At 41.0% G+C, this 67,653-nt stretch overlaps 1 pseudogene; it reads left to right on the top strand.

The window, feature by feature from the left end:
• The first annotated feature begins 7,006 nt into the window (after positions 1-7,006).
• Positions 7,007-18,050, top strand: LOC133766295 (eukaryotic translation initiation factor 1A, X-chromosomal-like; annotated as a pseudogene).
• Positions 18,051-67,653: the final 49,603 nt, after the last annotated feature.

The raw sequence follows: 67,653 nt of genomic DNA, 5'->3' as shown, positions 1-67,653 counted from the left end.
TGCATACCATATGGGCTCTGGTTTGTGTCTTGGCTGCTCCACTTCTAATCCAGCTCCCTGCTAATGTACCTGGGAAACCAACAGAGGATGGCTCAAGAATGGATGGCTCAAGGATGGCTCAGAAGAAGCTCCTGGCTCCCAGTTTGTATCAGCCCACCTCAGGCTGTTGTGGCCATTTGGGGAGTGAACCAGTAGATGGAATCTCTCTCTCTCTCTCTCTCTCTCTCTCTCTCTCTCTCTCTTTCTCTCCCTCCCTCCCTTCTCCTTTCTGTAACTCTGCCTTTCCAATAAAAAAAAATTAAAATAGAGTGTTGGGCTTTGTTCAACAGCCATTAAGTTACTTCCTTATCAGTTGGATGTTTTATGAGAATTCTTTGTAAGCTTTTCTTAGAGTAAGTTTAGAATAACCTTATTCTGAGTTCAGTTTAGTTCTGCCATTGTTGCGTCACTTTTTTTTTAGAACTTCTATTGAATGTTCATGTACATATAAAGAATTCTCCATTCTGATGATTATAACACAAATATCTTAGAAATCTTTTTGTTGTTTTTATTACTTTTTAAAATTTATATAAAGGGAACAGATTTCATTTATTTCATATGTGCAGTTTTAAGGGCATAATGATACTTCCCACACTACCCTTCCTTGCTCTCACCTTCCCTCCTCCTTTTCTTATTTTTCTTTTAATTTTTACAATGACATACTTTCAGTTTACTTCATTATCACCAGCTTGACCCGCCCCTAAATAAAGAAGTCATCAAGTAGTAAGTAGAAAAACTACTGATCCTTAAGAGTATAGAGAAGGGCCATAAACAATAATCAAGTCTCAAAGTATCAATTTTGCTTATATATATATTACTTTTTTGTACTCTGTATATTAGTTACCAAAAATCAAGAGAAACATATTTGTCTTTTGGGACTGGCTTATTTCACTAAGCATAATGGTCTCCAGTTACATTTATTTTGTTGTGAAATACAGGATTTCATTCTTTTTTACATCTGAGTAGTATTACATCATGTATATATACCACAATTTCTTAATCCAGTCATCAGTTGATTCCTTATCTTAGCTATTGGGAGTTGAGCTGCTATAACCATGGAGGCACAGATAACTTTTTCACTTGCTGATCTCATTTCTTTTGGGTAAATTCAAAGGAGTTGAATGTGTGGGTTATATTGTAGATCTATTTTCAGATTTCTGAAGAATCTCCATACTGTCTTCAATAATAATTGTACTAGTCTACGTTACTACCAACAGTGTATTAGGGGACCTTTTTCCCTACACTGGGAATCCTTCTGGACTCAGACTTTTTCAGCTTATTGTTCTCCTGTAGTTCATTGCCTTGTTTCATGGACTTTAAGTAAGTGTAATTTGGTATTCACAAACAGACTCAGGGGCACCTCATGCATATTTCTCTAGGTCTTTCTGTGCATATCTTGTACACAGACTTATTTTGTACTCTGTCCCTTGCTTTTCCTGAATTCTGTGATTCTATCTCAATTCAGAAATACTGCTATACTCTGCTTGCTATACTACTCTCCATATCGTGGTTAAAAAAAAAAAAAAGATAGTCTTCAGACAGGCAGAAATCCAGGATGATTGTTTCTCTTTCCTTGCAGAACGTTCTTGAATTGTCTGATGTTCAATAACTGAAAATGGCCATTGCACATGTTTTCTTTAGGTTGTGGTAGGGTTAGCTAATTATCTTATCATATCCTGAGCAAAAATCAACTAAGACTCTTGGAAACTGTTTTCTATCTAAGATACATCAGATAATATTTTAAAGAGGAACAGGCATGCTGGTTAATACTATGCACTCAAAAATCTGACAGTTTGGTCTTTGCCTAATACTTACCAGGCAATAGACCAGACAAATGAGAAAACTTTGAGCCTACTTTCCTCAGCTTTAACATAAGAGTAACTATTATCTACCACTAGAATTGTTCCAGGAATTTAATGGGCAGTAGACCCCATGGATTTAGCACAATGCCTGGTACACATAAAATGCTAAATAAACATTATTATTGTTTTAGGTTAAGTTTCTTTTTTAAAATGACTTACATCAGTTTTCTATTGCTGCTGTAACACATTACCACACAGTTAGTGGCTTAAAGCAGCACAAATTTATCATATTATTGTTCTGGAGCCCAGAGGTCCAAACAAAGATTCACTGGGTTAAAATAAAGGCATTGTTAGGATTTAATTCCTCCTGGAGGCTCTGGGGGAGAATATATTTCCTTGCCTTTTCCAGCATTACAGAGGTTGCCCACATGCCTTGGCTTGTGTCCATCTTTCACTTCAAAGCCAAGAATGGAAAATTGGGTCCTCACATCACATTACCCCAACATTGTCTCTGGTGTCTTGTCTTGTTCTTTGACTCTGACTCTTTTGCTCCCTTCTTCATTTTTTAAAAAAAGATTTATTTATTTACCTGAAAGGCAGAGTTATAGAGTGAGAAGACACGTGTGCGTGCACACACACACACACACATACACAGATCTTCCGTCTGCTGGTTCACTCCTCAAATGGCCACAATGGTCAGAACTAGACTGAAGACAGGAGCCAAGAGGTTTGTTTGGGTCTTCCATGTGGGTGCAGGAACCCAAGTACTTGGGCCACTGCTTTCCTTGGCATGTTAGCAGGAGCTAGATTGAAAGTAGAGCAGTAAGGACTTGAACCGGCACCCAGATTGGATGCTGGTGTCACAAGCAGTGGCTTAATCTGCTGCACAATGCCAGTCCCCTCACTTTTTCATTTATATGAATGCTAATCGAGGTCAGTGCTGTGGCATAGCACAGTGGGTAAAGTTACCACCTGCAGTGCTGGCATCCCATACAGGCGCCAGTTCAAATCCTGGCTGCTCCACTTCCAATCCAGCTTCCTGCAAATGTGCCTAGGAAAGCTGCAGAAGGTGGCCCAAATCCTTGGGCCCATAACACCCACGCGGGAGGCTGAAAGAAATTCCAGGCTCCTGGTTTCAAATTCAGTGAGCTTCGGCCATTGCAGCCATTTGGGGAGTGAACCAGTGAAATGGAAGACCTCTTTCTGTCTCTTTCTCTGTCTCTGTCTCTGTCTCTGGTGTCTGTCTGTCTCTTTCTGCCTCTGCCTCCTAAATAAATAAATAAATCTTTTTTTTTTAAAGAATGCTAATCATCACAATGGGCCCAACCAGATAATCCAAAATAATCTCCCCAAATCGGATCCTTCACTTAATCAGATCCACAGAATCCCTCTTACTATGTAGGAGAAAATACAGGGTAGGATATGGACATCTTTGGGAAGCCATTGTTGTATCTACCATACCATTGTAGAAACCATTATTGAATATTTCCATTCTTCTTTTCCTCCCATTAAGTCACTTGTTAAGTAACTACATGTAAAGATTAGCTTTAACAGAAAGGTTACACATGGTCAATAAAGGAAAACAAGTTTAAAAAAAAAATCAGAGTAGTAAATGACAAAGAGTCTTGAACTTGGGGTCTAGTCCCAGAACTGTTTGTCAATAGCTGTTTATCTTTGAGAAAATAATTTACCTCTCTAAATTTCTGTTTTATTATAAGGGAAGATAACTTAGAAATCTGTTAGATCCCCCTTTCTCCATAATTTGACGAATCTTATATATTCTGTGATTTGATCAAAGTAGAATATGAAGTGGATTCATTGTCCAGTAGATTGAGACTCATGATCCAGAGTGTCCTGCAGGTTTTCAAGGAGCAGCAGGCCTTTGGTGAAGGAGGCCTAGTCTCTGATTTTGCTATGAGAGAAGGACTACAAATCTAATCGTACCTGAGGTAATATAGCCCAAGCAGAACCAAACAGGCCACCACGGGAAGGCCCAGGGGTCAGAAAGCAGAGATGAGAAGAGAAACAAAGGGCTGGCACAGGTTCAGTGCACAAGAATACCTCTAACAGTGTTCCAAGGGGTTCCAACCAAGGTGCAGGTAAAAGCCCCATCATCAAACACTTGCAAAGCTCTTCTCTGAGGAATGCGATGGAAAAACAGACAGACAATGACTCAGAGCCTTAGCTGTGTGTGTGGGAGCCACTTGAAATAAACTGTCAAAGGGGAGAGGTGGATTGCAACAGTTTCCTCCAATGGTCCCGTAGGTATAGGGTGGAGATAGAGGTTACAGCCAAAAGTATTGTCAGTGATCAAGGAGGTGCCTTCAGGTAATAATCAGCATGTGGGCCTCTGTGCCTGAAAAGGGGTGGGGGAAGATGATTCTTCTGGGGCTTTGTCAGCTGCCCAGGGGCCCCACTGAGAACTAGATTTTGTTGTGGCAAAAGGGCCAGAAAAGCCTTTCCTCTTGATCTGCCCTATCACCTGATAATTTTCACCATGTCTCTGGCTTGAAATCTTTTAGACATTCTGAATTTGCAATTTCAAAAAAGTTTTAGGCTGGAGATTTGGGAATCGTAAGATAAAAATGTTGACTAAATCATGGATTTGGATGAAGTCACTTGGAGAAAGAGCAAAAGTTCTTAATTTGAGGTGCAACTGGAGGAAAACATCCAACTGGACAGTCTGGTTCCACTCTAATTCTATGACTATATGCCTTAAGTGAAACTTCCATGGAAGAATGACAGGTTTATCGCTCCCACTTTTCCTCTTTTCAAACTTATAACAATGCCTTTCTTACATCAGGTGATGAGTTTTGCATTTAATTAACTGAGAAAATAGAAGTAATCACAAGATGACTATCTGAGTTTCTCACCATCAAATCAACTAGCTACCTGGCGTTGGTACCTACATGCTGTACTTTTTATTCCTGTGGCAATAGGTACACTCTTTTAGCCATTGCCTCATTCCAGTTGTGTGCTGGATCTTGTCTCCTCTTCTACTCAAGGACTTGGCTACTGCAACCATCCCCTTTCTCTTCTGCATCGGTTTTCTCTTCTTTATTCATCATATCCATCCCCAACCTGTCATGTTACATCTCATCTGAAAAAGGTCTCTCTTGACCCCAGAATCCCAATCTGACTCCCTCTTTCTCAAGTTTCTGGCTCTGTTTTGTAAACATTTTCTTGGGAATAATTTTCTGTGTTTATCTTTTTCACTCTCTCATCTCCTCTCATTTCTGGAACATACTCCAACCAGGTTCTTGCACCCTGATTCCACTGAAACCAGTCTTTAGTTAGCAAAGATCTCTTTCTTGCTAAATTCAATGAATAATACTAATCTCCATCTTACTCAGCAGCATCTGACACAGTTGATAACTCCATCTTCTCGAAACACTCTTTTTTGGTTATTGTTATTGTTGGCTTTCAGAACCTCATGGTTTTCTGGTTTTCTTCATGCCTCATTAGCTGCCTCCTTCTTATTCTCCTTCCCTGGGTTTTTATATTCTACTGAAACTGAAAGGATGAAATACTCCAGAACTGAGTCCTCAGGTTTTTGTTCTCTGTTTCCTCTCCTCCCTAGGTGATGCAATGCAGAGTCATGGCTTTAAATAACATCTGGTCAAATATCACATCTCAGACAGGTCTGTCTTCCCTATCAGTCTCCTAGCCGGCTTTGTTTTTTCATGGCAATTATCACCACTTGAAATCATGTACATATATCTTTATATTTTATATTTAAACATCATTTATTTAGTCATTTTATTTGAGGGGCAAATAGACAGAGACAGACTGATCTTCCTCCTATTGGTTTACTCTCCAAATGCCCACAACAACCAGAGCTGGTCCAGGTCAAAGCCAGAAGCCTGGAATTCAATCTGGGTCTTTCATGTGGGTGTCAGGGATCCTAGTACTTGAGCCATCATCTAGGGGGCAAATTAGTTGAACCAAATACAGCCCCATGTATTTCTTTTTTAGAAAAAAAAAGATTTATTTATTTATTTGGAAGTCAGAGTTACACAGAGAGGAGAGCAGAGAGAGAGAGAGAGAGAGAGAGACAGAAAGAGAGGACTTCTATCCAATGATTCACTCCCCAAATGGCCATAATGGCTGAAGCTGGGCCAATCTGAAGCCAGGAGCCAGGAGCTTCTTTCAGGTCTCCCATGCGGGTGTAGGGGCCCAAGCACTTAGACTATCTTCTACTGCTTTTCCAGGACACAGCAGAGAGCTGCATCGGAAGTGGAGCAGCCAGGAATTGAACCAGCACTCAAACAGGATGCCAGCACTGCAGGCGGCGGCTTTACCCACTATGCCATAGTGCCGGCCCCACCATATATTTCTTTAAACTTAATTATTGTCTGTCTTCCTCATGATAATAGGGATTTTGTCTGTTTTGTTCTTTTGTGTAAAACAGTGCCTAGCATATGATGGGGTCTTTTAAAAATATTTAATAAGTGGGTGCTCTTAAGAGTCTCCATAGCTTTTTTTCTTATTATTCATTCCCAAAAGGAAAGATGCATTTGTTTTAGAGTGAAAACACACAGATATAAGAGCCAAGAAAGTCCACCTGGGAATATCAACATTTAAGAGGCAAACAAGAAAAGTGATCCTGAAAAGGAGATTGAGAACCAATAGAAAGGAAAGGAGAAACCATGAGGTGACATAAGTAAAATATCAAACTAATGAATTAAGGTAAAGGCAGAAGAGTATTTAGGGGCTGGCACCGCGGCTCAATAGGCTAATCCTCCGCCTGCGGCGCCGGCACACTGGGTTCTAGTCCCAGTCGGGGTGCTGGATTCTGTCCCAGTTGCCCCTCTTCCAGGCCAGCTCTCTGCTATGGCCCGGGAGTGCAGTGGAGGATGGCCCAAGTCCTTGGGCCCTGCACCCCATGGGAGACCAGGAGAAGCACCTGGCTCCTGGCTTTGGATCAGCGTGGTGCGCCGGCCGCAGCACGCCGGCCGTGGCGGCCGTTGGAGGGTAAATCAACGATAAAGGAAGACCTTTCTCTCTGTCTCTCTCTCTCACTGTCCACTCTGCCTGTCAAAAAAAAAAAAAAAGAGTATTTAGGTTGGATAGGGAAGGACAAGTGTGTTTTCATGTGGCAAATGAACAACTTTTTGTTATTCAGGAGCTGTGGCAAAAAGAACAAAGTAAAACCCCATCTAACGATGGGGCTTTGCTGGGAAGGAGAGATTCTGGTGCTTGGAAGGCAAAGTACAAGATGGTGCTTGGAAGTGCAGGATGGTTTTGAGGTGTGTGCTAGGAATATGATGTTCAGGGTAGTTCTGGTGAGGGCTGAGAAAGAAAAGAGGTGAGCTAGAAATAAAGTGTTGTTTTTTTTTTTTTTAGAAAATACATAAATAATCATGAACAGATATTAGTATAAATATATACTAAAGGTCAAATATGGTGAGGTGTCAGATAAAAGTGAGGGATATGTTAGTGGGACCTGGAGGAAAGGCAATCCTTGTTATAATGTGGCAAATGATCCGGCTGCATTATGATTTTATGATCTAGTTTTTGTGAAGTGTTGAAGTTACAAACAATGAGGAGATTACTAAGCAAAGTATTGAAGAAATGGTTTTATTCCTCCTGAGTTCTTATAAACTGTGAGATGAGAGAGAGGAATTAAAGAAGGAATTGTTAAGTAAGGCCAGGACCAGAACTTGAATATTTGGAAAATTCTCAGCCTATCCGTATCCCAAAAAATGGGAAATAAATGTGTTTTGTTTAAGCTCCCTGGTTTATGGTTTTGCTCTATCAGCCTGATCAGACCAAGATAGATTTTGGTAACCAGCAGGCCCTGGAGAGGGACAACTCACAGCATGGTATCCTGGATATATCCACACTGCCACCCCTCTGCTTAGTTCAGAGTTTTGCTCCAAATAAAAATGGTCTTGAAACTAGTTCTTCAAAAGATCGAGTCTCTTACTTGGCCATTGCTAAGGGACCAATTGTCAAGGTAGTTGATTTCAGAGGGGAGGAAGGTCTTCTGGGATAAGGGGATAGGGCCCAAGTGAAAGGCCATTTGGCCTAGAAATGACTACTATCTCCGTCTGACTCAGAGAGGAGAATGTAGTATATCTTTCATCCTGTGCCTTGAAGGGAGGTTTTTAAGCACAGAAATGTGGAAATGGGCAAGTAATTCAAGAGCCTCAGGGTAAGGTAGAGGTGCCAAGACTACCCAGAGGTGGGAGTTTATAGGAGGCGGAAAGACATCCTGAGGACAAGTTTATACAAGAACTGCTCAGGGAAGGACATAAAAGGAGGTGAGGCAAGAAGCCTCAAGATTAACTTGGCATCTTGCAAATCTTTTTGAGAAAATCCCCTACTGAGGCTGTCAAAAAGCCTTCCTGTGCTTTCCTAAGATGCTTGCACTTGCCCCGAGCCTGCTTCCTTGCTGGATGTGCAACCTGAACCAGTCTTTAGATGCTTGGCCTTGGCAGTGTCTGAAGTAAATCATTTCTTGTTCAGCACTTCCTCCTTGGTGGGAGGGGACAGGACTCTTCTGAGCAAGTGCTGGTATGGCTAATGCAGAGCTGTGGCCCTTCCTGGTAATTTTGGGGGGGAATAAAGCAAAATGAACTTCTTCCTTCAGGTATTCTCCTCCCCTTCAACTTGCACTCATGTTGGAGATCCTGTTGATTCACTAACTGCACTAAATCCACAATTCTGTACTTCATTTGTCTATTGAGATACATAAGGCTTCAAAAGAAAGTACTATATTTCGGATAAAGGTGTGTGGATTAGTAAATTTACTGGACTTTTGTTCTTTAATTACTTTTTAGAATTCTCACTAGAGCAGCCATTTAACACTTCTTTAGTTTAAAAAGCATTAATAGGCTTATGCTTCCAAAACCTGCAAGAGGAAGTGTGTTTACTAAATGATGAATGCTATTTAGCCTTTATAAGGAATCTGCAAAATCCTTAACAAGGAGTACTATGTCCCACTGATTAGGCTGCAGAGATGAAGCTAGAAACTTTAACACTATCCCTGTAATCTAGTTTTTGTCAATGCACCAAAATTTTGTGAAATATATCTTGTTATTACTATTTGGTGGTGTTTACTTTAAATGTACCTACCATACATACCTCAGCTTGTTGAAAGCAACTAGTTTTCTAATGCTTTCCATGACAAAAGTTATCTAGATAGCCTTGAAATGTGGAGGGCATCTAAACCTAGTATATGAAATCATTCCTATGACCGGTGTTGTGGCTTAGCAGGTAAAGCTGCCGCCTGCAGTGCCGGCATCCCATATGAACACTGGTTCGAGTCCTGGCTGCTCCACTTCCAATCCAGTGCTCTGCTATGGCCTGGGAAAGCAATAGAAGAAGGCCCAAGTCCTTGGGCCCCTGTGCCTGCACCCTCATGGGAGACCTGGAAGAAGTTCCTGACTCCTGGCTTCGGATCAGTGCAGCTCTGGCTGTTGTGGCCATCTGCGTAGTGAACCAGCAGATGAAGACCTCTTTCCCTCTCTTTGCCCCTCTATAAACTCTGCCTTTCAAATAAATAAATCTTAAAAAAAAAAAAAAAGAAATCATGCCTAGAAAAGCAAATTAAAGCTAATAATTTTTGGGCAATCTTGTAATATCAGAAGAATGAGATACTTGGAGAATTTCTTCTTACCAGCTTATAGACAGTTCTACTTGAAGTAAAATGACATTGTTAGCTGGCTTGCATATGGGATAATAGAGACGATGTAATTTTCAGAGAGCTGATAAGTTGTGCTGCTTGTGCAAGAAATCTACTGCTTGTAAGCATGATTTTTTTTTGCAGCACATATCAACAAAATAAAGATGATTCTTCTTAAGTAGTCTGGTTACCTTGATTCACAGTTTTCAAAGTATTTTGGACGAGTCATATCAACTTTCTTAAGAACTTGTTAGAAATGCAGATTCTTGGGGGCCTATATTGTGGTGTGGTAGGCTAAGACTGTCTGCTGTGCTGGCATCCCATTTACGCTCTGTTTGTAGTGCTGGCTGATCCTCTTCTGATCCAGCTATGGCCTGGGAAAACAGTGGAAAATGGCCCAAATGCTTGGGCCCCTGCACCCATATGGGAGATTTGGAAGAAGCTCCTGGTTCCTGACTTTGGAATGACCCAGCTCCAGACATTGCAAACATTTAGGGAGTGAATCAATGGGTGAAAGACTTTTTTCTCTATCTCTAACTCTACCTCTCAAATAAATAAATCTTAAAAAAAAAAAAAAAAGAAATGCAGATTCTCAGACGCCTACTGAACAGAAACTCTAGTTCTGGGGCTCAAAAAATCTTTCTAACTAGTCTTCCAGGTGATTCTGATGCTTGCCAAGGTTTGGAAACCACTATCTTGAACTCAAATCATTATAGAAGCTAAAAGTGCTTTTATCAGTCCTAAAAACTAAAGCCTTTATGTTGGGAGATCCTGTCACATTAAATGTACCTGGTCAGATTTTCTTTTTCTTTTTTTTTTTTTTTAACATTTATTTTATTTATTTGAAAGACAGAGTTATATAGAGAGATAGAGACAGAGAGATGTCTTCCATCTGCTGGTTCACCCCCTAGATGGCCGCAACAGCAGGAGCTGCGCCGATCAGAAGCCAGGAGCCAGGAGCTTCTTCCAGATCTCCACATGGGTGCAGGGGCCCAAGCACTTGGGTCATCTTCCACTGCTTTTCCAGGCCATAGCAGAGAGCTGGATCAGAAAAGGAGTAGCCGGGACTAGAACCAGTACTCATATGGGATGCCAGGGCTTCAGGCCAGGGCATTAACCCGCTGCACCACAGCGCCGGCCCTGGTCAGATTTTCTATAAAGAAAATGTTTTGTATGGATAAGATGGGCAACTGCTGATACTCTTTTCTTTTTGAAAAAAAAATTTTTTTTAATCTTTTTTTTTTTTTTTTAACAGGCAGAGTGGATAGTGAGAGAGAGAGACAGAGAGGAAGGTCTTCCTTTGCCGTTGGTTCACCCTCCAATGGCCGCTGCGGCCAGCGCATCTCGCTGATCCAAAGCCAGGAGCCAGGTGCTTCTCCTGGTCTCTCATGCGGGTGCAGGGCCCAAGGACTTGGGCCATCCTCCACTGCCTTCCCGGGCCATAGCAGAGAGCTGGCCTGGAAGAGGGGCAACCGGGATAGAGTCTGGCGCCCCAACCGGGACTAGAACCCGGTGTGCCGGCGCCGCAAGGCGGAGGATTAGCCTGTTAAGTCACGGCGCCAGCCGAAAATTTTTTTTTAATATTTTTAAATTTTTTAAGAGTTCTCTTTTGTAAATCTTTGTTTTAAGACTTTTTACTTGAAAGACACAGTGACTGAGAGAAGGAAATACACAGACATCTTCCATCCACTGGTTCACTTCCCAAATGGCCACAATCGCTGGAGCTGGGCCAAGTTGAAGTCAAGAGCCAGGAACTCCATCCAGGTCTCACACAGGGTTCAAGGACCCAACTTGGGCCATCTTAGGCACTAGCAGGCAGCTGTACTGGAAGCAGAGCAGCAACTAGAACTGGTGCTCATATGGAATGCTGGCATCGCAGGCAGCAGCTTAACCTGCTGCACCACAATGCTGGCTGACTTTTTCTTTCTTTCTTTCTTTCTTTCTTTCTTTCTTTCTTTCTTTCTTTCTTTCTTTCTTTCTTTCTTTCTTTCTTTCTTTCTGCTTCTGTTTCTGTTTCTGTTTCTGTTTCTGTTTCTGTTTGACAGGCAGAGTTAGACAGTGAGAGAGAGACAGAGAGAAAGGTCTTCCTCCCGTTGGCTCACCCCCCAAGTGGCCGTTATGGCCGGTGCACTGCGGCTGGCGAGATGCACCAACGCGAAGCCAGGAGCCAGGTGCTTCTTCCTGGTCTCCCATGCGGGTGCAAGGCCCAAGCACTTGGGCCATCCTCCATTGCACTCCCAGGCCACAGCTGAGAGCTGGACTGGAAGAGGAGTAACTGGGACAGAATCTGGTGCCCCAACCGGGACTAGAACTTGGGGTGCCGGCACCGCAGAAGGAGGATTAGCCTAGTGAGCCATGGTGCTGACCAATACTTTTTTTCATTAATTAATTCAACAAATGTTTTCTGAGTGCTTGCAATCTGTGCACCAATCAAAAGTAGGCAAAGACAGAAAAGAGCTCTGTTTCATAAGCTACCATTCTGAGCTAAATATATAATGTGATAATTTAGTCCAAGAACTCAAACTGCCCAGCAGAAGACTATAAGAAGAAAGTTTCCATAATAATAATTTGTTGTTGGGCCGGTGCCGTGGCAAAACAGGCTAATCCTCTGCCTAGCGACACCGGCACACTGGATTCTAGTCCTGGTCGAGGCGCCGGATTCTGTCCCGGTTGCCCCTCTTCCAGGCCAGCTCTCTGCTGTGGCCCGGGAGTGCAGTGGAGGATGGCTCAAGTGCTTGGGCCCTGCACCCCATGGGAGACCAGGATAAATACCTGGCTCCTGCCTTTGGATCAGCGCGGTGCGCCAGCCGCAGCACGCCGGCTGCAGCGGCCATTGGAGGGTGAACCAACGGCAAAGGAAGACCTTTCTCTCTGTCTCTCTCTCTCACTATCCACTCTGCCTGTCAAAAAAAAAAAAAAAAAAAGAAAGAAAAAAAAAAAAGAAAGAAAAAAGAAAAAGAAAATTGCTCAGTCCTTAGAGCAAATGAATTCTTTCTAGGCTTGCCCTGATCATAGACTAATGCTATGTCACACTGAAATAGCACAACCACGCAAAATGTTAACAAGCCAGTCAATCAGTTGCCAAAGGACTGGATTTTATCCCATACCATTGACAAAACCGAACAGTAGTATTGGAATTATGTCAATTTAGCATGAAACTGTTTACGTGGAAGATTATGTCTGCAGAAAAACCACCGGTGGATGAAAAGGAACTTTTGGAATATGAATGAACCAGCTTGACCGTTGCCTGATTGTGCTAGCATTTTTTTTTTCAGTGCTTTAGTTTAGTTTATAATATACAGAAGCTACCTGCATAAAAGGTAATTGTGTTAACAATAAGAGATGATATAAAGCAAATTTAAGGTTAATAATACATAGCTTCATGAAATTTTCTTGGGTGCTAGGAAATAAAGAATAGCTCTAGTTTTCATCAAATTTAGTGATCTCTTTCTAGGCAAAATAGGAAACAAAATATATCTTACATTCTTTATAAATTTCTTGAATTTATTGATATATAGGGTAGCAGCATACCAATCTTAAAAAGAAGACATGTTATTAAAATGAGTTTTAATAACAAATCTGAATTTATTTATTCGTGTAAAGGAACTAAATTTTTGCATTTCTGTCACCATGAACATCTTTACAAGTAATTATTAAACACTGGTTGGCATATGAAGTGTCTATGGTGTCTATGAGCAGTTTGTATGTTAACCAGTTACTGTTCTTGCTTCCAAAGATGTATCCTTTCTTAGATATAATAAAAAATGAATGAGAAAATAAAATAAACATTGTTTAAAAAATAAAACTGAGGGACTGGCATTGCAGCATTGTGGGTAAAGCCACCCCTAGCAATGCTGAATCCTATATAGGCATCAGTTCTTGTCCTGGCTGCTCCATTTCTGATCCAGCTCCCTGCTAATGGCCTGGGAAAAAGCAGCCGAAGATGGCCTGAGTGCTTGGGCCCCTGCTTCACTTATGGGAGAACTAGAATAAGCTTTTGGCTCCTGGTTTTGGCCTGGCCCAGTCTCGGCTGTTGCAACCATCTTGGGAGTGAACCAGTGGATGGAAGATGTCTCTCTCTATCTTTTTTAAAAAAGATAAATATTCATTTTTTATAAAATAATTCTTAAAATGTTTATTTATATTTATTTGAAAAGCCAAGCAACTGAGGGTGGGGGAGAGGAGAGAGAGAGAAACAGATTTTCCATTTGCTATTTCACACGTTGAAAGCCCAGAGCAACCAGGATTGGGCCAGGCTGAAGCTAGGAGCCCAGAACTCCATCTGCGTCTCCCAGGTGCATGACAAGGACCCAAGTACTTAAGCCATGATCTACTGTTTTTTAGGATGCATTAACAGGAAGCTAGACTGGAAGTGGAGAAGCTGGAAATTGAACCAGCAAATTGGTCAAATATTGGTTGTGTCAGATAATTAAATATAATATTTTTTGCTAAGAGCTAACGAAAGCAAGGCATATATTCTTTTAGTCTTCCCTTATCCTCAAGAAAGAGGTGTTTTTAGTTAAATGTTTATATGTTTGCTTCTCTTTATTGCAAAACTAAATTCTTCTCCCGAGGTCTGGATTCAATCATTCAGAATATGTTGTCATTCAAGATATATTCTTTCTAGAGGTTGGGAATTGTGAACAAAAAAATGCAACACACTTGTTCTCATGGTGCTTAACGTTTAGCTTGTAGAGAAATGAAAAAGCAATTCTGCTATAGTAAAATGTATTAAGGGATAGTCGAGTTCTGTGAGAGTACTTGGAGGGGAACACCTAACTTGAAACTGAGAATTTAAGGAGGCTTTCTGGAAGAAGGAACTTCCACGTGGACAGGGGAAAGATGATTAGGAGCTAGTTAGGCCAAAGAGAGGAGCAAGAATGATCAAGGTAAATGGAATAATGTATGGAAATCTGGTTATTTTTACTGAAGTGTAAACATCTCAGCTTGACTGGATTGTAATGTGAGGCATGAGAGGAATGTGAAGTATTCAGAGACCATGATCATGAAGGCACATTTATGTTAGGTTGAGGTGTGTAAAGGCTATTCCATAGACCATGGTCAATTAATGAAAGATTTTAAGGGGCATGGGATGTGGCATGATCAGATTTGAAATTTAGTGAAATTGCATTGGACAGAGAGTTGGAGATGATTGCAGTAAAACTGGTAATAGGCATGAAGAAAGTCATATCAGGCCATACGAAAGTCTGAAATGCAACAGGGAAAAATCACAAAATCTCAAACCTACAGAATAATCTTCCCTGACTCCATGCCCCACTTCCTGGACACATTGGTCAGCCCTACCCACATGGCTTTTCTGGACTCAGCCCATGCTTCAGTTTTCACAGGCTGAAGTCCTGTGTTGCAGGCGGGTAGTTCTACAGTCCTAGAGTCTCAGTGGTGGTCCCGTCCTTCTGGCTGCACAAGGTATTGCGACAGACAGTTCTGACCCCATCGTTGCTCTATTGGGGGCTGTCTATGGTAGCTCTGCCCATTCAAGAAGTTTCTACCTGGATATCCAGCGTGTCTGAGACATCCTTTGAAATCCAGATAGAAGCTTCCTTTCTTCCATGGCTCTTAGATTCTGTGTGCCTGCAGAATTAGCACCGTGTAGACACTGCCTAGATTTATGGCTTCTGTCCCCGGAAGCAGTCGGTTGAACAATACCTACCTGGGCCTGCTTGAGCCACAGTTAGGATGGCCAAAGAGAATGGCATTGGAATGCAAAGACTGGTGTGCCAGACAGCTCTGAGCAGCAAACCCTTGGAAGGCACCCCAGGCTGGCTCCCATTCTTCATTTCTAGAGTTCTGGGCCTATGGTGGGAGAGGCAGCTTGGAAGATCTGTGAAATTCCTTTGAGGTCTTTCTCCCATTGTTTTGATGATCCCTTCTATTAGTACTAAGCTCTTTAGCTAAGGGTTGCTGCTGTGCCACACCCTTGATTTCCTCTCCTGGAAAGGCTTTCATTCTCCACCATATGGCTGACATGAGCTAGGTAGGGAGCTAGTTATTGAACAATGGAGTTGAGAGCTTGACAGCAGTCTCTGTGCCTTAGCCATGCACCATTAAAACTCCATCCCTACAGTGCCAATTTAGCACAGCCAATTTCCTGTGTTGCACCTGAGCCTCCTCCGTTGTGCCAAAGACACCACGATGACATGTGTGTGCTGAACTCCACGTGGAGATGCCATGAAACCTTCTCAGAGATCACCACATGCACTGAACCCCACCCGGACCTCACCCCATATCTATGTTCAGTTAGAGCACCACTCTCTGACCAATAAAAAGTGCCAGTGAACTGCGGTGGGGGTGATTCTCTTTCATGAGGTTGCTGCATTCACTTCTGAGTATGTTTTATCTCTACCACTTTAAATAAATTCTGCTCCCATTCTTGCACTCCATCTATGTCTCTGCTTTAAATTCTTGTGTGTTGCTGGAATAAATCCATCTGGGGACCTGCACTCATCCCTCTACTGCCAACAACATGGCAAGGCTGAGAATTTCCTAAATCTTTCCATTTTGTTTTCCTTTTAAGAATAGTTTCTAGCTGTAAATCATCTTTGCTCTCTCATTTTTCTGTAAATAGGCATGCAGCAACTTGAATGCTGGCTGCTTATAAATTTCATCCATCAAATATCCTGGTTCATTGCTCTTAAGTTTTGCATTCCATTATGTACTATAGCATGGTCAGAATAGTGAAGCTTTCTGCAACTTTGTAACAAGGATGGTCTTTTCTACAATTTCTAATACCTTGTTCCTCAGTATCCTTTGAGACTCCCATCAAAGTGGGATTTCCAGTGTACATTTCTACCCACATGCTGGTCCTGACCATTTAGGTAATCTCTGAGAAGTTCCAGGCCTTGTCTAGATTTCTCTTCTTATGAACTAAAATCACCCTTAATGCTTCATTCATGGCAATACAAGCATTTTCCAAAATTTACTTCAGAACTGTTCCATCCACTGCACACTACACAGTTCCAAAGCTGCTTTTGCATTTTGAAGTCTTTGTATAGCAGTAAATCTACTTCTTGATGTGAATTTTCTGGTTCAGTCCATTTTCTGCTGTTATAACAAAATACCTGAGACTAGGTACTTTATAAAGAATAGGGATAAAGAGTTGAGGCCAATGCCGCAGCTCACTTGGCTAATCCTCCGCCTGCGGCACCGGCACCCTGGGTTCTAGTCCCAGTTGGGGCGCCAGATTCTGTCCCGGTTGCTCTTCTTCCAGTCCAGCTCTCTGCTGTGGCCTGGGAAGGCAGTGGAGGATGGCCCAAGTGCGTGGGCCCTGCACAACGCATGGGAGACCAGGAGAAGCACCTGGCTCCTGGCTTCAGATCAGCGCAGCGTGCCAGCTGGCTGTGGCAGCCATTTGGAGGGTGAACCAACGGGAGGAAGATCTTTCTCTCTGTCTCTCTCTCTCTCACTGTCTAACTCTGCCTGTCAAAAAAAAAAAAAAAAAAAAAGAAGAAGAAGAAAAAGAAAGTCAGAGTTGAGCAAATAAGTCTGGTTTTGAAGGAGAAAAATTAATTTAACAGCGAGGGAGTTTACTTATTTATTCTTAAACAGTGATGTAGGTTGAGCTGACATCAAACTTGATGGGAAGACATCAGTAGAAAGGCAAGAGTGTAAAGACCCATGAATGTTAAGAGCAGGATTCAGAAAACAGTGGAGGGGAATAGCCTGAGGTAGGAGGCATCCCTTGTCTATTGTAGCCAGAGGGAAGGATCTGGGAATTCTGAGTTTTGTGAATTTGTTGAGGACATTTGATGGACTTGATTTTCTCTATTGAATAGGATAAGTGAACATGAGAGGTGGTTTTGGAGTTGGAAGTATATGGAAAGTAGATTTGTATTTTCATACTGCAGCCTAAATAGAAAAATAAAATAAAATAATGAAAAAATTCGGCCAGTTAAACTGCTATGTGCATAAAAATTTCAGAGATATTAAAATACATAAAATAAGGATCTGGGAAGAACTCGGCGGCGAGACTCCCGTGCATGCTGCTTGGTCAGCGCTTGCCTCATCCATGTGCTCCCTCCTGTTGGCCATTCCTCATGCCCCTCGGAGAAGTCATCGCTGCCGCTGCCACCACCACAGCTGTCTAGAAGGAAATTAGAAACACTACGAGGCCACTGTCACCGCCAAACCGAAGAATGAAGGTAAAGAAGGATCAGGAGATAAAACAGCACAGAGATAAGAGCGAGAATGAATCTGAAAAAAGAGAGCTGGTGTTCAGAGGATGGGTAAGATTGTGTTCAAGTAATCAAAATGCTGGGAAATGGACGATTAGAAGAAATGTGTTTTGATGGTGTAAAGAGGTTGTGTCACATCAGAGAGAAATTGAAAAAAAAAAGGTTTGGATAAATATCTCAGACATTAAAAAGGTTGGTCTTCAAGACTATCAGGATAACAAAGCTAACGTAATTTTAAAATACAATGCAGATGAAGCTGGAAGTCTGAAGGCATATGGCAAGCTTCCAGAGCATGCAAAAATCAATGAAACCGATACATTTGGTCCTGGAGATGGTGGTGAAATCCAGTTTGATGACATTGGAGATGATGATGAAGACACTGAATAGCTAAGTGGAACTCAACATTTTATATTCCAGGTTTTCAGAACATTGTCCTGCAGTTTGGATTTTAGCCATGACCCTTAAAGAAGATTCAAATTTCATTAGCATGATTGCAGTTTGTTAAGGCAGATTGATTTATTTCTTTGAAAACTGATAATGCTGAATGACCTTAAGTGAGATGTTAAGCCCACCTTGTTCTTTTGATGTAATGGAGCTTATGAGTAGAAGACCACAATTATTTAAAAAACAAAATGCATTACTGCCTTTCCTGCTTTGACCATTTCCAGTAAGTAAATAGATTTTTTGAATTAAAAAATACATAAAATGGGCATCTTGGAAACAAATGAAGTAAGTTCTAGATAAGATGCAAAAGCAGTAAAGAAAATCCACCCACATTAGCAAAACAGAAAATCTGTATGAAACTCATGTTAATTAGCATGAAAAGAGATGTTGTGGCTATGTGATGGCTGTGTAGGCATGAAATAGCAAATAAATCAATAATTAGTAACAAATAAGAAATAACAAAGACTGGGAAAGAACATAATTTAGAAAAAAATACAATCAAAAAGGACAACAAAATTTTTCAAGAGTGTTTTGTATATATAAGAATTTAGCAAACACAGGACACAGTTATAATAAGCTCTCAAATAGTAGAATGAAATGAAAAGGGAAGTCATAAAGCTAAAGAACTAGGACCAACAGGGGCAGGCATTGTGGCCCAGTGGCTTAAACTGCCACTTAGATGCCCACATCCCATTTCCAGAGTGTCTGAGATCGAGTCCTGCCTCCACTTGTGATCCAACTTCCTGTGAATGAATCAACACAAATGTTGATAAACTAAGCAGATAACGACTCAGGTACTTGAGTCCGGGCCACCCATGTGTTCAACCTTGGTTGGAGTAGTTCCAGGCTTCTAGTTTTACCCTGGTCCAGTCCCTGCTGTTGCTGGCATTTGGGGAGCAAACCAGCGGATGGAAGATGTCTCCCTCTCACTTGCTGTCTCTCTTTTTGTTGCTCTTTCAAATAAATAAAAATGAATTAAGCGTCAAAAACAAACAGAACAACACTATTATAGAACTTATTTATTTATTTGAGAGGAATAGAATTCCCATTGGCTGTCTCATTCAGTAAATGCTTGCAACAGTTGCAGCTTCTGGTGCTGGGCCATGTTGAAGCCTGAAGCCTGAAGCCTGAAGCCAAGAACTTAATTGAGGTCTTCCATGTGGGTGGCAGTAACCTCACTAAGAGACATCACTGCTGTCTCTTAGGGTCTGCCTCAGGAGGAAGCTGAAGTCAGGAGCTGGATGCAGGCATTAAGTTCAGATACTCTGATTATGGGATGTTGGCATTTAACTGCTAGGCCAAATGCTTGCATTTAGAACTAATTTATATGGTAGAGTGATGAGCAGATTACACATAGCTTAAAGCTGAATTATTGGGGCCAGCACTGTGGCATAGCTGATAAAGCTGCTGCCTGCAGTGCCAGCATCCCATATGGGTGCCGGTTTGAGACCCGACTGCTCCACTTCTGATCCAGCTCTCTGCTATGGCCTGGGGAAACAGTAGAAGATGGCCCAAGTGCTTGGGCCCCTGCACCCATGTGGGAGACTCATAAGCTCCTGGCTCCTAGCTTCAGCTCCGGCCATTGTGGCCAATTGAGGAGTGAACTATCGTATGGAAGACCTCTCTCTGCCTCTCCTCTCTCTGTGTAACTCTTTCAAATAAATAAATAAATCTTAAAAAAATAATTAGAGAAAGACAATATGGAGAGACAAAGCTGGTATAGCAGAAAGATAATTGGTATACTAAAGTAGAAAACTCAGCAAATAGCATGACAATGTATTAATAAATATAATATAGGGGCTGGCACCATGGTGCACTTGGTTAATCCTCTGGCTGCAGCACCAGCATCCCATATGTGTGCCAGTTCTAGTCCTGGTTGCTCCTCTAACTGTCTATCTCTCTGCTGTGGCCTTGAAAAATAGTGGAGGATGGCTCAAGTCCTTGGGGCCCTGTACCTGCATGGGAGACCAGGAAGAAACACCTGGCTCCTGGCTTTGGATTGGCGCAGCTCCTGCCGTTGCAGCCATTGGGGGGCTGAACCAATGGAAGGAAGACCTTTCTTTCTGTCTCTCTTTCTCACTGTCTGTAACTATACCTGTCAAATAAATAAATAAAATCTTTAAAAATAAATATGATATAGAAATATATGCTTAGATAGTATATATAGAACATATATATTCTGTATAGTAGATTGAATGTTAGAAGACAATGGAGGGAAGAAAACATAACCCAAGAACATAACCCAGCCAAATTGTAATTCATATATAAAAGTAACAGAAAGTTCTTCCCAAACATCCAAGAATCCAGCCAATACAGTACATTTGAAGCCATGTTGGGGGAGAAGTCTGTTTGATGAAATGTTGATAAACTAAGAATAAATTAATTATCATGTCAGAAAAAGATATGATAATAAAATAGGAAGTTACTATTGGGTTTATTTAAATACTGATCTAAGATCTTACAACTGTAGGAATTTCAGCTGTAGAAACAAATGTGAATGTTATAAAGCCTGACAGCATAAAAACAATAACTAACCCAACTGATGATGTGAGAGGAAGGGAAAGCTTGCAAACTTTCATATCTTGTTTAGGGAAGAGTCAATTGATACTGTCTATATTAAACAGGTAGTTTAATCATTATTGAATGACCCTGTTGCTCACATAGCCCCCTTAATAATGCCCTATTCATTGCTTGAAAAGCACATCTGAGAGATAAATCAACAAAAGCTAACTGTTAATTGAGAAACAAGTGTCAGCTAAGCATTATACCAGGTTACTTTGGGGGATTACCAAGTTGAGAACGTAGTTCCTGCCTTTGAATAGCCTCCAATGTACTTATTTCCCTTCAACAAGCTCATCCAAGAATTATGCTTATCCTGATAACTGATTAGGCTCAGGTCTGTGATGAATTATCTTGGCAGGATGGGAAGTCCCTACTGGCTTTCCTTGCACACTTCCAGGGGTTTATGTTGCATTTATTTTGGGCTCCAAGGCATCATCATTAGCATCTGTAGCATTCTAGGATTTTGAGAAGCGGATCAGTTACATTGCTGGCAAGAAGACTGTGTAATGAAGATAGGAGTTTGTAGGCTTTCACATTTGGGACAAGTGTAGTACAGGAAATGTAAATGCACTGGATCTTGAATTAAACAGCATTTCCAATACAGTAAACTTTTCAATATATACAATATATACAATGATAAACACTTAAGAAGAAGAAAATTGGCACTAGGAAAGGCTCTTGTCAGGGATATGAAAATCACACTCGGAGCTTATTCAGGAGGCGACAACAAATTCTACCCCATGTTGTTTTACTTCTCTATCTCCATCTCTTTTTCCTTACAGTCACATAACTCAATCCCAAGTGCAGAGCAGGTGAATGTTTGCTGGATAGATAGAAAAATACTCCAAAGAAGAAATCAAAGACATTAAATTTTAAATTTCACTACTAAAAGAACTTAGGTGCTTTAGGTTTTATTTATTTATTTATTTTTGACAGTTAGACAGTGAGAGAGAGACAGAGAGAAAGGTCTTCCTTCTGTTGGTTCACCCCCCCAAAAGCTGCTACGGCCAGCGCGCTGCGCTGATCCGAAGCCAGGAGCCAGGTGCTTCTCCTGGTCTCCCATGCGGGTGCAGGGCCCAAGGACTTGGGCCATCCTCCACTGCCTTCCCAGGCCACAGCAGAGAGCTGGACTGGAAGAGGAGCAACTGGGACAGAATCCGGCGCCCCAACTGGGACTAGAACCCAGGGTTCCGGTGCCACAGGTGGAGGATTAGCCTAGTGAGCCTCAGCGCCGGCCAGGTGCTTTACTTTTAAGGAGACTTTTGACATCAATGATTGATAAAGATGTCTGTTTATGAATTCTGGGCAAAACTCAAAGAAGCCTTTACTCATCTTTTGAACTTTATCTCCCCATAGTTGGTAGTAATTTTACTAAGGATCCCAAGTTATTGCCATTTGTACCCCTAGAGTCTGGCAGGGTGGGGGTCTTGTGTCTGTCCCATGCTATATTGGCACCATGCTGGTTCCCTGACCTTTGCTTAGCCCCCTTGTTTAGTGTGCTGCTTTGGAAGCTCCTGACTTAGAAGTTGGCATTCTCCCTAGATGTAACTTTTGACATTTCTTCCAAGCCATGCACATCTTCATTCTTCAGGAAGGAGGAACTTGTCCCCTTGGTCTGACCTGGAGCCTTGTAAATTTATCAGCATGATTCTTCCTCACTCATATTCCCACTAAGGTGGAAGAACCAGACATCCTGATTCTGAAATATCTTTGCCCAGTTATCATTCAGCTATATAAATAGGTAAAGGAACTGTTCAACTACTTGTTTGTTGAACAGTTAGTACTACTTGTTGAACAGTTAGTATGGCAGATGGCAAGGCATGGGGTCACACTGATGTGGAGTAAGGTATGCTACATTTGACTTACTCTGTTTATTTAAGTGAACAGATTTGGATTCATCATAGTCCTTGGCTCATAAAATGCTACCATCGTTTCATGAATGATTCTCTTTATTTATACTTTCAATAATATAATGGGCAATGAATCTATGGCTCAATAACAAATAGCTTGCCAATAACCTCTATCTACCTGTGTACTTCTTTTCTGTTTATTTTTAAATTCCTCCTCTCACTGATGACAGTCTGTGAAGCTATGAATTGAGGTATCTTTTACATAAATATAATCCAATTTTTAAAATAACAAAACCCAAAATTTTCCCTGTGCCAAATTTCCAGATGCAGCCATTCACAAATGCAGTTTCATGAGTTATATGACAGAGAACTAAAGACCTGGTGTAGAAATTCTACCAAGCAGATGTGTGACTAAGAACTGAAGCAGTATAGCTTTGACCTTGGTTTGCAGGGGCACACTGGGGTGGTATTACAGAGCTTGTGCCCGATGCACCAGCACTCATAAAAGACAAAGACAGTAAAAGCTGGTGTGTGTGTTTAGTTTCATAAATCAGAGGGTAATTTAAGGGTGAGAGATGCTTTTAACATTTACAAATTAGAACTATTTTTTCCCTTGTAAATAGTTCAGAAGATGTATGATTCATATGATTCCTCTTTTATGTTTCTTATTAGCACTGGATTGCAAGCAGGTTGACATCCTTCTAGTCTGTGAACAATTAGCTCTGACCAGACTTTCTTTTTTCTCCATTAAGTTTCTGGTCATTTAAGACAAATAGGTAAAGGGGCCCATTAGTTTAGTGATTTAGTTGTTTGTTGATCTAGACCAGCAGAAGAATTCTTCCCTCCCCCCCCCCCCCCCCCGCCCCATCCCGCAGCTGGCTGTAGTGTTATGCTCTTGCCTGAGCATGCCTGGGTCTGGAAAGAAAATTGTGCCTTATTCTGCAAAGTACTTTTCCATCTTGTCACTTCTCAAGGCCTGGTGACTTTCTAGTTTAGAATATTTCACTCAGGCTATAGTTGTTCTTGAAGATAAACACTACATGACCATGTCTGTAGAATTAGAGCTGAATTTTATCCTGCAAAGAAGTTGATTATAAATAAATTGGGAAGGGAAAGCCATGATCATTCTTAACCTTAAGCAATATTTTCTTTTTATATTTTCAACCAGTACAGTCATTAATAATGGAGATTTATTCCTTTGAGTTGCATGTGTAAGGGAGATTTAGTGAACCTTTTACCTCACTGCAATGTCTCTGCTCTTATCAGGCCATTAGCGCCACCTAGTGTCATATGCACATGGACACAAAGTCAAACTTAGGACAAATCATCCCCAAATTTTCAAACCTTTGGGGAGGTTCTGGTAGGCCCACCTGGCACAAATTCCTCTATGATTCCTACTTACAGCATCAATACTATTTTTTTAATGAAGTTGAAAACAGGAAATATAAGAGAAAATGTCAAAGAATACAGTCCTTGGGCCTGGGCATCCAAGTGGGAGACCTGGAAGAAGCGCCTGGCTCCTGCCTTCAGATTGGCCCAGCTCTGACCATTGTGGCCATCTGGGGAGTGAACCAGTGTATGGAAGTCCTCTCTCTCTCTCTCTCTGTGTGTGTGTGTGTGTCTCTGCTTGTCTATAACTCTGCCTTTCAAATAAATAAATAAATCTTTTTTAAAAAGTAGTAGTGGATTAGTATGCTTGTTAAAATGCAGATGATCTAGCCACAACTCTGGTGATTGTTTTGGAAAAATAGTATCTATTTATTTATATTTGTTTTGAGAGATAGAAAGAAAGATCTTCACCCACTGGTTCACTCCCCAAGTGCCCCAACACCCAGAGCCAGGCCAGGCCAAAGCCAGGATCCTGGAACTCAATCCGAGTTCCCAACATGGATTGCAGGGACCCAAGTACTTGAGCTATTACCTGATTCCCCCACCTGCAACCTTCCATCTCCTGCTCCCTTTCCCATTCCATTCACATCAAGATTCATTTTCAATTATCTTTATATACAGAAGATCAATTTAGTATATATTAAGTAAAGATTTCAACAGTTTGCATCCACACAGAAACACAAAGTGTAAAGTGCTGTGGCCCGGGAGTGCAGTGGAGGATGGCCCAAATGCTTGGGCACTGCACCCCATGGGAGACCAGGATAAGCACCTGGCTCCTGCCTTCGGATCAGCGCGGTGCGCCGGTAGCAGCCCGCTGGAGGGTGAACCAATGGCAAACAGGAAGACCTTTCTCTCTGTCTCTGTCTCTCACTGTCCACTCTGCCTGTCCAAAAAAAAGTACTGTTTGAGTACTAGTTATAGCATTAAATCTCAATGTACAGCACATTAAGGACAGAGATCCTACATGAGGAGTAAGTGCACAGTGACTCCTGCTTGTTGACTTAACAATTGACACTCTTATTTATGGCGTCAGTAATCACCCTAGGCTCTTGTCATGAGTTGCCAAGGCTATGGAAGCCTTTTGAGTTCGCCGACTCTGATCATATTTAGACAAGGTCATAGTCAAAGTGGAAGTTCTCTCCTCCCTTCAGAGAAAGGTACCTCCTTCTTTGTTAGTTTGTTTTAAGAATAAGTGAAAGCCATAAAATATAGGGCTATTTGTGACTTCTCAGGGTGCAGGCTAATAAATGGTGGCAGAATAAGTTTTATTTTCTTTTCATTTATTCAAGAAATACTTGTTGAGGGCTAAGAGTAGCACTACATCTTTCTCTTTACATTGTTTTCAATTCTTGAAAGTAGATTTTCATAAAATTCTGAAAGATATGGATCTACTCTTTCTTAATTCAGTTCTAAAACATTTCATTGAGTGCTCAAAAAAAAAAAAAACAACTCACAGTATCATCCTTTTATATGTGTGAAAACTATTGGGCAGAGGTTAAATGAGTTGCCAAAAATCAAAGTAGGAAGTGATCCAACTGAGGTCTGATTCTTGACTTTCTGATTCCTACTTTCTAGTCTTTGTACAGAACTACCTCCCGGATAATCCCACAGAGATCCTAGGAATAGCCATCTTCCTTATTGCATCTTGGATATAATTTGATTTTGATGAAATATGATTTACACATACATTTTCAGGACAAAGGACCTCCTATTGTGTAAGCATGGTGCACCTGTGCAGCAAAGGGAAAAATTGACATCCTTATAATGTCATAAAAATATCCCAAAGGAAAAGATGGAGTTCTGTTTTCAAAATGAAGTGGTGTCTGCATGAAGTGGTGTGTGCAATAAGCAGAGCCAAGCATCATTCCAGAGCATCATTCTCCATTCCCCAAGACATGCACATTGAATTGTCTTACCAGCCTTCAAAATGCCCAGTGGGAGGTGGGAATGTAAAACAGCAGTGCAGAACAGGCCCAGTAATGTAGAACAGTGCTGCTGTGTTCATTCTGAAGGGGACTTGGGAACCACACCTTTGGTTTCTTGTTCCCAAGTACCATGCCAACCATTGCTCTGGGTTTCCTGCCTTTCCCAGAGACTCCTCTAGATTTTGTATTTTCCAGGGCACCCAGACCCTGTCTGGCTTTCAATACATGTTCAGTAACAACAATAACACAGAAGTGACTGTTTATTCAGATGGAAATTAACATGGATGAGATAACATTCTGGATTTCTGTTTCCCACCCCTAAGATTGTGGTATAAGCAACAAGGGAGAGAATAGATTTAATACACATTACTATAGCTAATAGAGATTAGCAAAACCTACCATATGGTAGGTTCTTTACTGTTTTCAAAATGCTTCCACATGTATTAGCCCCGTTAATTAAAGTGAGGACAGATATTTATTTTATTTTACAAAATGGGACTCAAGGAAATTGTTTTCCCTAATGTTTCAATAATTGAACTTGTTCAAATTTGAACCTGTTTTTTTCCTCCCTCTCCCTCTTTAAATTCACTCTAAATAGAGCGAAGTTTAGATTCTCCTTTAGCCAGAAAATGGGTACCACGTCAGAATCGTTGCTCCATAGCAGGGTGCTGTGATGAGCAGGCTGTTTGACTCTAAGCTCTGCCTACTGCTTGCTAGGGTATGAACTTAGTCAAGGTGTTTAACCTATCCAAAACTCAATTTCTGTGTGTTGGTCAGGACTTTTGGTCATGTGGACAAAGCCTGGAGCTGAACTATCTATCCCTGGACCCTGGTGGTTGTAACTGGAAAGGTGAGGATATAGCAGAGCACATGGAAACCAAGGTCTTATGGTAACTGGGCTTCTCTCTGTTCATCCTCTCTGCTTCCCATGGCCCCAGTGTGATTCCCTCCCACTGCAGTTCTGCCTCTCTGTGCTGGATGTCAGTAGTGAAGTACTGACATGTGCATAGTTTAGTTATGAGAGGAAGGGAGATGTCACCTAAGTTACAATTCACATAAAATCTACTCAAGAGTTTCATTCTTCTGTCGTGCCACTGAGAGATTGTGGTCACAAGTTTAAGATACTGTGATGGCCCAGCTTGGGTCACTGGTCTTGGGGAGCACACGACATGACGTTGACTTCACCTATGCCACATGCCTAGAGTGGAGGGCAAATTTCCTTTTTCTTGAACTGGAATGTCCATCTTCTCATGTCCGTGGACACTGGTGTTTCTGATTCTCAAATCTTCAGACTCTGAGAATTACATCAATAGCCACCTGTCTCTGCAGTTCCCCAGTCCCTGAAGTTCTCACGTTGTTTGGACTAAGAATTGTACCACTGGCTTTCTTGGTTCTGCAGCTTGCAGATGGCAGATAGTGGGACTTCTCAGTCTCCATAATTGTGTGAGCCAATTGCCATAATAATCCCCCTCTTATATATCTATATATCCTATTCTATTTCTCTTGAGTATCCTAATATAGTTAGGTGTTTTACCAACATCTTAAATTCAATGGACAGAACCCAAAGCGTTAATCTTCTTCCTCAAACATGTTCCTTCTCCTTATTCAAGTTAATGTTAATTCCTGTTACTCAGTGGTTCAGACCAGAAACATGGGAGTCATCTTCAGCTTTTCCCTCTCCTTTCTCAGCCTAGTCTCATTTAAATAATTACTAGAGCTGTTGGTTTTACCTCTGCAATCTCTCAGATGATTTTTATTTTGTTTTCCCATTGTTAACACTTTTGTTCCTACTTTCATCTCTCTTTTACATGTTTACTTTTATTTATTTTCATTTACTTGAAAGGCAGAGTGATGGAGGAGAGGAGAGGAGAGAGAGACAGAGAGAGAGACAGAGAGAGAGAGAGAGAAAGAGAGGTTCCATTTGTTAGTTCACTCCCCAGTGCCCACAACAGCCAGGACTGGGTCTAGGTCAAAGACAGGAGGCTCGGACTCCTGGGTCTCTCATGTGGATGGCAGGTATCCAAGCACTTGAGCCTTCATCTTCTGATTCCCAGAATGCATTAACAGAAGTTGGATCAAAAATGGAGTGCCCAAACTCAAACCAGCACTCCAATATGAGATGCAGGTATTCCAAGTGGTGGCTTAACCCTCTGTACTACAACGCCCATCCCTCATCTCTCCTTTTAGACTACTGACACAATTTCATATTGCTTCATGAGAAATTTTTCTATAATGTAAATTTCTTCTCCAATTGAAATTCTTCAGTGGCTCTCTTTATTTATTTATAGAAGATAAACATGAGAAGTCCTTCATGGGGCAGGTGGTAGGCCCAGTGGTTAAAATGTCTTGCCTCCCATACCTGAGAACATCATGCCTATGAAAAGGCACAGGATTAGAATAATTGCATTCTAGGCTGGGATCTGCCGTGAGCTACTAGCTATTATCACCAGCAAAGTCACATTTTCCTCTGATCTATGGGGTACACTGGAGGAAATTAATGCATTGAATCAGATTAGTTATAACATATAATCAGTTATAACATATAATTGCTTTGTACATATAAATTATAACTCTAGACTTTTCTAGAATTTATTCTTGGAGGGCTTCATCTTACAACTTTGCTGTTAGGAAGCATCTTGTCATTTAAAAGATTATTAAATCTATTGTGAATAAATTTGATTATCATGTCTAATTTCCATTCTTTATATGTAAATGATGGTGAGTGGATTTTACATTTTTATTTTGTTTTTAAAGACTTTCAAAATGAATTCTATATATTAGAGGAATTTTATTTTATGATCCAAATATAATTATTTTGGGGACCAAAATAACTTTTAAAAGGCATTTTTAAGAAAGTTAAAAAAAAAACTAAAGTTTAAAGCTTATCACTTATTATTTCCAGCAGGATTGGATTTCTTAAGAAAAGAAGGAGATGGGGTGTTTGATACAGTGGTTAAAATTCTGTTTGAGATGCCTGCAGCCCATATTGTAGTCCCTGGTTTCAAGAGCCTACTCTAGTCCTGATTCCAACTTCCTGCTAATGCACATTCTGAGAGGCAGCAGAGGGTGGCTCAAGTGCTTGGGTCCCTGCTCCACATGTGGGAGACCTGATACAGTCCCAGGCTCCTAGCTTTTTTTTTTTTTTTTAATTTTTTTGACAGGCAGAGTGGACAGTGAGAGAGAGAGAGAGACAGAGAGAAAGCTCTTCCTTTGCCGTTGGTTCACCCTCCAATGGCCGCTGCGGCCAGTGCGCTGCGGCCAGCGCACCGCGCTGATCCGAAGGCAGGAGCCAGGTGCTTCTCCTGGTCTCCCATGGGGTGCAGGGCCCAAGCACTTGGGCCATCCTCCACTGCACTCCCGGGTCATAGCAGAGAGCTGGCCTGGAAGAGGGGCAACCGGGACAGAATCCGGCGCCCCGACCGGGACTAGAACCTGGTGTGCTGGCGCCGCTAGGCGGAGGATTAGCCTGTTGAGCCACGGCGACAGCCCAGGCTCCTCGCTTTGATTTGGCCTGTCTTTGGCTTTTGTGGGCATATGGGGGAAATAAACTAGAAGATTGAAAATATTTTTCTGTCCATGTACCAGTCTCTGTTACTTTGCCTTCTAAGTAAATAAAAATTAGCTAAAAAAAATAAAAAATAAAAAATAAAAAGAAGGAAAAAAAGTAGGGGAGAAGGAAGGTTAGTATGATGAAATGTGCAAATTTTTTCTTACAGGACTTATTCCTGTAAGATGAAGGACTCTATTTTCATATCTAAGTTTATTTTGAATTTCTGATTGGCAAAAGACTGAGATAAATCCCCTCAAGATCTGATTACAACAAATTCTTGGACAAATGCTTATCTCTAATTAATAGTATTTTCATTCACACTAATTATGTGGTTGTATGACATAGCTTTGCAAATTGTTTCATAGCCTGGTAAAACTGAACTGATTTAATACAGTGATTTCCCCAATGAATTTGAGGATAGTCCCAAAGATAGAATCCAGAGAGTCAGCTGATGTTATTTGGGAAAATGGTTGTTACGGTCAATCCAGGAACATGTCATCAGATTTCTTGCACAGTTCTGTTTCTGGGAGACGGAAACCGATCTCTCTCTGCGATTAACCTTTGGCTCCAATAGTTCTTGCAATCCTGTGTCTGTTAATAGACAAAAGGAAACAGCGAGGTGTCAGAGCCTCTGCAGCCATTCCAATCACCTCTGCTCCTCTAGGACCAAAACAGACGTAACTAAGTCCACATTTTTTATGCTGGTTCATTTTTCCTTCTTGAGTTTCTGTTTTACTGTGTAACCAGCAGAAACAGGTCACTTTATGTTCTCTGGACCCAAAGATGAATTCCCACTGATTCCCATGACTCTTGCAGATATCACGAGTCTCCTGTACACTGTGCTCTGCTGAGGCCATGGCAACCCCATGACTGTCCCTCCCGCCCGGTGTTTACCACGGCAGCACCTGCTCTCCTACATGCTGGCAGAGCATTTGTAGCAGAAACTGCAGGGGAATCCCCCCAGAAATCCTTTCCTGTATTTCATCTTTCACTGACTAGAGTCCAAGGAAAAGACCCTCAGTTCTTTGTTACAGAACCAGCTTTAACTCTTAACCAGAAATTGACTCTGTGAGCTTTAACTCTTAGGCAGTCACTGCTTGTCCATACCACCAGCCTGTTTAGTAATAAGAGAAAAGGACTCCTTTGCTATGGTTTTACTTTTAACCTTCACTTTGGCCCCAAGTCCTAGATATTAAAATGGGATTTAAAGTCTTTTTTTGTTTTGTTTTTGAGTTTGTAGCCAAGCCAGGCAGACGTGTTTGTTCCCTAGTGGGCAATAAGCTGAAGTCTAGATTTATTTTTATTTTCAAGGTCTGGTTTGGAGGTTTAATATGGGAAATTAGGTGATCATGAATGTAAAGTAATTGTGCAACCACACATGTCTGATTTATTTTAAAAGAATTATGAAGAGAAAAATCTCAGCAGTACCTTATGGTTGTACTGGTACATTACTTAATATCTGCTTGGTAAACTCTTTTCAAGTTGAATCTCTCTTTGTGCATAATAGGAGATACATAAATGTTGGCTAAGATCTCAAATATAAACTACATTAACATGTTCTATTCAGGTATCTGTTTTAGAGGCTTTTCATGCTTTTAATGATGGGCTTGTTTTGTAGATTGATTTTCCCTATGTTTAGAGACACCTGTTAAAAAGTGAAACGGAGTAGGCATTTGGCACAGCAGTTCTTACGATGCCTATACCCCTGTATCAGAGTTCTTTGATTTGAGTCCCAGCTCTGCTTCAAGTTCCAGCTTCCTGCTTATGTGCACCCTGGGAGGCAGCAGATGATGTCTTAGTAAATTGGGTCCCTGCGGCCCACAGAGGAGACACTGATTGGGTTCCAAACTTTTGGCTTTAGCTGGCGCAGCCCTGGCTGTTACAGACATTGTCCAGGTTGGGGAATGGGGAAGGAGGCTGGGAGTAGGTGAGGGGTGGTGAGCCAGCAGATATAAGATCTCTCTTTGTCTCTATGCCTTTTAAATTAATAGAATAAAAAAAATTTAAATGAAACAAGATCTGTATCCCAATGAAGTCTTCCTTTCTGTTGGGTGAATTAGCAAATGAAGCTTCCAGGGAAGACTAAGGTCAGCCCTCACTGCCCTCCCCAACCTGACCCCAGTTGGTGCTTTGGCTTCAAGCTGAGCTGGCTTTGGCTCCTACACAGGATTTGCAGTCCTTGGAAGGATCTCTTGAGTTTGCTAAGTGCCTCCTGTGCATTGACTGACACATTCCTTTGGTAGTGAGTAGGTTGGGTGGGAGTATTTCTGTATAGTTTGCTCAGGTTTGGACACTGCAAGGAATCTTAAGAGTTTTGCTTTAGAAAGCAAATAGCTCAGTTTTGTAAACACCAGAGGATCGACAGGAGAAAGTTACCCAAACCCCAGAGGAAAAGCAGGAACTTTTAAGGACAGAACCACCCCTTTCCTCTTTTTTCCTTTTAACTTATTCCAGAATCATAAATGTCTTCTCCACTTGGATTGCCTTGCTACTACCTGTGGTCAAGCTCTTGCTCAAGTACTAGTGAAACCTGAAAGAGCCCAAAGGTGAAAACACAGTCTAGAGTCTCCCTCTGGTGGAAGTTTATAGCAATCCATGTACACTTTTTTGTTTTGTTTTGCCAAATTAAAGGGTGATTTTCAGAAATAAGTTTACAGGGGCCGGTGCTGTGGCACAGCAGGTTAAAGCCCTGGCCTGAAGCACCGGCATCCCATATGGATGCTGGTTCTAGTCCTAGCCGCTCCTCTTCCCGTCCAACTCTCTGCTATCTCCTGGGAAAGCAGTGGAAGATGGCCCAAGTCCTTGGGCCCCTGCACCCACATGGGAGACCTGGAAGAAGCTCCTGGCTCCTGGCTTCGGATTGACACAGCTCTGGCCATTGCGCCCATCTGGAAAGCAAACCAGTGGATGGAAGACCTCTCTCTGTGTCTCTACCTCTCTCTGTAACTCTGTCTTTCAAATAAATAAAATAAATCTTAAAAAAATAAGTTTACAAAGAACATACAATATTCTCAGTAAAAACATTCTAATGAATCAGCACTGTGCCTTAGTATTTTTATATAATAATTAAAATTCTTAAGTTACATATTCACTCTAAATCTTGTTTCATTTCAAAGAATTCACCCTCACGTTGAAAGTCTACATAAAGAGATCATTGAAACAAAACAACCTAGTGTCCCTCCAACCCTTACCAGTAGATGAAAGAAGCTACTCATCCATGCCTATTTCCATTCAAATGGAGAAGACCCAAGTGTGGATGGTTGAAATTTTGTCATTTGTAATTAATTGCTGGGCAGGATTCACTTGAAATTTTCTTCCTTCACCTTTAACCATAATCAAGAGGAGGCATAATTTTGGCTTCGATACACAGGTGGACGACTTTTTTAGAGTGAAAGAGTGGATGGGGGCCGGCGCCGTGGCTCAACAGGCTAATCCTCCACCTAGCGGCGCCAGCACACCGGGTTCTAGTCCCGGTCGGGGCACCGGATTCTGTCCTGGTTGCCCCTCTTCCAGGCCAGCTCTCTGCTATGCAGTGGAGGATGGCCCAAGTGCTTGGGCCCTGCACCCCATGGGAGACCAGGAGAAACACCTGGCTCCTGCCTTCGGATCAGCATGGTGCACCGGCCACAGCGCGCCGGCCGCAGCGGCCATTGGAGGGTGAACCAATGGCAAAGGAAGACCTTTTTCTCTGTCTCTCTCTCACTGTCCACTCTGCCTGTCAAAAAAAAAAAAAAAAAAAAAAAAGAGTGGATGGGACACTCCAGTGACTTCCTCTGGGGCTGTGTTCCCTGGGTAGCTATAAGCTCTGCATACTTTCCTTGTTCTTAAAAACCCAGTCAATGACTGCCTGCATTGCTCCCTCCCAATGGAACAGTGCAGAACTGTGTCTGCTTTCTCTATGTCTGTCATAGAAGCTGGTGTTGGAGCAGAAGCCATTACTTCTCTTCCAAGGAATCTTCTTCCCATGACCAGATTCACAGGTTAGTGTTGATTGTTTACCACACATTTTGCCCTTTGACATTTCTAATGTTAACTGCAGCTCCATTACTTTTTTTACATTAATTTTTCTTTGTTAAACATATCTACTGTCTGGTTATAGCTAGTAAAAAACCCACTTGTAGTACAGTTAGGCTTAAGCAAATGTCCTTTTTCTGAGACTTAGCCCAACAGTTAATTATGACAAAATTTCAATCATCCAAGCTTGAGTCTTCTGCATTAGAATGGAAATGAAGATGGACAAAAGGTTTACTTCTTTCATTACAGGTCAGGCTTGGAGGCACTAAGATCTCATGCCATCTTTCAATTTTAAATTAGTATATGGCAAAATTGACTTTTTTGGGAAGAGTTTTCCCTCTTCCACAATATCAGATAAATGTTAGCCTATAGTATGTAGTGTTTTGAGACTGGCTCCTTTCACAAGTAGCATAATGTCTTTGATATTCCTTCCTGCTATTGTACTCAAAGTGGATACACTTTTGTATGTTTTCTGTTGTGAATTGAATATTTGTGTCTGTCCCCAAATTCATATTTTGAAAGCCTAACCCCCAGTGTGGTGACATTGCTGGTGGGGGATGGTGATTGGACTCATTAGGTTTGGATGAGGTGATGAGGATGGAGCCCCCAGTGGCATTAGCATCCTTTTAAGAAGAGGGAGAGACACCAGAAGTCCCCCTCTCCTTGTGAGGATACAGCGAGAAGGCTGCTCTCTGCAAGCCAGAAAGGAGTCTTCACTGAGAACTGAATCCTGGGTGCCTTGCTCTTAGATTTGCCAGTCTCTAGAACTGTGAGGAATAAATGTTACGTAAGCCACCCTGTCTGTGGTGCTTGTTGCAGCAGCCCAGAATGACAAAGACGATATCAACAGTTGGTTCCTTTTTGTTGTTCGGTAGTGTTCCAGGGGAAGGGTGTTCCTCCATTTACCTCTTGAAGTCCGTTTCAGCTGTCTCCAGATTTGGTGATTATGGAATTGCTATCAGCATTTGTGTAGAGGGTTTAATTTTCATCTCTCTAGAGTGACTAACAGTGGCATCGATGATTAATATAAGTACATACTTACCTTGGTAATGAACTGCCAAACTGTTTTCTAGACTGGCTGTACCATTTTGAATTCTCATACCATATTTGTACCACCCAGTACTTGGTACTGTCATGATTTTTTTAAAAAAAATTACTTCTTTTTATTTATTTGAAAGTCAGAAAGAGATGGGTGGGAGACGAGAGATTGAGAGAGAGAAACAGATCTTCTACCTGCTGGTCACTGCCCAAATGCCTGCAACAGCCATTGCTGGGCTAAGCTGCAGCCAGGAGCCAGGAACTCAATCTGTGTCTCCCCTGTGGGTAGTGGGGACCCAAATACTTGAGCCATCATTCGTTGCCTCCCAGGGTGTGCATGAGTAGGAAGCTGGAACTGGAAAGCAGAGCTGTGATTTGAACCCAGGCACTTCATTCCACATGGGATATGGCCTCCCATGCAGCAACCCAACCACTGTGCCAAATGTTGACCCTGTCATGACATTTTTTTTTTTTTAAATAGAGAGCTCACAGTCTTTTTTTTTTTTTTTTTGACAGGTAGAGTTATAGACAGAGAGAGAGACAGAGAGAAAGGTCTTCCTTCGTTGGTTCACCCCCCCAAATGGCCGCTATGGCTGGTGCTGCGCCAATCCGAAGCCAGGAGCCAGGTGCTTCTTCCTGGTCTCCCATGCGGATGCAGGGACCCAAGCACTTGGGCCATCCTCCACTGCCCTCCCGGGCCACAGCAGAGAGCTGGCCTGGAAGAGGAGCATTTAGGACTAGAACCCAGTGCCCATATGGGATGCTGGCGCCACAGGCAGAGGATTAATTAAGTGAGCCATGGCACCAGCCCCATTTCATGACTTTTTTTTAAAAGACTTATTTTATTATTTTGAAAGACAGAATTACAGAGAGAGGTCTTCCATTCCATTGGTTCACTCCCCAGATGACTGCAATGCCAAAGCTGTGTTGATTCAAAGCCAGGAGCCAGGAGCTTCTTTCAGGTCTCCCACGTGGGTGCAGGGCCCAGACACTTGGGCCATCTTCTACTGCTTTGCCAGGCCATAGCAGAGAGATGGATTGGAAGTGGAGCAGCTGGGCCTTGAAACTGTGCCCATATGGGATGCCAGCACTGCAGGCTGGGCTTTAACCTGCTGCGCCACAGCACAGGCCCCCTGTCATGACTTTAGTTCAGTAATCCTAATAGGTATGTTGTCATATCTTTTATCCTGGTTTTAATTTGCATTTCCCTAATAGCTAATGATTTCACTTCTTTTCATGTGCTTATTTGCCATTCCTAAATTCTTTTGCCCATTTAAGAAAATTGTTTCCCCCGCCTTGTAGTCAGGTTTTGAGAGTTCTTTATATATCCTGGATACAAGCTCTTTTGTAGATATTTGATTTGTAAATATTTTATTCCACAATATAGCTTGTCCTTTAGTTCTGTTAACACTGTTTCCCGTGGAGGAAATGGTTTCTATTTTTTTTTTTTTTTAGAATTGTGGCTTCTGTATAATATTTATATAATAAAATTATTGTTTTAACCATTTTAAGTACAAAGTTTAGTGTCATTAATTATAGTCACAATATCAGGCAGCCATCACCACTATTTCTAAATTTTTGTGATCACCTGAAGAAAAACTCTGTACTTACTAAACAATAACTCCATGTTGCCCCTCCTCCCCTAGGCGTGTAACCTTTATTCTACTTTCTACCCATGAATTCGCCTATTCTAGGTACCTTATATGAGGGGAGTCATACAATACTTGTGTCTGGGTTACTTCATCAAGCATAATGTTTTGAAGGTTCATTTGTGTTGCAGCATATATCAGAATGTCATTCTTTTTAAAGGATGGAGAATGTTTCATTGTATGTATATACAGTATTTTATGTATCTATTCATCTGTTGATGACCACTTGGACTGTTTCTACCTCTTAATTATTGTGTCTAATGCTGCAATGAACATTGGTGTACTAGTATCTGAGTTCCATCTATCAGTTATTTTGGCTATATTCTTGGGAGTGGAATTTCTGTGTCATATGACAATCCTATGTTTAGCTTTTTGAAGAGTTTCAGAGCAAAAGCTTTTGATGAAATTCAATTTAATGATTTTTTAATGTGTTTTCAGCGTCGTGTATAAGACTTCTTTGCCTATGCTTATGAAGATTTTCTCTTATGTTTTCTTCTAAAAGTTTATAGATTTATGCTTTACATTTACACTTGATCATAGCCAAAAGGCCGAGAAGTGATCTGCTTTACATTTAAATCTATGATCCATTTCATTTTTCTATGAAGTATAAGGTTTAGGCTGAGGGTTTTGTTTGTTTTTTGTTTTTGTTTTTGTTTTTGGCATACAATGTCAAAGTGTTCCACCACCATTTGTTGAAAAGAATATCCTTTTTCCTTTGAAATCTTAGCACATTTTCCAGATCAATTGCTCATGTTTGTGTGCATCTTTATTTTGTTCTGCTGATTTCTGGCAGTTTCCCTTCTCTGATAATACACTGTCCCAATTACCTTATGTTTATAGTAATTTTAAAATATAGTATAAATTCTCCAACTTTGTTCTTAATTTTCTTTTCTTGTATTTGACAGGCAGAGTTAGACAGTGAGAGAAAGAGAGACAGAGAGAAAGGTCTTCCTTTCATTGGTTCACCCCCCAAATGGCTGCTACGACCAGCGCGCTGCACCGATCTGAAGCCAGGAGCCAGGTGCCTCCTCCTGGTCTCCCATGCAGGTGCAGGGGCCCAAGCACCTGGGCCATCCTCCACTGCCTTCCCGGGCCACAGCAGAGAGCTGGACTGGAAGAGGAGCAACTGGGATTGGAACCCGGCGGCCATATGGGATGCCGGTGTCGCATGTGGAGGATTAACCAAGTAAGCCACAGTGCTGGTCCCTGTTCTTCATTTTCAAAAATAATTTTTGCTATTGTATTTCCTTCATCTCTTCGTGTAGATTATGGCACCATTTTGTCTTTAGTCACAGAAAATTCCTCTGGGATTTTGAATAGAATCATGTGAATTCTATAGTTCAATTGGGGAAAATTGACATATATTGACTATATTGAGTCTTTTAATTATTGTTGTTTTTTAAAGATTTATTGATTTTTTTTAATTAACTAATTTTTTTTTTTTTTGACAGAGTGGATAGTGAGAGAGAGACAGAGAGAAAGGTCTTCCTTTTTGCCGTTGGTTCACCCTCCAATGGCCGCTGCAGCCGGCGCATCGCGCAGATCCGAAGCCAGGAGCCAGGTGCTTCTCCTGGTCTCCCATGCGGGTGCAGGGCCTAAGGACTTGGGCCATCCTCCACTGCCTTCCCGGGCCACAGCAGAGAGCTGGCTTGGGAGAGGGGCAACCGGGACAGAATCCGGCGCCCCAACCGGGACTAGAACCCGGTGTGCCGGCGCCGCAAGGCAGAGGATCAGCCTGTTAAGCCTTGGTGCCGGCCAGATTTATTGATTTTTAAAGTCAGACTGAGAGAGACAGGGAGAGGGGAGACAAAGAGAAAGAGATCTGCCATCTCCTGGTTCACTCCCCAGATAGGTTCAACGGCCAGGGCTGGGCCAGACCAAAGCCAGGAACCAGGAGCTTCATCAGGGTCTCCCACGTGGGTGGCAGGGTCCCAAGCACTTGGGCTGTCTTCTGTTGCTTTCCCAGGCACATTAGCAAGGGGCTGGATTGGAAGTGGAACAGGTGATACTTGAATTGGCACACATAAGGAATGCTGGCATAGTTAGTGGCAGCTGATCCAGCTGCACCACAATGCTGGCCCCAAGTGTATTGAGTCTTTCAACTTCTGAATACAGTTTGTGTCTCTGTTTATAGTTTTAGCACATAGAACCTGCACACTTTTGTTAGGTTTATGTATGCTATTTAATTCTTTTGATGCTATTCTAAATAATATAGTTTATAAAATGCTGGTGTTTAGTTGTTCACTCCTGGTGTTTAGAAATATGATTGTTTTTTTTTGAGATTCTGATTTTGAATCTTGAAAACTGGACAGTAGACATCCTGAGAAGTAGCTGACTTGAGATATGTTGACAGTACCTTAGCTGACATGTCAGGCACAGGGCACTGATTCTAATAAATTGTGGGACACACTGGTGGGTGAGTATGCAAGTGGGCAAGTGTCTGGGAACAGTGTAGGGGAGTGGAACTCATGCATGTGCTCCAGAGCCTATGTATGATTAGATACCTATCAAATGAAGGCATCATGAAGAGTTCATGTTAAACAGAGATTCACCGAGAAAACTGTTGCTGAATCCCCATAACATGGCTGTCTCTTAATGTTATCATAAGTTAAGAGAGATTCAGCATAGCATTGGAGACAAGGCAGAACCTTTTATACTATGCAAAAACTGGCAACACTGACTGAGAGCAGCCACTCAGGTCTCAGCCTCAGTGGAGATGTCACTTCTCCGGAACTTTCATCCTCTCTACTGGATTATATTTGATTCCTGATCTGTTCTGTATGTCATTGGGCCATAAGCAGTACTGAAGGCAGGGATTGTGTTTGGTTAACAGTGTGCACACAGTGCCAGAATGTTGCCTGCCACTTATTACACATTCATTAATATATACAATAAATTAAATAGGTGCAGAAACATTGCATTCTTGCTATAAACTTATCCTACCACCTCTAAAATTCCACAAAAATTATCCATAAACAAAAAAGTTTTCTAATGAAGATAAATATGGTAAAATAGTTTTTCCAGTGTTTGAAAATATTTTGTCAGAGCTGACCAAAGATGAAATGGACTGTTTGGGGAGATGAGTTTCCTGGCATGGGAGGTGGGGGAGTTTGTGTCTAAATTGAATGGCCACATTGAATAGTCCAATGTAAATCTTCTTTAAAGTTCTTTCCAATTCTGAGCACTTGATAATGTTTATTATACTTATTAAATAAATAATAGAACTGAGTACAACATTCAACTCTTCAGTTAATGTAAGGCTCATCTTACATCTCATTGAAAGCATAATCTAAACAAGTCAGAAGCTTTCATAGAAATGTTCTAAAGTAATTTGTGATCATTTGTGCCCATTTGTGATAATTCTGTCAATTCCAATGTGATCATTTCTCATGAGTGGATATTTATCATTGCAACAGAGAGGTGAGTCAGAATTAATCTGTTAGGGAAATAAAGAATCATTTTCTGAGATCAATGTTAGGGAAACCAACTAGACAAAGTGTCATGTCATGGGAATCACCTGAGGTCTTACTAAAATGTAGATTCTGTTTCAATGGGTTTGTGATGGGCTTAGGAGTCTGCATATCTCACAAGATCTCAAGTGGTGCCAATCTGCTGGCCCACAAACTTCATTTGGGTAGAAGAATCCTAACCTGAAGTGTTGGTCTTGAAGGGCAGATGGGGAATGAGGGGGAAAAGGACAGGGTGGCAGTTAGCAGTGGTCTGGACTTCAGGGCATTTTAGAGCCACCTGGGGAGCTAAATCCTCAGAATCCCTTGGGGTGAGATTCAGCCCTCGGTTGAATATTTTTGAAATCTCCGGGTGACTCCAGGATACAGCAAGGGTTGAGATTCATTGCAGGAGAGGGAGGTGGCAGAACCAGGCAGAAGCTGACATCTGTTAAGGATAGGCTTGTTGAACAGAATGAAGAAATACAGGGTTTATTTAGGTTACAGGTGAATTCTGTTTGCATCTGCTGACCTCATTTTAATACTAGCTTTCAATAGGTGTGGTTTGAAAATAATTTGTACTTTAAAGCAAATCTTTTTCTTTTGTGGTTGAGGAAATAGCTATCCCCTATCACTTCCTCCCAACTGTTAAATTATTAATTTAACAGCCATTGATGGGGGAATGTGACATTAGCTCTTGGAATTAGGTAAGGAAAAGATGATAGGGCTTGCTAGCAATGAATATCCTATGCTGGCAGAGGCTTTCCTGTTCTCTAACCTGTTGGCTTTCTGGAGCCATAAAGCTTAGAGCAGTTGGCTCAATTGAGAACCTCTAAAAAGGTGTGGACATCAATACAGGAATTTTTATTTTCACTCCCCCAAACCAACTTACTACATAGCAGAGAGGACCTGTTTTTTCTGTATCATCATATCTGACCCACTGCTAAACATCCAAATTCAAACAATCACACCCTGGTGAGAATTACACTCTTTTCTTTAGTAATTTACTGCTTCCTTCTCCTGCAAATCTAGTAAACCAAATAACAATGGAGTGAGAGGAGAGAAGGAATTGTTCTCATCTTTAAAATAAGAAACACCATGCTTTGGCATAAAGCAGCTCTAACTGGCTTCTGTAAACATCAGCAATCCTGTCACAGACAGCTGCACACTGATGGCGCCCCCACCCCGGGAAATGTGCACGCAGTTCAGACATACACACTGGACCCAGGCAGCAACAATGGAGAATAGGACCCGGAGGTCTTTTCCCAGGTTTTATCTTTAGCAGGCATCAATGTCGAGTGTAGTAAGTCAGCTACTAAGTTCTACCAGAAAGAGCCTGGCTTCCTCTGTTTGTATGGAATTTCCTCCAAGTGTGTGGCTGGAGAGACCCAACTCCACAAAGAACAACGATACGGGACGGGATTAATGTCACCTGTCTTTCCTCGTCTGCTTTGCCCCTGGGGAATAACAAACACTTCAAACCATATGAAACAATTCCAAGCAACTAGACAGCAACAGCTTTTTAAATTCCCATTTTTTAAAATTTAAAAAGTGTACTTGTGTATTATAAAAAAAATACCAAAAATATGAGCTTTACTGATGCCTGCAAAGTGAAGGTGAATAACTCCACCATGAAAAAGTTGTTTTGGAAATTATAATGAACCTGACCATTTGTATAAATGTCATTCCTGTTTGTGGAGGATGAACACAGATATTTGGCTTGTTTGGATTGACAAAAATTAGGAAATAGCTTGGATATCATGAACTTTTGCTTGAAAATAGAACTGCAGCATTATGAAAAGTTAGTTAATAGGAATTGGAAGGAGCAGCTTATGGAGGCAGAAGTGTACAGACATGAAAGCCAGAAGGTACATTAAGGATTCCATAGTCCAGCAGGTCACCAATTTGGGGTTCAGAATCCCCTGGGGGACTTGCTAAAGCACAGGTTGCTGGGCCTCACCTCCAGAGTACAATTCAGCAGGTCTTGAGAAACTGCATTTCTAATGAATCTTAGATGCAGCTGCCCCGCTGCTGCTGGTCTTAGGATCAGACTTTGAGAAACTGTGGGGTTATCCTGTCGCATTTTACACTTGAGGCACCTGAATCCTGAAGAAGTCAAGGATCTGGCCTTGTTTTAGTCTCTGCTCCTACTTTGGGTAAACTCCTCCAGGTGAGTACTTTTGCTCAAGGACGTTGTTGTAATAATTGTAGCTCTGGCATCAGCATCTCCTGATACGAACTATCTCATTAATTATGTTCATCAGCATACAAACATGCAGTGATAGTATCGATCTTAAGAAGACTGAATGGAACATCAACCCACGTCCTACTCCAGCTCTGCCCTACAGAAAGATATGCCCAGAAGTCTTCAATGGATACCCACTACTCTACTCCTCTGTTCCAGGGCTTTCTTTCTATTTATTTATTTGACAGATAGAGTTAGATAGTGAGAGAGACAGAGAGAAAGGTCCTCCTTCCATTGGTTCACCCCCCAAATGGCCGCTACAGCAGGCACGGAGCCAATCCAAAGCCAGGAGCCAGGAGCCAGGTGCTTCCTCCTGGTCTCCCATTGAGTGAAGGGGCCCAAGCAGTTGGGCCATCCTCCACTGCCTTCCCGGGCCACAGCAGAGAGCTGGACTGGAAGAGGAGCAACTGGGACTAGAACCCGGTGCCCATATGGGATGCTGGTGCTGCAGGCGGAAGATTAACCAAGTGAGCCACGGTGCCAGCCCTGTTCCAGGGCTTTCTTGAATTCACTCTAATTAGGCTCTCATCCTAGTGTTTTTTTTTTTTTTTATACTCAAACAACATTTTTATTTTTCAAGATTTATTTTTATTTATTTGAAAGGCAGATTTACAGAGAGAGATCTTCCATCCACTGGTTTACTCCTCAAATGGCTGCAACAGCTGGGGTTGTGCCAGCTTGAACCCAGAAGACTGGAACTTCTTCCAGGTTTCCTACATGGGTTTAGGGACCCAAGCACTTGGGTAACCCTCTGTTGCTTTCCCAGGAACAATTGCAGGGAGTGGATCAGAAGTGGAGCAGCTGGGATCAAGTTCACCAATAACCTTCACTTGCCAAACACAATGGTCAGTTCTCAAGTTTGTCTCACTTATCTACCAGCAGCATAGTTAGGTGGAGTAATTCACCTCTCTCTGCATAGAACGCCCTCATTTTTAAAAATTTTTAACTAATTAGTTTAAATTATTTTGAAGGCAGAAAGACAGAGGGAGGGAGAGAGAGAGGTAGGGAGACAGAGACAGAAACAGAAACAGAGACTCTGAGAGACACTGGTTCACTTCCCAAATGGCCCACAATAGCCTGGACTGGGCCAAGCTGACACTAAGAGTCTGAAACTCCACCTGAGTGCCTCACAGGGCGAGAGGAACCCACCAGCCTGAGCCATCACCTGCTGCCTCCCACGGTGCACGTTAGCAGGAAGCTGGAATCAGTAACGGAACTGGAACTCAAACCTAGGTGCTTTGATATGGGATGCGGGTGTCCCCTGCTGTGTCTTAACTACTGTACCAAGTACCTTTCCTTCTTTCTTCGTTACTGGCTCTAGGACATGGCTGTCTCGGTTCTCCTTCAAGCTCACCAACCAGTCTTCTTTGTTGATTCTTCCTCCTTTTATTTACTTCTAAACATTGGAGTTCTCCAGAGCACCATCCTTAGGCTTGTTTTTATCTACACTAACTCTCCAGGCGATCTCATCCAGGAAGACTATCTAGAGATAATTTGTAAATTCATGTCTCCAACATGGACCTCTTCTCCTAAACTCCAAATTCCCACACAGATAGTCTTCACAGTGCACCATAGTAATGGACCATAAAAATGACCATGCAAGCTGACACCGTGCCAAGCAGTCTTAATCATCAATGAGAAAAAACTATCATTGTTCCAGAACTGCTGAAATTTTGTCAAAATATTGAACTCTCTCACTGTTGATTATAAATGCATTAGAAAATTGAAAGGTAAAAAGTAATATTTTAAAACTAACATTTACTGCAATAAAAAAAACTAACATTTATTTACTTTAGTATGCTAAGACATTAGAAACACTGAGACTGAAAGTTTCAGTTCTTTAAAAACTGCTTATCAAAAGTGGTTTGAACAGTGATTACCTGCTTGTTGTCAGCATTCAGTATAGAGTAAAAAGCTTTTTTATGCCTTGGCAAATTATTTTTTTTTAAAGATTTATTTATTTATTTGAAAGTCAGAGCTACAGAGAGAGAGACAGAGAGAGAGAGAGAGACAGAGAGACAGAGAGAGAGACAGAGAGAGAGAAAAGGAGAGGCAGAGAGTGAGGTCTTCCATCCGCTGGTTCACTCCCCAATTGGCTGCAACAGCCGGAGCTGGACTAATCTGAAGCCAGGAGCCAGGAGCTTCCTCCAGCACTTGGGTAATCTCCCATGCAGGCACAGGGGCCCAAGGACTTGGGCCATCTTCTACTGCTTTCTCAGGCCACAGTAGAGAGGTGGATCAGAAGTGGAGCAGCTGGGGTCTCACAGGCGGGGGCTCTACCTGCTGTGCCATAGCACTGGCCCCTTAGCAAATTGTTGTATTCCTTTCTAAGTTTGTATCAGTTCCATACTTGTTAACCTTTGCCCTTTCAATGTTGTGAAATATCCCTGAGATTTTTTTTTAATAGAAAGCTTTTATTTAATAAATGTAGCTTTCGTAAGTACAACTTCTGGATTATAGTGGTTCTTCCCCCCCATTCCTGCCCTCTCACCCACAAACCATACCAACTCTTACTCCCTCTCCCATTTTTCATTACAATTCATTTTTAATTATCTTTATATACAGAAGATCAACTCTATACTAAGTAAAGATTTCAACAGTCTGCACCCACACAGACACACAAAGTATAAAGTACTGTTTGAAGACTAGTTTTACAGTTAATTCTCATAGTACAACTCATTAAGGACAGAGGTCCTAGATGAGGAGCAAATGCACAGTGACTCCTGTTGTTGAGTTAACAATTGACACTCTTATTTATGACGTTAGTGATCACCTGAGGCTCTTGTCATGAGCTGCCAAGACTATGGAAGCCTCTTGAGTCCACAAACTCCAACATTATTTAAACAGGGCCATACGCATGTGGAAATCCAATTTTCCCAGCACCATTTTTTTAATAGACTGTCCTTGCTACAGGAATTGGTTTTAGCTCCTTGGTCAAATACAAGTTGGTTGTGTATGTTTGGATTGATTTCTGGTGTTTCTATTCAGTTCCATTTGTCTATCCATCTGTTTCTGTACTGGTACCAGGCTGTTTTGATTGCAATGCCCTGTAGGATGTCTTGAAATCTGGTATTGTGATGCCTCTGACTCTATTTTTGTTGTATAAGTTTGCTTTAGCTATTCAAGGTCTCCTGTGCCTCCGTATGAATTTCAGCATCATTTTTTCCAGCGCTGAGAAGAATGTCTTTGGTATTTTGATTGGTATCGCATTGAATCTATAAATTGCTTTTGGGAGAGTGGACATTTTGATGATATTGATTCTTCTAATCCATGAGCATGGAAGATTTTTCCATTTTTTGGTATCCTCTTCTATTTCTTTCTTTAAGATTTTGTAATTCTCATCATAGAGATCTTTAACGTCCTTGGTTAATTTTATTCCAAGGTATTTGTTTTTATTTGTAGCTATTATGAATGGGATTGATTTTAGAAGTTCTTTCTCAGTTGTGGCATTGTCTGTGTATACAAAGGCTGTTGATTTTTGTGTATTGATTTTATATGCTGCTTCTTTACCAAACTCTTCTTAGTTCCAGTAGTCTCTTAGTGGAGTTTTTTGGACCCTCTAAATAAAGAATCTTATTGTCTGCAAATAGGGATAGTTTGACTTCTTCCTTCCCAATTGGTATCCTTTGATTTCTTTTTCTTGCCTAATAGCTCTGGCTAAAACTTCCAGTAATATATTGAATAGGAATGATGAGAGTGGGCATCCCTGTCTGGTACCATTCTCAGTGGGAGTGCTTCCAACTTTTCCCCATTCAATATGATGCTGGCTGTGGGTTTGCATATGCTCTAGGGATTCCTGAGTTGCTAATTTTCAGCTTCACTCCATTGTGATCTGAGAAGATGCATGGTCTGATTTCAATTCTTTCGAATTTGCTGAAACTTGCTTTATGGCCTAGTATGTGGTCAATCCTAGAGAAAGCTCCATGCCTGCTGAGAAGAAGTGTTTTCTGCAACTGTAGGATGAAAAGTTCTGTAGATATCTGTTGGGTCCATTTGGTCTATAGTTTCTATTAAATCTGCTGTTTCCTTGTTGATTTTCTGTCTGGTTGATCTGTCCATTGCTGAAAGTGGAGTATTGAAGTCCCCCGATACTATTGTATTGGAGTCTAAGTCTCCTTTTAAGTCCCTTAACATATTTTTTAAATAGCCCGGTACCCTGTAATTAGGTGCATATATGTTTATAATAGTTACATCTTCCTATTGAATTGGTCCCTTAATCATTATATAGTGCCCCTCTTTGACTCTTTTAACAATTTTTGTGTTAAAGTTTATTTTGTCTGATATTAAGATGGCTATTCCAGCTCTTTTTTGGTTTCTCTTGGCATGGAATATATTTCTCCAGCCTTTCACATTCAGTCTGCCTGCACTTTTGTTGGAGAGATGTGTTTCTTGTAAGCAGCAAATAGATGGGTTTGTTTTTTAATCCATTCAGCCAGTCTGTGTCTTTTAACTGGAGAGTTGAGGCCATTTACATTCAATGTGACTACTGATAAATAATGACTTTGCCCTGATTTTTCCAAAAGATATTTCCAAAGATATGCCTAATTTATATTTTGAACTTCTTTTGATCTTTTACTGAGAGATTTTCTTCCTTTACCTTACCATCATATTGATGACTATGTTTCTGTGTTTCTGTGTGTAACATATCTTTAAGCATCTTTTGCAGGGCTGGATAAGTGGTGACAAATTCTTTCAATTTCTGTTTATTATGAAAGGTCTTTATTTCACCTTCATTCACAAATGAGAGCTTTGCAGGATATAATATTCTGGATGACAGTTTTTTTTTTCTCTTAGGACCTGGGCTGTATCTCACAATTCTTTCCTAGCCTGCAGTGTTTATGATGAGAAGTCTGCTGTGAGTCTAATTGGAGATCCTCTGAAAGTAATGTGACATTTATTTTGCACATTTTAGAATCTTCTCTTTATGTTTCAATGTAGTGAGTTCAATTACAATGTGTGTGGTGAGGATCTTTTCTGGCCACGTCTATTGGGAGTTCTGTGTGCTTCCTGTACTTGGATGTCTCTTTCTTTCTCCAAACCTGGGAAGTTTTCTGCTAGTATTTCACTAAAAGGCCTTCTAATCCTTTGTCTCTCTCCATGCCTTCAGGAACTCCTCACTTTCCAGCACTGGTGCGTAGGCTCTTGGCTGTTGGAGTCCCGAGCTGTGGGTGCCTATGCTGTCCACATAGATCCACCGTGTCCCTCTAATTTTAGCAGTTTCCTCTGCCGTTTTTTCCCTAACTCTCCCGAGACTAAGCTATCTTCTCCTGGGCTAAAGCAGTAAGCTCGCTCCCTACTCTGCCATCTTGGAGAAACTCCTGATAATTCTTTTAATGTGACATATTTTGTCCAAATCATTTCCTCTGGGGCATTGTCACCTTTTTTGCTTCTATCATTCCCTCCTTTAGGTCAATACACTCAGCTTCACCGGCATATGTGGTTATATCTGTGGTCCCTCAAATGGTATCAGTCTCAACATCTGCAGTTCAGCTATTTCTACTATTATTCTAATTATATCTCATTTGAATTTCACTTCCACTGTTATCACTTTTTTTTTTCTTTGCTGTCTCTCCATCTTTGATGGTCAGTTTCCTCTTTTGATTGTCAGTTTTTGCGGAATGTCAGTGTTGGTTTTATTACTGGGAGACTAGAGGCAACACAATGATTCTTTGCTTTCTATGTGTTGAACTGAATGACAGATGAGCAGTGATTAGAGTCCGGCAGATTCTAAAAGAAGTGATGTGATTTGGTTATTAATCATGAAATCCTTTATGCCCAGAGTGACTGCTGGACTGAGGAATGTGAAGTTGTACTTTATGCAGTTAGTTTACTATAGCAACTCAAATTTTTAAAAATGATTTATTTTATTTATTTGAAAGGCAGAGTTACAGAGAGAAAGAGGGAGAGACCGAGAGAGAGAGAGAGTGAGATTCTATCTGTGGCCCACTCCCCAAATGGCTGCAATGGCTAGGGCTGGGCCAGGCTGAAGCCATGAGCCAGGAGCTTTTTCTGGATCTCCCACGTGGTGGCAGGGGCCCAAGGACCTAGGCCATTCTCTGCTGTTTTCCCAGGCACATTAGCAGTGAGCTGGATGGGAAGTGGAGCAGCTGGGACTCAAACAGGCACCCATGTGGGATGCTGGCATCTCAGGTGGTGGCTTTACCTGCTACGCCACAATGCCAGCCTCGCCAAGTGGAATTTGAACTGTGTTATTGGAAGACTGTTGTTATTTGACTGAAATTTGTGCACGTTGGAATCCTGCAAAGAGAGGATTGCCTGTGTCCAGTCACCTACTTGGACCACCTCTTGAATGTTTAATAAATGTGTCACACTTAACATGTCCAAAATTCAACTTTTAATTTTTCTAACCTCCAACTTAAAATTCTTCTTATCTTGTTAAATGGCAGCTCTATTATTCCAGTTATTTAAATCAAGGTCTTGGGGTCATTTCTGACTCCTCACTTTGTCTTTGACTGAACATCTAAACCATTAGCTAATCTTGTCAACTCTGCTCAAAATGTAACCAGAATGCTGTTTTTTTCTCACTCTTTTGATCCTTAACTGGGCCATCATCATCTCTTACATTGCCTCATACCTGACCATCTTGCTTCTGCCGTAATGCCTCTACATCTATTCTCTACAACAATCCGAATGACCCTTTTAAAAATGTGAGTTGACCTTATGCCTCCTCTGCTAAAATTCCTTCCATGGCTTTTCTGTTTCAATTAGAGTGGAAGCTGAGTCCTAAAATGGGCTTCAAGACCTTGTGTCGTCCCACGCAAGGTCTATGCTCTCATCTCCTTTCACACAGTCTCCTGCTTGTTCTGCTCCAGCTGCACTGACGTCCTTGCTCCTGCCTGGAAAGGCCAACCACACTTTGCCTCAGGATCTTGGCTCTTGTTTTACCCTCTGTCTGGTATATTTCTTTCCCTATGTTCACATTCTTCCCCTTCCTTCATGCTTCTCTTCAAATATCACATTTTTTAAAATATTTATTTTACTTATTTGAAAGACAGAGTTACAGAGAGGTAGAGAGAAGAGAGGAGACAGAGAGAGAGAGACAGAGACAGAGAGAGAGAGAGAGAGAGTCTTCCATCCACTGGTTCACTCTCCAGATGGCTGCAATGGCTTGAGCTGAGCCAATCCAAAGCCAGGAGCCAGGAGCTTCTTCTGGGTCTCCCATCCTGGTGCATGGGCCCAAGGACTTGGGCCATCTTCTACTGCTTTCCCAGGCCATAGCAGAGAGCTGGATCAGAAGTGGAGCAGCTGGGACTCGAACCAGCGCCCATATGGGATGCTGGCACTGCAGGAGGCAGCTTTACCTGCTATGCCACAGCACTGGTCCCAAATATCACATTTTTTAAGCTACACTAAATAAAATGGTAATGCCCATTCCACTTCTCCTTTGGGCATTCTTTTTTCCCTTCTACTGTTTTTTTTTTCCACAGCTTTAGTCATTATTTAACATATTACGTATTAACATACTCATTTGTATATTTCCTATATCCCTAAATTGTTAGTGTCATGAGGGCAAGGACTTGATCTGTTTTCTCCAAAGCTTTATACTCAGAGCTCAGAACATTGCCTGGATCATAATAGGTCCTCAACAAATGTTTGTTGAATGAATGTTTGTTGAATGAATGAGTATTGCCAACCTGTGGAAGTTCCATGTTTCTAACTAGAATAATGAACAGAGTAATGACTTTAGTGTTTTGCTTGGTTCTGATTGGTAATGGGGTGCTTTCCTAGAAGTGTAAGCAGATATTGAAACAATCCCAGAATAATTAGTTTTCCCTATAGAGCATATCCATCTTGATTGGGAACAAACTTCTTCTGGTGATCATTTTGCTAGCAGATTTACCTTATTAAACAAATCTAAACAAATCATTTCCTTTGTATAAATAAATTAAAGCAAGACCAGTCTTTATGATTAAGCTATTTTAGTTTTCATTTATTTGTTTTGGAATGATAGGGGGAAATGGTAGGAGGAAAAAGGCCAATGCTATGAAATCTGGAGATGACCTGACCACATGTACAGTGACAGTGTGTGCAAAGGACTGATGGAAAAGGAATCAAGTAGGGACTGGAAATATGGTGTTGGTCTAGACTGACCTTCCTCCATGGGAATTTCTATCAGGAACCTCTTAATAGACACATTTTCTTGGAGGACCCACCCTTTTTACCAGCCATTGCTAGGTCTATCCAGGTGCAACTTAGCATTGTCCTTAGCTTCACTGTTTGTTTCTGACTTTCTGTCCCAGGGCTTCTCTGTGTCACTTAATGGATGCCTGTATAAACCTGTGCGGAATCATATATGCCTGCTGATGTAAGGGCAGCCCTTGGTTAATGGGGAATGGGGACTGGTAGATAAATGTTCCTCTCTTTCATCTCTTGGGTGAACAGTTCTGAGATGCACCCTTCATCTTAGAAAATTCCAGAGCGTCAGTTGTCCACAGCAGTGAGAGCTTGCCTGGACTGCACTTTCCTCTCCCTCTTTATACTCTTCCCAGTCTCTGCCTCCAGCTCCTTGGGATCACAAGCAAAAATAAAAGCCATGTCCAACAGACTGTGTCTCAGCTTCTATTTTTTGGAGGGCATCTTGGCTAAGATAGGGATTATACAGAAAGCCTTTTTTGGAATGCTTGTGTTAAATGCTGAAGGGAACCCAACTTTCTACAACTACACTTAAGTCTGAGATGCTCCCTTCCTGCTGAAAAGTGCTCCATTAGCTCTCTTTGGTTTGTATAACTGAGACATAGATCCTTAAATATAGAAATTAAAGCAAGGTCCTTTACACTCAGACCAGACCTGCCTCTTGAACAACTCTAAACCAGTCTTGTTATTTTCCCCAAACATGCCATCTACAGTTTTGCCTCTCTCTCTATGTGTGTGCTTCTCTCACAGATTAACTCATGTCTCATGTTCTTCCTCAAACACTTAGCTTGCAATGATCCTGCACCCTTGCTTCCCTTTTTTTTTCCTTCTGGATTACTCATTTAATATTTATGCTATGTTGCCTTAAGTTATTATCTATCTCTTTATTTACATTTTCTAACTCAACTTTATTATAATCATCTGTGGGAATAGATTATATCTTACAATTGATTATCTCCAGCAGCACCTCACACAATGCTCTTGAACAATAAATGCTACTGATTCTGAGACTGACATTGTGAGGACATGTTCTGAACCAGTGTTTATCAAAGTGTAATCATGGAGTATTAATAGGCATTATAAGAACAACAGCATTCTGTATTCAATGGACTTGAGAAGCCCCGGAGGATTGCCCTGAGTCTTTAAATTAACCAACCTTACTGCAAATCTCTAAGAGGAAAACACAATGTACAGTTTCCTAAACTTACTTGGCTGTAGAAAATTTTTTGTGAAGCATGTCCTTAGGCTAATGCACTGAAACACGTGTTTTAATTTCTAGATACATCACTTGTTCACACTACTTAGAAATTCCCTGCATCTAGTGCAGAGTGGGGGTTTAGGGCATGGTTGCAAGTCAGAGAGAGAAATACTATATGACATGAGAGAGGCTTATAGTACGCTCGAGGAGACAAAATATCCACATCCTAAAAGCCACTAATGTAGATGTGTCAGGGATTCAGAGAAAGATGCTCTTAGTCTGCAGGAAGATCCTGAAAGGGAAGCTATGAGGATATCCACTTTGGGTTAGAAATGGGTTTGCAAGGAGGTGACTGACCTCTGAGGAACAAACAATATATGATTCCGGTGTACTTCAAGAGATTATTTAATGGGCATCTTACACAAAGCTGGTCTTATAATTTAATTCAACTACATTAGTTAAGGAATATTCCAAAGAGTACTTTGAGAGAAGAGAGATAAGATAGAATTCCCTAGGGTAGAAATCTCTCCCAGTTTTGCTCTGTGTTGGTAGCAGATAGTCACCTATCTAAGCAATGTCAAAGACCTAGTGAGAGGTGGATCACTTTGAAGGTTGCTTGTAGAGGGAGTTTAGTTTGCATACTTTTTTTTTTTAATAAAAGAGCACTTGAAGAACAAAATGTTGATTTTAGGGTGAAGCCTTCCTATCTATTTCAAATGTCAGAGAGCTGCCTCTCTAGGGATTGTTTCCAACAATGTGACAACTCTTGAGAGCAGTCTGGCAATGATGGTTTGGAGAGGGCAGATACCCTGGGACTTCCCTGCCTTGATCCACAACTCCAAGGCTGCTGCTGGAGGGTTGAGCCAGAGGTGTCAGGCCAGTCAGTTTGCTGTCAACACCATGCAGCTGGCCCTGTCCTTTGTCCCTCTTACTCCTGACCTCCCCTTGCTTCCCCTTTCTTTTCTCTTCAAATGCTGTCCTGCTAACTTGAGAGTCAGATGGTCTTTATGACAGGAAGGTCTATGATCTCCTCTGGTTGCCAGCCTCTTGAGAAAATCTGGTTTCTTTGCATCAATTCTTACCTCCTGAGTATTGGCTTTTGAGCAGTGAGCAGCCTTGATCTTGTTTTCTGTAATAGCACTAACTCTAAATTAAGTTTGGAGTTTTAATTTTTGACTGTTTTATAGGACTGCATATTTAGAGTATTGGGTTGAGTTGGCTTTTTGGATAGCAGAGCAAGACTTTTTTGGAACGGTTGCATTTTTGTTATCAGAGAGGGACTAGAAAAGCTAATAGATCTCTCAGTTCTTCTCAAGGGTAGAACAGCATCAGCCCATAGCAAGTTTGAGTGGGAGAAAATGATAGTGTTATTTTTTTTTTCGCTTTTTGAGTCTTCCTTTTGTAGCAAGATGCAAATTCTTCTGGAAGAAGTAGCAAATTACACTCTGTGGGGGGTCTTCAAAACATTAGTATATCTGAAGAATCTTTTCTTAAAAATAAGTTATATTCAGAACAGTAAAGATTCAAATCAAATGAAAGCAAGCCCCTCTCTTCACTTATCAAAACTCACTGTTACCCAATTCAACTAAAGCATCTCTGTTGGCATGTGTTTTGTGTCTTTAGCATTGGAAAGGAAGATTATTGATGGTGATGATGATGATACCTTTGGAAATGGACACGAGCCCCCTGTTTCCTTAAAATCCATTTGGCTGAGATGTTATGATGGTGTCTGAGAATTCTTAAATATATCTCTAGGATTAGGGTTTCTTTGCTCTTTGCTTTGTTAGTAGACATAAAGGGTCTGTGTAATGTTGCCGAATAATCATCCTTAAGGGGGCACTGCTCAGAAGAAAGCTTTGTTTACCTGCGACAAGTAAATGAGATAGTGGAGTTAAGTAACTGCCTCTTTGAGAAGCAGTTTGACAGGACTTTTATAGCAAGGGTTAGAATATCCAGGACGTGGAAAACCAACCAGGAGGAGGACCTTTCCTGCTTGCAATAGACATCTTTATACATTTTATGTTCAGAAATTGTATGAAAACTAGTTTATTGAAGCTTCAACTTTTCCTGGTTTCTGGTTGTCCGGCCCCCTTTGACTGCAGTGTTACAAGATATTCTTTCTCAGGTGGTGTTATGGCACAGTGGGTTAAGAATGCAATGTTGGCATCCCATTTTGGAGCTCTGGTTCAAGTCCTGGCTGCTCTTCTTCTAGTCTAGCTTTCTGCTAATGTACTTGGGAAGGCACTAGATGATGGCCCAGGTACTCCCATGTGGGAGACCATGATGGAGTTCCTGGCTCCTGGCGTCAGGCTGGCCCAGACCTGTGTGTTGCAGTCATTTGGAGGAGTAAACCAGTGGATGGAAGATCTCTGTCTGTCCCTTCATCTCTGTCGTTCTGCCTTTCAGATAAATAATAAATAATCTTATAAAAACAGTGTTCCTGGAGCATCCTCCCTCCAAGAGAAAAACAAGCTCCACTGAGTAAACCATTTTAGATTCTCTGTCAGTGTTTCAGTGCCCCTCTTTTGCATAAATTCTAAACTCTTGGCTTAGCTACTTTATGTTTTTATAATAATTTTTTTATTTACATATCTCCATTTTTTGAAAGGCAGAGCTAGATCTTCCATCCACTTCCCAGGACCTGGGAACTCAGTGTCTCCCATATGGATGGTAGGGATCCAACTACTTTTGCCATTATCTGCTGCCTCCCAGGATGCACATTAGCAGGAAGCTGGATCAAAAGCAGAGTAGCCAAAGATGAAAACAGAAAAAAAAAAAAAGAAAACAAAACAAAACAACAGCACCAAAAAAAAAAAAAAAACAAAACAAAAAAGAAGAAGATAAAAAAAAGAAAGAAAATAAAAATGAAAGAAAGAAAAACAAAAAAAGAAGCAGAGTAGCCAGGATCGAAAGCAAGTGCTCTAATATGGGATCTGGGCATTCCAAACAAGGGCTTAACCACAGTGCCAAACATCTGTTCCTAGCCACCACCTTGTAGTGGTGGATAGATTAATAAATGCTTGAGCTCTCCAAGGATGCCCATTTCATTCTTGGGCACAGCTAACTACGAGAAAGGTCTTAATTGGCCTAAATAAGTAATAGCCCCCTCTTTCTCACCTTCTGGTTGAAGAGACCATGTGTATTTAAGTGTAGATAGAGGCCTCTGCTTTTCCTTTTCTTTCAGTTGTTCCCCTTATGGTTGAGGGAGATAATTTTTCATTTTTCTGGCCATTAGCTCTGCAGGTTTGAGAGTGGTCATGGTGTCAATATTATGACCAGCGGGGGGAGGGGTAATGTGGGAGGGAGAGAAAGAGAGAGAGAGAAAGAGAAATATTTTCTCAAAATATGACAAATGACTTCAAAAAATCTACGAAAATGAAGACTCTAGATTTTACTGCACCTCTCCCCACTCCACACACACATGTTAGAGAATCTGTTACAAAATGAAATGTGGGATCATAGTGAGTTTGTTTCTTTTATCAAAAGCATCAAAATAGAAAACATTAAAGATACATGGTCTGCATCTGTAAAGCTTCTGCCTTTATTGGCTTTTGTATTCTTTGCTGTAAAAGGCTCTTAGGTTTCTGTGTAAGGATGCTAAATTGGACTCGTTCTCAGCACATCATTTTTTCTGAAAGGCCCAAGTATGGCATTACTTCACCCTACAGTCCCCAAAAGGTCTGGGCAATGTTCTTGGAAACACAAAGATGATCTCACACAGTTGGAAGAGGGGCTGCATAATAAAATAATGGTCCTTCTCTCTCTCTCAGGCCACTGCACACTGCTAAAATATATTGCTTTTTGACCTTTTGGCTAGGATCCCATGTAGAACAACTAAAATATTAGCTTCTTGTCAGCTTCACCACATTCAAGGCTATAATTTTTGACAGCTGTAAGAAATCTTGTGCTTTGTGGGGGCTCGGATGAGCTGTCTTTGTAGAGGCCCCTTTGTGATAGCTGAATTTGTCCAAAAGACTGGATTTTAGGATATCTACTCCAGTAATCCACATAATTCTTGAATCATCACTGCCATGTTTGCCTGATTTCCCCCGGCAGGGGTTGTCTAACCTGTGCTTGAACACCACTGCTGAAGAGAAGGAGGCTCTGAAGAAGCCTATTCCATTTTTATTTGCTTATTGTTTGTCTATGACAAAGTTCTTCCATGTTGAGTTGGAATTTGCCTCCCAGAAGCTCACATTCATTAATGTTAGTTCTCCACTTTGGGGTCTATGCATGGTAAGTTGAATCCGGATCAAACTTTTTACCTGATTGAAGATAGCTCTTATGTTCCCAAGTCTTGTCCTTAGGTTAAATAATTTAGTCCCTTGAATTCATTCTCTTAAAATTTGGATTTAGGTTCTTTTAGCAAGACTATCTTAAACATACTCTAAAATGTGTATCTGGTGCTGGATTTGGTGTGGAGTTTCCTATCTTTTTGTTTTCGATTGTATGTATTTATCAGCCCAACATAAAGTGTAATTAGACTTCTGTTGGAGTTGTATCATGCTGTTGACACAATTTAGTTTAGTATTAATTAAAATTTCAAAGTCTCTTACATTGTTACTGTCATTAAACTAGTGCACTCGATTTTTGGACATACTTATAGGATTTTTTTTTTTTTTTGACAGGCAGAGTGGACAGTGAGAGAGAGAGAGAGAGAGAAAGGTCTTCCTTTTGCCGTTGGTTCACCCTCCAATGGCTGCTGCGGCCGGCACATCTCGCTGATCCGAAGCCAGGAGCCAGGTGCTTCTCCTGGTCTCCCATGGAGTGCAGGGCCCAAGCACTTGGGCCATCCTCCACTGCCTTCCCGGGCCATAGCAGAGAGCTGGCCTGGAAGAGGGGCAACCGGGATAGAATCCGGCGCCCCGACCTGGACTAGAACCCGGTGTGCCAGCGCCGCAAGGCAGAGGATTAGCCTGTTAAGCCATGGTGCCTGCCAATACTTATAGGATTTTTTAAGATTCATTTTATTTATTTGAAAGCATAAGAGTGAAAGGAAAAGAGAGAGGAGGTGAAAAGGGTGGGGGAGAGGGGGGAGAGGGAGGGAGAGAGAGAGAATGAATCTGGTATCTGCTGGTTCACTCCCAAATGGCTGAAACAGCCTGGAGCCAGGTTGGGGCCAGGCTGAAACCATGAGCTAGAAACTCTGTCTGGTCTCTCACCTTGGTGGCGGGGACCCAAGCACTTAGGGCATTTTCTGCTGCTTTCCCAGGTGCATCTGCAGGAAGCCAGATCAGAAGCAGAGCAGTTGGGTCTTGAAGCAGCACTCTGATATGGAGATACTGGCATCATACAGCAGGTTGCCACAATGCTGATTCCTACTTATAGGATCTTGTATTTACTTACTCATTCTAGATTTTATGTGTTAGTTTTGGTCCTCTATTCTGTTCTCTCACAGATTTGTCTGAATCTTGATTCTTTTATCAACAATTTTTTCTGTTGTTTCTGACTTTTTGTATTCTACAAATTTGATAAGCGTACTTTTTATGTTTCATCTTCCTCATTGATGTTAAAGGAGCAGAGCTAGACAGAGGGCAAGTGAAAGTGGAAAATACTGTCCAATAATGCAGTAACCTTGCCACTTAATAGTAATGAATTCTATTCTTACTAGTAGAACAAGCCCTTATGTATTAAACCTGAAGTGATGGGAAAAATCTAAAGTCTCAGGAATCCTTGCTGGTTTACAATATGCCTCCTGAATTTAAAGAAGGAAGACGTTAAAGGCAGCATTTAAAGCAAAAGTAAGAAAACACATATCAATATATAAAAATGTTCAAAAGGTAGCCAAGATTTCATTTAAGGCTCTGGTCACTTCCCAAAACCTCAATTGTTCTTTTATTAAAAAAAGACAAAAATGAAAAAACACAAATCTTAGTGAAGAATAAAGTTTTCTAAGTTGAGTTTTTCGATCATCTGGTTTATTTAATTGGTGTCTAAAGATGTGGCTTTCTTTAACCAACCCCATATGTATGTTTCTCACTCCCCTCCCCTTAAAATTAATTGCCATAATTCTTAACAGTGACAGAAACCCCTATGTGAGAGGTAGAAAGGAACTCAATTTCAGCTGGTACATTCTGACTGAATAAATGGAAGAAGTGAGCTTCAAGAGATAAACTTGAAGGATGAGTCAAATTTTCCAATTAGGAAAGGGTTGAGCACAACTCTCCATGCTAAAGATTTCCAGGTAAGTTCAAGAGGGAGGAAAAAAAAACCCAAAACTAGAGCTGTGTTTCATAAGGAAGCAATAATTCTCTTCTGATTAATGACTGTCCATAGGCAACATTGCCAGGACAGACAAATTGCAGTACTATGTTCCAACTTTTAAAAAACTCCTTTCATCAGTTGGATACTTAAATCTACTTTAAATTATCTAATTAATGAGATGCAAGCCAGTGTGCATGATCAGGAGTGGGATCATAGCACTTTATTTTCCTTTTGTTTATGCAGCGTCATAGTTACATTTTTGGCCATGTTTTATAGCGTGATGACTGGACTGCAAATAAATTCCTAGTCAAGTTTTTTATGGATGGTTGATAAAATAACTTTGGAGTGTAGTTTAAGATCTAGTTGTGTTCTGCTATATGTACACACACACACACATTTACATACACCATCTCTCTCTCTCTCAAATACATTTATTACACCATCTATCCTTGAAGATTTTTCACCTTTAAGGCTTGGATGGTCAGTGTGACATAGATGGGTCAAAATCATTGCTACAGCCACAGAAATTCTCCACTTTAACCATAGTCAACTCGTTGTAGATCTCCAAAGCCTGTATGCTGTTGCCTTTGACTGCAATGACCCCTCTTTGCTTTTCAGTAATTCGTATTCAGCCTTCAAAATAAGATTGATGTGCCTTTTAGGAATTTTTCCTTGGTTCTTAGCTCTTACTGAAATGCCTTTGTGCTTATCATTTATATATCAAGCATCACCTGATTATAAATGTTGACTTTTATTTACTATTGTATACCTATATGTTATTTATAATAATTGAGACATAATAAATGTTCAGCAGATGTATTTTCTGAAAATTATTTATTCATAAAGAAGAGTAACACAGAGAGGAAGCAAAAGAGGTGTCTTCCATTTGTTGGTTTATTCCTCAAATGGCTGTAGCAGCCAGGGTTGGCCAGGCTGACACTAGGTGCCAGGAACTCCATCTGGTTCTTCCAAGTGGGTATCAACAGCTCAACTTCTTGAGCCATTTTCTGCTGCCTTCCCAGGCTCATTAGCATGGAGCTAGACTGGAAGCAGAGCAGCTGCATCTTGAACAGGCACTTAGATATGGGATGCTGGCATTGCAAGTAGCAGCTTTACCTGTGGTACCATGATACTGGCCCCAGCAAATGTAATTACTGCCCAGACTAGAATAAGTACTTGAATTGTATATTCTCATGGAGCACTGAACTTCTTTGTAGAACCTTTCAGATTTATGATTACATACTTCTGTGTGTGATTGTTTGATGTCTACTCTTCTCCTAGGCCACAGGCTCCATGCAGTCAGTGACTGCATCTAGTTTTCCATTGTCCTGTTCCTGGCACAGTGCCCACCATAGGGTATATACTCAGTAACTATTTGTTAAATCAATGACAGCTTGAATGAGTAGATGAATGGATCTCTGTGAAATATATCAATGAAGGAAGCAATGCCCATAGATTTTAGTTCAGTGATTGCAAAGTGAGAATGCTATAGAAAAAAAGTAAGAAAGTAAGAGAGCGTCTTGAAAACTGAACTGGAATACTAAAGGACATGGTGGGAAGGAGACATCATGGTGAGGATGGATCAAGGAAGGGTGAGGCCCTGATAAAAGGGGGGTAGGACAGTGACAGGGTTTATACCTTAGACTGGGGCTGTGAGACACTGACATGAAGGCTACAGGGAAGTGGGAGGCAGGTAGGATGGACGTGATTGGGGTTTACCCAACCTTGAAGTTTCAAATGGACTTTGGCTTCAAGATTTTTTTTTCGCGATTTCAGTAGCTTCCCTTCCAAAGGTAGTGTGACACTGTAAAAAGACAATCTGATTCCGAGCAGCCAGAGTACTAGGTGTCTGACTCTTAAAAGACATTGGGCAATTCTGAGCCACAGGTTTTTCGTTTGTAAGAGGACAATCATATTCATCTTGACAACTTGTGTGCTTTTAAGTGAAATAACGTTCCTAATGTATCTTACTCAGTATCTGGCTCAGAGCAATTACTGAACAAATGGTAGTAATATTAATATTGACCACACTTAACCTTTGTGGAACTTTTGAATGGTTCTGTTCTTGTCTCTACATTGTTCAGTATTTTACATCAACAACTTGAAGTATTCTTATCAAATTTAAAGACATGGAATTGAGAAAAAAAAGTTAATATGTTATCTGACAGCCTCAGGAGCCCTGGAAATCTCAACAACCTAGAAGAATAAGCTAAAGCCAGCATGATAAAATTAATAGGAGTAAATTTAGACTCTTGCTTTTGTGTTTAAAGAATCAGCTGAAACCAGAACAAGGGAGACCTTGCCTAATAGTTTATAAGAGAAAGAGAAAGGCTCAGGGGTATTATCTGACTGTCAGCTTAACAAAAGCCAACTGGGTTAAGGCTGCCAAAAAGCTAATGTGGTCTGAGGTCATGTGATGGAAATAGAGTATCCAGAAGAAAAGAAGTAATCATCCAAGTGTCCCCGAACTGGTCAGACAACATCAAGGGAGTTGTGCTCAGTTCTTGGCCTGTGCTTTAAGAGCGAGAGAGAGAGATCTGGAAGAAGGTTAACAAGAGGGTCAGAGTTCTGGAAATCATATGAGCAATGGTCAAAAGCACCAGGGATGTTTAGTCTGGAAAAGAGGAGGCTGGAGAAGTATAGGTTATGGGTGGAAAGTGGGTGGCAGGGAGCATGCTGCAGCCTTTAAATATTTGAAGAGTTTTCATTTGTAGAGGAATCAGACATGTTCTGCAGTGTTTCAAAGGATGGAAGGAAGATTATGATTGGAAATTATAAGAAAGGAAAATCTTGGCTAATGTATGTTAAAGTATACTCATTTTAGCATAGTCAGTTGCATTTATAAACCTTCACTATCTGCCAAGCTCTCTGGCTAAGATTTTCTTACAGATGACTTATTAAATCTTCGCGTTAACTATGTAAAGTGGGTATTATTGTTTTCATTTTAGAGATGGGGAAACGGAGGCTAAGATTGAAGAGTTGATTGGCCTAAGACCTAAGATTCAGTGGTGAAGCTGGGGCTGTGTTCCAGCTCAGACCCTGATGACTGGAGCACCTGTGACTTGGGAATGATGGTGTGGCTCACAGAGGGTTTCCTGGGACCCAGGAGTTTCAGAACTAAAACGTGACAAACTTGAATGATGGTCACCCTAACTTCATAGTGTGTCTCCCACACCCTGAGATGGAGAACTTTGCTACTTTCTTGGTGGAAAGAAAGAGCCATCAAAGAAGGAGGTACCTTTCTCTGAAGGGAGGAGAGAATAATCATATGGCCCTGTCTAAATAATGTTGGAGTTTGTGGACTCAAGAGGCTTCCATAGTCTTGGCAGCTCATGACAAGAGCCTTGGGTGATCACTGACATCATAAATAAGAGTGTCAATTGTTAACTCAACAACAGGAGTCACTGTGCACTTGCTCCTCATCTAGGACCTCTGTCCTTAATGTGTTGTACTATGAGAATTACCAGTAAAACTAGTCTTCAACAGTACTTTATACTTTGTGTGTCTGTGTGGGTGCAAACTGTTGAAATCTTTACTTAGTATAGAGTTTATCTTCTGTATGTAAAGATAATTAAAAATGAATTTTTATGAAGAATGGAATGAAAGAGGGAGTAGGAGATGGGATGGTTTGTGGGTGGGAGGGCAGGGGAAGAATGGCTATAATCCAACAGTTGTACTTATGCAATTTATATTTATTAAATGAAAGCTTTCTATAAAAAAAGAAACCTAGGATTATAGTTCAGTGCCTGGCTCTGGCTCAAGTTTCAAAAATACTTCCAGAAAAATTTAACTGTTAAGATATGAAGGTGGTCTTCTCTAAATGGCACTGAGCTTCTTGTTCCTGGATGTAATCAAAGATGCTGTATGCCACCCCTCAGAGTTGTTGAAGAGGAGAATTCACTATTGGGCTTGTCAGTGAAGACTGTTTCTAGGATCCCTTCTATCTCTGTCATTCTGTGATTTAGACAGAGAGGTGTCCTTGGACCCTGAAGATGTATCCCAGGCTCTTTAAATAAAATAAGAACTTTTATTTGACTGGTTATAGATGGTGTCTCAAGAAAGACTTAGACACTGATTTGTTGTACACACACGCACATACACACACACAATTATATAATTAACATTTATTAATTTTAAACTCATTTCAAAATGAGGAGAAACAAACATGTCAGTCCTTTGGAATGCACTCATCAGTGAAATTTCATCTCATCAATGGTATTTAAAGGCCTCATGACTGAGTGTCTGGGAGACCGTTAGTACTTTGAGAAAGATCTTTAAACTTTACTAGACCATTGAAATTTTTCCTGTATCTATATAGTGTTGTCCTGGAGAAGCCTTCTTTTTTCTTGTAGCCTACACTGAAATAGAACTGATAGAGAGTGAACAAAGTAAAGTGGCCATCATACGAGATTTTCCCCATGTAAATTAGGAGGTTCTTAGTGATTCTCTGCTGTTGTACTAGGAGAATCCCAAGGGGCCGGAGACTGAGACTCCAATGGAGTACTTTACCACCTGGTGAGTTTCTGCTGTCAGTGGAAGGAGATGCCCTCAAGTCTTTGGCAATAATAAGAGGCAGATGACCAGCACAGGAAATTCTCAACTGGAGAAATGGAAAACAGAACCAAAACTTTCAAAGAAAATGTGATAACCTACAAAAGTCCACATTTTATCCCTTCTGTGTCCTTATTCTATGTAAACCTTCTCTGTGAGGACTCAAGGAAGAGTTACTTTTCATTTAGCATGCTCCTGTCTGTGTTACTATGTTCTTCTGTTTCTGTTTCCTGCACTAATAGCTAAGACTGATGTGGAATCCAGCTCTGTACTCGGTGTTTTCACTTTACTCCTCATGGCAACTAAGTCATCTCCTTTTTATGAGTGAGAAGAGTGAGCCTCAGAGATGTTAAATATCTTGTCAGAATTCACACAACTAGTGATAGAAAGCTCTTTTTATTTATTTATTTTTTAAAATTTTTTGACAGGCAGAGTGGACAGTGAGAGAGAGACAGAGAGAAAGGTGTTCCTTTGCTGTTGGTTCACCCTCCAATGGCTGCCGCGGCTGGCGAGCTGCGGCCGGCGCACCGCACTGATCTGAAGCCAGGAGCCAGGTGCTTCTCCTGGTCTCCCATGGGGTGCAGGGCCCAAGCACTTGGGCCATCCTCCATTGCACTCCCTGGCCACAGCAGACAGCTGGCCTGGAAGAGGGGCAACCGGGACAGAATCCGGCGCCCCGACTGGGACTAGAACCTGGTGTGCCGGCGCCGCAGGCAGAGGATTAGCCTATTGAGCTGCGGTGCCAGCTTTAATCTATTTTGAATTTACTTTTGAATCTAGTTTGAAATTAAGGGCCTAATTTCATTCCTCTTCATATAGCTATCTTTTTTTCTTAGCCTCATTTATTGAAGATACTTTCCTTTACCCATTGTGTGTTCTTGGCACCTTTGTCAAAAATAAATATAAGGGCTAGTGCTGTGTTGTGGGCTAAGAGTCTGTCTGGGGTGCTGGCATCCCATATGGGCACTGGTTCTAGTTATGGCTGCTCCTCTTACAATCCAGCTCTCTGCTATGGCCTGGGAAAGCAGTAGAAGATGGTCCAGATGCTTGGGCCCCTGTACCCGCGTGGGAGACCCAGAATGAGCTCCTGGATTTGGATGGGCTCAGCTCCAGCTGATGCGACCATTTAGGGAGTAAACCAGCAGATGGAAGACCTTTCTTTCTTTCTGTCTGTCTCTCTCTGTAACTCTACCTCTCAGATAAATGAATAAAATCTTTAAAAAAATCATCACAAATGCATGGATTTATTTCTGTGCTCTGTATTCTGTTTCATTGATCTTCGCATGTTTTCATGCTGGTACTGTTGCTGTTTTGGTTACTACAGCTTGTATAATTGGAAGTCAGGCAGTGTGATCACTTCAGCTGAATTCTTTTTACTCTTGATTGCTGTGGCTATTTGGGTCTTTGTGTTTCGATATGAATTTTAGGTTTTTTTTTCTATGTTAAAAATGTCCTTAGACACTTCGCAGAGATTACATTGAATTTTTAAATTGCTTTGGGTGGTTTAGACATTGTAACAATATTAATTCTTCCAATTGATGAGCATGGGCTATCTTTCCATTTAGTTCTGTCTTTAATTTTTTTCACTAATGTTTTATAGTTTTCAGTATACAGGTCTTTCACTCATTGATTAAACTTATTGTTGGTTTTTTTTTTCCCCCTAGCAATCTTAAGTGGTATTGTTCTCTTTACACCATTCCATTTTTGGATAGTTTGTTTTAAGTTTACAGTAACTGCTGATTTTTGTATGCTGATTTATATCCTGCAAATTTACTGAAATCATTTATTAGTTCTAATAATTTTTTGGTTGTCTTAAGGGTTGCCTGAATCAATTATCATGTAATCATGTAATTTTGTCTTGCAGTGTCCTTGGCTAGGTTTGGTATCAGGGTAATGCTGACCTTATGAAATGAGTATGAAAGTGTTCCCTTTTCAGTTTTTTGTTAGAGTTTTGGAGTATTGTCATTAATTTTTACATGTTTGGTAGAATTCAGCAGTGAAACCACAAGGTTCTGAACATTTCAATCTTCTTTTCATTAATTGTTTGATTCTACATTTGATTCAGTCATGGTAGGTTGTATTTTTCTGCAAACTCATCCATTTCTTCTAAGTTATCCAATTTGTTGGTACATAATTGTTCACTTAAGTCTCTTATTATCATTTTTATTTCTATGGTCTCTGTTATAAATTACTTCTCTTTTGTTTCTGATTTTATTTAGTTGATCATTCTTTTTCTTTTTTAGTCTGATTGAAGGCTTGTCAATTTTTTTTATCCTTTCAAGAAACCAAATCTTTTAACAGGGCTCTTTATTAAATATTTATTTGAAAGGCAGAGTTACAGAGAGTCAGAGGCAGAGGGACAGAGAGAAAGAGAGAGAGAGAGAGAGAGAGAGAGAGAGAGAGAGAGAGAGAAAGTCTTCCATCTGCTGGTTCACTCCCCAAATGGCCACAACAACCAGAGCTGAGCTGATCTGAAGCCAGGAGCCAGGAGCTTCTTCTGGGTCTCCTACTTGGGTGCAGGGGCCCAAGGACTTGAGCCATCCTTTACTGCCTTCTCAAGCCATAGCAGAGAGCTGGATCAGAAGTGGAGCAGCCAGGACTTGAACCGGTGTCCATATGGAATGCTGGCACTGAAAGTGGCAGCTTTACCTGTTACGCCATAGTGCTGGCCCCAAGAAACCAAATCTTAGTTTCATTGATCTTTAGTATTGCTTTTCTAATAGTTCCTTTATATTTGTTCTTTTTTAAATTAGTTTTTTCCTTTTGCTTACTTTGGGCTTAATTTGTTCTTCTTTATCTAATTCCTTAAGATTTAATATTTAACATTAGATTGTTTATTTGAGATCTTTTTGTTGTAGATGTTTATTGCTATAAACTTCCCTCTTAAACTGCTTTTGCTGTATTCTATAAGTTTTGGTATGTTGTGTTTCCATTTTCATTTGTCTTAATATATTTTTAAAATTTTCCTTTAATTTCTTCTTTGATCCATTTATTATTGGTTCAAAAAATCAGAGCATGATGCTTAGTTTCTCTATATTTATAAAATTTCTGAAATTCCTCCTGTTATTGATTACTAGTTTCATACCATTGTGGTTGGAAAAGATACTTAATATAATTTTAGTCTTAAATTTGTCAAGACTTGTTTTATGGGTTAACATATGGTCTATCATAGAGATTGTTCTTTTTGTGCTTGAGAAGAATATGTATTCTGAATGTGTATTCTGTGGCTGTTCAGTGCTGTTTGTCTATGAAGTCCATTTGATCTAAAATGTAGTTTGAGTCTGATGTGTGCATATTGGTTGTGGGTTTTTTTTTTTTTTTGGTGTGGACATCTGTCAGAGCTGAAAGTAGAGCATTGAAATCCCTTGTTGTTGTTGTAGTGCAGTTTCTCTCTCCATTCACATCTATTCATATTTGCCTTATATATTTATGTGCTCCAAGGTTGGGTACATAGATATTTATAACACATATATTCTCTTGATCATTATATAATGACCTTCTTTAACTCATTTTATAGTATTTTATTTAAAGACTATTTTGCTTTATGTAAGTTTCATTGTCTTGCCTCTCTTTAGGTTTCCATTTGTTTGGAATATATTTTTGCATCTCTTTACTTCCAATCAACGTGTGTCTTTAGGCAGCATATAGTTGAGTCTTTTTCTTTTTCTTTTTTTTTAAGATTTATTAATTTGAAAGGCAGAGTTACACCAAGAGAGGAGAGGCAGAGAGAGAGGGAGAGAGAGAGAGAAAGAGAGAGAGAGAGAGTCTTCCATCTGCTGGTTCACTCCCCAAATGGCTGCAATGGCCGGAGCTGCAATGATCTGAAGCCAGGAGCCAGGAGCTTCTTCTGGGTCTCCCATGGGCCAACTTATGCTGCTTTCCCAGGCCATAGCAGAGAGCTGGATTGGAAAAGGAGCAGCAGGGACTCAAACTGGCATATGGGATGCCAGCGCTGCAGGTGGTGGCTTTACCTACTATGTCACAGGGCCAGCCCCACCATATATTTCTTTAAACTTAATTATTATCTGTCTTCTTCATGATAATAGAGATTTTATCTGTTTTGTTCTTTTATGTATCTCTAGTGACTAAAACAGTGCCTAGCACTGTTTTATTTTTAAAAATAATAAATGGGTGCTCTGAAGGGGCTCTATAGCTCTCTTTCTGATTATTCATTCCAAAAAGAGAAGAACTATTTGTTTTTAGAGTGAAAACACAAAGATATCAAAGCCAAGATAAATAAATAAATAAATAAATAAATCTTCAAGACAGGGGAGGGGCTGGCACAGTGGTGTTGTGTAAAGCCGCCACCTGCAGTGCCAGTATCCCATATGGGCTGCTCCTCTTCTGATCCAGCTCTCTGCTATGGCCTGGGAAGGCTAGAGAAGATTGCCTAAGTCCTTGGGCCCCTGTGCCCACATGGGAGACCCGGAAGGAGCTCCTGGTTCCTGGCTTCTGATTGGCGCAGCTCCGGCCATTGCAGCTATTTGGGGAGTGAACCAGCAGATGGAAGACTCTCTCTCTCTCTCTCTCTCTCTCTCTCTCTCTCTCTCTTTTCTCAAAGCCCCTTCCCTCCCTCCTTCTCTTTCTCTCTCTCTCTCTCTCTCTCTCTCTCTGACTCTGCCTCTCTGTAACTCTGCCTTTCAAATTAATAAATAAATCTTAAAAATAAAATAAAATACACTCAGTCACTCTGTGTCTTTTGACTGGGGAATAAGAACTTGGAATTGAATCCAATTTGCTCAAAGGCTGTTTTCTTTACACTATTCTCCTCTGCTTTAATGTGACCCAAATCTTTCTTTCTTCCCAAAGCATAACTAAAATACAAAATAGCTTTCTTAGGATTTCCACCCTTTAATACTTGTGAGTCATTATTCTGTTCTTCAAGACATCTTTTCCACAACTTTCTTTCCTGAGATACTTTAATCCTTAAACCTCACAGAAGCTTTACTTTAGATCAGAGCCTGGATCCTTAATGCTTAAAAGCCTTCATTGGTCATTTTCAATTGCTCCTTATCTGTGTCCTCCTAACCAGAATCATTGCTTGGCTTCTCCTAAGGAAATATCTTCATTGCCTCTCAAGCCAGCCTTCATTCACTTATCACTGGACATTATCATGCCTTGACATGAGTATAATGCCATTTCATAAAAGTTTCCTGCAATGGACCAGAAAGAATGAAATTTAGCACCTGTCTCCAACATAGCCATAAAAGACTGAATCTTTTCCTGCCTAAAGTTCTCCAACACATGCAGGTGTGTGCATATGGCCTTAGATCCCTGGGAATCAGGGAGACCTCAGTACCACTCTTAATCATCTATTACCTTAAAGCACTAAGATCAGGAAAGAGAGAAGGAAGGGATCAACATGTGTGTAGCAAGAGAGCAGTCCTGCATCCAATGGGCAAAGCTTTGCATTTATTATGTTTCAAAGCTCTTTGCTCAATCAAACTTCAAATATTTCCATTTCATCCAAAGCCCAATATTGAGAGGCAAGATCATCATTACAGGCATTATTTATTTCAGTTTTAGGGTTTAATTGTTGCACAGTCATGAATGTACTCTCTCTTGCTGGAGCTGCAGGGCTTGCTGCCCCATTGTCACAATAACCTACATTTTTCTTTTTATCTGGAGGAGTGTAGGCAATAACTAAGGTACCATTGTGTTGCTTGTGCTGTTCCTACATTTTGATGATCAATCTTTAAATATTAACTGTTCACACAATTCTCTTAGTTTTTTTATTCCATTCTTTCTTTTTTTCTTTCTTTGTGTTTCTT

The sequence above is a fragment of the Lepus europaeus genome, chromosome 9, assembly GCF_033115175.1.
Source record: "Lepus europaeus isolate LE1 chromosome 9, mLepTim1.pri, whole genome shotgun sequence".
Lineage (NCBI taxonomy): Eukaryota > Metazoa > Chordata > Mammalia > Lagomorpha > Leporidae > Lepus > Lepus europaeus.
Note: the sequence above shows the minus strand (reverse complement) of the source record. Positions and strands in the feature narration are given on the sequence as shown.